Source organism: Dipodomys merriami, unplaced genomic scaffold (assembly GCF_024711535.1).
Source record: "Dipodomys merriami isolate MVZ:Mamm:240054 unplaced genomic scaffold, mDipMer1.0.p SCAF_70, whole genome shotgun sequence".
Classification (NCBI taxonomy): domain Eukaryota; kingdom Metazoa; phylum Chordata; class Mammalia; order Rodentia; family Heteromyidae; genus Dipodomys; species Dipodomys merriami.
This window is the reverse complement of record NW_027206291.1, coordinates 4,518,914-4,574,653: the sequence shown is the minus strand read 5'-3', so window position 1 is coordinate 4,574,653 and position 55,740 is coordinate 4,518,914. Positions and strand designations below refer to the sequence as shown.

The 55,740-nt window shown below is 53.9% G+C and overlaps 4 protein-coding genes across 8 annotated transcripts; 1 reads left to right on the top strand and 3 right to left on the bottom strand.

Moving 5' to 3' along the window:
- The first annotated feature begins 346 nt into the window (after positions 1–346).
- Med16 (mediator complex subunit 16) lies at positions 347–22,013 on the top strand. 3 transcript variants are annotated; one of them, XM_070007879.1, is made up of 16 exons: positions 347–520; positions 2,472–2,637; positions 3,586–3,693; positions 4,003–4,172; positions 6,130–6,561; positions 8,255–8,360; positions 10,373–10,528; positions 11,438–11,649; positions 12,541–12,747; positions 13,676–13,886; positions 16,126–16,259; positions 17,213–17,405; positions 17,877–18,093; positions 18,342–18,439; positions 20,573–20,656; positions 21,022–21,158. In XM_070007879.1, the coding sequence occupies exons 1-16, from the start codon at positions 443–445 to the stop codon at positions 21,069–21,071; spliced, it is 2,622 nt and encodes an 873-aa protein (XP_069863980.1). In that variant the 5' UTR covers positions 347–442; the 3' UTR covers positions 21,072–21,158. The 3 variants fall into 3 exon arrangements, with proteins under 3 accessions (XP_069863980.1, XP_069863981.1, XP_069863982.1); XM_070007881.1 differs by lacking the exon at positions 347–520 and adding an exon at positions 697–742; XM_070007880.1 differs by lacking the exon at positions 18,342–18,439 and having other exon boundaries at positions 21,022–22,013.
- Positions 22,014–26,296: 4,283 nt separating this feature from the next.
- On the bottom strand, positions 26,297–29,798 carry Cfd (complement factor D). Of its 3 annotated transcripts, XM_070007905.1 has the most exons (6): positions 29,691–29,768; positions 29,504–29,622; positions 29,143–29,299; positions 28,551–28,695; positions 27,775–28,032; positions 26,297–26,758 (listed from the first exon to the last, which is right to left on the bottom strand). In XM_070007905.1, the coding sequence occupies exons 3-6, from the start codon at positions 29,235–29,237 to the stop codon at positions 26,534–26,536; spliced, it is 723 nt and encodes a 240-aa protein (XP_069864006.1). In that variant the 5' UTR covers positions 29,238–29,299; positions 29,504–29,622; positions 29,691–29,768; the 3' UTR covers positions 26,297–26,533. The 3 variants fall into 3 exon arrangements, with proteins under 3 accessions (XP_069864006.1, XP_069864005.1, XP_069864008.1); XM_070007904.1 differs by lacking the exon at positions 29,504–29,622 and having other exon boundaries at positions 29,691–29,798; XM_070007907.1 differs by lacking the exon at positions 29,691–29,768.
- Positions 29,799–35,073: 5,275 nt separating this feature from the next.
- Positions 35,074–39,847, bottom strand: LOC138817863 (neutrophil elastase-like). Its single transcript, XM_070008626.1, has 5 exons — positions 39,768–39,847; positions 37,358–37,514; positions 37,012–37,156; positions 35,483–35,716; positions 35,074–35,340 (listed from the first exon to the last, which is right to left on the bottom strand). The coding sequence occupies exons 1-5, from the start codon at positions 39,832–39,834 to the stop codon at positions 35,140–35,142; spliced, it is 804 nt and encodes a 267-aa protein (XP_069864727.1). The 5' UTR covers positions 39,835–39,847; the 3' UTR covers positions 35,074–35,139.
- An 8,840-nt stretch (positions 39,848–48,687) lies between these two features.
- LOC138817606 (myeloblastin-like) lies at positions 48,688–53,892 on the bottom strand. Its single transcript, XM_070008069.1, has 5 exons — positions 53,826–53,892; positions 50,979–51,144; positions 50,646–50,787; positions 49,913–50,143; positions 48,688–48,852 (listed from the first exon to the last, which is right to left on the bottom strand). Exons 1-5 carry the CDS (start codon positions 53,890–53,892, stop codon positions 48,688–48,690), a joined length of 771 nt encoding a protein of 256 aa, XP_069864170.1.
- Positions 53,893–55,740: the final 1,848 nt, after the last annotated feature.

Here is a 55,740-nt window from a genome sequence, read left to right as displayed (position 1 = left end):
CCTGAATCTTGAAGTTAGGAAAAGAAAAATATGCAAAACTTCTCCCCAAAAACCTGTTAGCCCTCTCTGCCTTACTCCAATCCTCGTATGTATGCTACCACAGTAACAGCTTGAGCCAGGTATAGTATTCCATATAGTACTCTAATGACAATTCTTTTCACTAAGGGTGAAGCTAGTTTCCACTTGTTCTATCAGATTGCCTATTCTTTTAATGATAGCAGTGTCACACACCATGAAAGCAAATGCAGTTCCTGACCAGAGTTGACAAATGCCCATTTTTGTTTTATTTTAAAAATCAATTCTAGTTCCAGAGGATGCTGGGACTAATATATAGATGTATATGCAAATATCCTCCAATGGGGCGGAGCCAGAGCCGACTGCTCTCCCAGAAATCAAAGCGAAGGGCCGGCGTAACCCCGGGAAACTTGTTGAATGTGGAAAGATGGCGGCGCCGGAGGCGGGGCGCTACGGTGAATGTGGACCACGGCCTCCTGCGAGGCTGGGCGCTCGGATCAGCCAGGTGCGTGAGGGGCTGCAGGAATCCCGAAAGGGATCGGACGGCCCCCGGACGGCGCCCGCGGCCGCTCGGAGCGTCGCCGGGTGTGGTGGGCTTGTGGGCGGGGCCTGTGGGGTCAGAGGGCGGGACTGGGAGCAAAGGGTGCTGGGAACCCGGCGCGGAGAGCGCGAGGGGTGGGGCCTGGGTCGGGAACTCCGGGTGCATCCGGCTGCTGGCGGGGGTCCGGTAAGTCCGGGGCGGGGCCTGCGGCTCGTGGTCGGCCTAGGCGGGGCCTACCAGAACGCAGGGCGCGGGGGGCGGAGTCTCTGGGCTCGGGGCGGTGTCTGGTTTGTCCGGCTCTGAGCATCCCCCCCGCAGGACCCTCTCCTCGTGCTGTCCCCATCCTTGACCCCCTGGATCGCCATGGTCACCCTCTACCTATCCCTCAGTCAGCAGAGATTGTGGGAACCTAAATAAGTCACGCCTCAGGTTTTTTTTACTCCACAAGGGATGAGGCCCAGAGCAGCCCCCCATTTCCTGCCCCACTCTCCAGCCTCTGGGCCTTTCCACTGGCTGTTCCCTCAGTCTCCACACTCCCCTCGATCAGGGTTTCCTCCACTGGAAGTCACGTTGACCCCTCTGTGTTAAAACTGCAGCCCCGAGTCGGGAGCCGGTGGCTCATGCCTGTCATCCTAGCTACCCAGGAGGCTGAGATCTGAGGATCGCCGTTCAAAGCGAGCAGGAAAGTTCGTGAGACTCTTTATCTCCAATAAACCACTCAGAAAACCGGAAGTAGCACTGAGGCTCACGTGGTAGAGTGCTCGCCTTGAGCTGAAGAGCTGAGGGACAGTGCCCAGGCTCAAGAGTTCAAGCCCCACGACGGACAAATTAAAAGCAAAAAACAAACAAACAAAACAAAACTGCAGCCCCACTTGGTGCTGTGGCTCACACCTGTAATCCTAGCTATTCAGGAGGCTGAGATCAGAGACTCGAAGTTCAAAGCCAGCTTAAGCACGAAAATCCATGATACTCTTATCTCCAATTAACAATCAAAAAAGCCAGAAGTGGAGCTGTGGCCCACGTGGCAAGTGGGAGAACACTAGTTTTTTGTTTTTTGGTTTTTTTTTTTGTCGGTCGTGGGACTTGAACGTGCGCCCTTCTGCTCAAGGCGAGCGCTCTACCGCTTGAGCCACAGTGCCACTTTTGGTTTTCCAGTGGCTTATTAAGGACTTTCCTTCCCAGGCTGACTTTGAATGGTGATCCTCAGATCTCAGCCTCCTGAGTGTGCTAGGTGTGAGCCACTGGTGCCCAACTGAACACTAGCCTTAAACAAAAAAAAAGTTCTGGGAGCTGAGCACTTAGTGGTTCACACCTGTGATCTTAGCTACTAAGGAGGGTGAGATCTGAGGATTGCTGTTTGAAGCCAGCTGGGGCAGGAAAGTTGTTAGACTGGTATCTTCAATAAACTACCAAAAATTGATCTGTGGCTCAAGTGGTAGTGTGCTAGCCTTGAAAAGAAGCTCAGGGACAGTGACTTAGCCTTGAGTTCAAGCCTTAGGAGCAGGAAAAAAACCAACAACCCAAAAACCCTGTAGCTCCAGGCTCTGTACTTGCTTGACAGCCCAGCTACTTGGGAGGCAAAGAAAATGGATCTCTTGATTATAGGAGTTTGGGGGCAACTTGGGTGACATAGTGAGACCTTTTTTCCAAAAAACATCCTCACAACCCAAGCATGGTGACCAGAGCAAAAAAGCTAAGGGACAGGGCCCAGTCCTTGAGTTCAAGCCTTGACTGGCAACAACCTTAAAAAACAACAACAAAGGACTGGGGCATGGTAATGTAGTGGGATGCTTTTCTAACAAGTGTAAGGCTCTGAGTTCAAAAGCTCAGAGCTGCAGTTCTCCCCTTCAGGCTGGTGCTAATGGGGTGGGGAGGATGGCTTTCCTGTTCCTGAGCCACACCCTCCTCCCAACAGGATCCAGGGACTGTGCTTGGTGCTGTGGGCATGATGGATCTGGCCTACGTCTGCGAATGGGAGAAATGGCCCAAGAGTACCTACTGCCCATCTGTGCCCCTGGCCTGCGCCTGGTCCTGCCGCAACCTCATTGCCTTCACCACAGACCTCCGCAACGATGACCAGGGTATGTCCCCCGCTCCTCAGCTGCTGGACTCACCACCCAGCCTGGGTCTAGATCTGGGGAAGTGGCCTGTACTGCCTGCCCCCCCTCCAGGGTACAGAGGGCCAGTGCACTCCCTTGCTAGATACATGGCACTTGGGAGGATAGCTCTTTGCAGGTGGACAGGGCCGCCGTGGGAGGTCAAGCAAAAGCTGGAACACCTGTGCCCCAGTTTCCAGAGCAAAAGAGTCCTGGTGGCTTTCCCAAAAGCCCTTGAGGTGTATGGTGGCTGTGCCCAGCTTGCTATTGTCCTGCTAATGTGCACTCATTACCGAGAATTGGAGAAGCACAGAAAATCAGGGCAATGAAGAGCTATGACCCAGTGTGGAGAGACACCCACTCTGCTTGTCAGGATCATTCTCTTCCAGTCCAACTTCTATGTCTCTTTCTCTCCTGTGTGTGTGTGTGTGTGCGCGTGCACACGTGTGTGTGCGTGCACATGCGTACACACACGTGCACACATGCGTGAGTGTGCATGCATGTGCACACGTGTGTGTGCACGTGTGTACCAGTACTGGAATGGTGCTGGAGTGAGAACTCAGGACCAGAGTATCATCTTTTAGTTTTTCACTCACAGCTAAGTTACTGCTTGAACCACAGCTCCACTTCCAGCTTTTTGCTGGTTACTTGGCGATTAGAGTCTCACAGACTTTCCTGCCTGGGCTGGCTACTGAACCTCAGTCCTCAGATCTCAGCCTCCTGAATAGCAAGGATTACAGGTGTGAGCCACTAGCGCCCGGCTTCTGTCAGTTTTTAAACCGTGGTTGCAGCCACCCTGGTGGCACAGCTCCCATGCTTGCCACGGCCTGGGACCTCCCTGGATCCTCTGTTGAGGTCCTTGTGGCCCCTGTGGCTCCATCACTGTGAGGAGGCTGTGTGCCAGCCCCGGCTGACCAGGCCTGTCCCCTGCAGACCTAGCCCGCATGATCCACATCCTGGACACAGAGCACCCGTGGGACGTGCACTCCATCAGCTCGGAGCACAGCGAGGTCATTACCTGCCTTGAATGGGACCAGTCAGGTGAGGGGCCAGGGTCTCCCTCACCCAGTGCCCTTGACTCCAAATCCCAGATCAGACCGCACTGCCTTTCCCTGTCCGGCCAGAGCTGGGACTGGCACCTTGGTCTGTGAGCATAGTCACTGTGTGTTCCAGCTGCCACGTGACACTGCTGTGTTCACCGTTCCTCAGTGTTTCATGCCCTCCACCCCCGAAATGCTCCCAAAATGACCGCTCCCCAGGACTGGCCCTTCCCAGACTTTTCACATTCTGTGAACAGATACCCCCACTCCTTGGTGGGAGGTTTGTGACTCCCCCGCTCTGTCCCCACAGGCTCCCGCCTCCTGTCAGCTGATGCTGATGGGCAGATCAAGTGCTGGAGCATGGCGGACCACCTGGCCAATAGCTGGGAGAGCTCAGTGGGAAGCCTCGTGGAGGGGGACCCCATCGTGGCCCTGTCCTGGCTGCACAATGGTGTGAAGCTGGCCCTGCATGTGGAAAAGGTGAGTGTCCCACCTGAGTGAGTGGGTGAGGTGGGCAGGATGCTGACCCCACATAGCCCCCTGGCAGTCTGTGTGTGCATGTAGGTGAAAACTTACTATGTAGGGCTGTTTGATGCACGAGGCTGTCATTGATGATACTCTTGGTCATAGAGCCATCTCTGCTGTTCTAGCATCTGGGCTGGGCTGTGGCACACACCAATTTGTCCATTCAGAGGCAGGATGGTGGGCTTCCCTGGGTGGGTAGCATTGGGGTGTCTAATTTAGGGCCCAGCTCTTGGTACAGAGGTAGCAGGGGTAAGATGGTGAACTGGTGCATGGCATAGACAGGCAAATGCAGAGGGACAAGAGCCTGCCTGGGCGGGCAGGCAGGAGAATGGGTAGATGTGAGTGCCAAGAGCACCTGGGCACAATGGGCTCTCAGAAGCTCAGCCACCCTGATTCTGCTCAGGGACAAGTACAAAGGTGTGTCCTGCACTTCTCTGGCCTTGTACGTTCATGCCTCAAGTGGGCATGAGGCAAGAATTCCCAGATTGAGCCAGGTGTCAGTACCTCATGCCTGTAATCCCAGCTACTTGGGAGGCTGAGATCTGAAGATTGTGGCTCGAAGCCAGCCTGGCTAGAAAAGTTCTTGAGACTCTTATCTCCAACAAACCAGCAAAAAGCTGGAATTGGAGTTGTAGCTCAAGTGGTAGAGTGTCAGCATTGGAAAAAGCTAAGGGAGACGAGTTCAAGCTGTAGGAGTCCAAGTCCTGTACCAGCGTGTGTATGTGTGTGTGTGTGTGTGTGTGTGTGTGTCTGTCTGTCTGTGTGTGTGTGTGTGTCTGTGTATTATACATTCATGTAAACTGCCAGAAAACAACACGAGGCTAGAGCTAAGGGAGACGAGTTCAAGCTGTAGGAGTCCAAGTCCTGTACCAGCGGTGTGTGTGTGTGTGTGTAAGGCTGTGTATTATACATTCATGTAAACTGCCAGAAAGCAACACGAGGCTAGAGCTCCCATCATGCCTCAACTGCCAGGGAGGGGCAGGTGAGGACATGAGGGTCTCAGGCTGGGGTAGGCGGCTCTGTAGAGATGGTTCCAGTTTCCACAATAGCATATTTAGAAAACTGAGACCCTAAAAAAAGGTGGATTTTAGCTGAGTACTGATGACCCATGTTGGAACGGTGGCTCCAGTGGTACAAAGCCAGTCTTTTTTTTTTTGGGTCCGGTCCTGGGGCCTGAACTCTGGGCCTGGGCACTGTCCCTCAGCTCTTCAACTCAAGGCTAGCACTCTACCACTTGAGCCACAGTGCCACTTCCGGCTTTTTTCTTTTTTGCTTATATGGTGGTGAGGAATTGAACCCAGGGCCTCAGGCATGCAAGGCAAGCGCTCTACCACTGAGCCACCTTCCCAGCCAGAGAGCCAGTTTTGAGCAGTGCTCAGGCCCTGAGTTCAAGCCCCAGATCTGGCACCAAAAACAAACAAACACCCCAGAAGAGTAAGAAGAGTAAGTAGGGCTGTATCTGGTGCTTCACAGTACCTCCAGGAGTCTGCAAAGTCCCCAGTCCTGACCTGTTCTTGCAAATGACATGTTAGTACCTACAGCTAAGCCTACCTATGTACCTACTGTATGCCGCCTGTCTCCTCCTGGCCACTGAGGCAGAGGCACAGGTTTCGCACTAAGGACCTGGAAACTACCAAGGTCCAGGAAAAGTTCTTAGTCTGATGCATGTATGCAGATCCATTCAATCCCTGCCATGGGTGGTGTAAATGCCACTGTTCCCATCTTCCAAAAGAGGAGACTGTGGGTCAGAGAGGCCCCCATCCCAGTTCTCCTGGGGTTCACCTGTGCCCCGATCTCTGCTTCACACTTGCTGCCCCGGCCCCCTCATTCCTGCCTGCTGTTTTGTGCGGGTACAGCCCTGGGTGCCGGAAGCACACCCTGAAAGTGTTCCCTTGCTCCCCTCTCTATGCAGTCAGGTGCCTCCAGCTTTGGGGAGAAGTTCTCCCGGGTCAAGTTCTCGCCGTCACTCACCCTGTTTGGCGGCAAGCCCATGGAGGGCTGGATTGCGGTCACCGTCAGTGGCCTGGTCACCGTGTCCCTGCTCAAGCCCAGCGGGCAGGTGCTCACGTCCACCGAGAGCCTGTGTAGGCTGCGAGGCCGCGTGGCCCTGGCCGACATCGCCTTCACAGGTGGCGGCAACATCGTGGTGGCCACCGCGGACGGCAGCAGCACGTCGCCCGTGCAGTTCTACAAAGTGTGCGTGAGCGTGGTGAGCGAGAAGTGCCGCATCGACACGGAGATCCTGCCCTCGCTCTTCATGCGCTGCACCACCGACGTCAACCGCAAGGACAAGTTCCCTGCCATCACCCACCTCAAGTTCCTGGCCCGTGACATGTCGGAGCAGGTGAGCCACGGAAGCCGGTGCAGGCCTGACACTCTGCTTCTGGGATCCACAGGCCCCCTGGACTTCCATGGGATCTCCTCCCCCTTGTCCCAGCCCCTGTAGGCTCCCCGTCCTCCAGGAGCAACGCCACGTCTCACAGTCTCTCCACCTCCACCACCTGCCTCCTTCCTAAGAGTTGCCAGGATGATCCCAGTTCAGGATCCTTAGTTGGATCGCATCCTTTTTTTTTTTTTTTTTTTTCTTCTTTTGGTTGGTTGGTTGTGGGACTTGAACTCTGGGCCTGGGCACCGTCCTTCAGCTCTTCAGCTCAAGGCTAGCGCTCTACCACTTGAGCCACAGTGCCACTTCTGGCTCTTTCTGTATATATGGTACTGAGGAATCAAACCCTGGGCTTCATGCATGCTAGGCAAGCACTCTACCACTGAGCCACCTTCCCAGCCCCAATTACATCCTTTAAAAAAAAAATTAATTATTATTGTTTTGTGCCAGTACTAGGGCTTGAAGTCAGGGCCTGGCTTCTATCCCTTAACTTTTCTTTATTCAAGGCTGGAACTCTACTACTTGAGCTATACCTTCATTTTTTGCTTTTTGGTGGTTTATTAGAGATAAGGGTCTCATAGACTTTTCCCAGCCAGCCTGGCTTTGACCTGTGATCTTCATATCTCAGCCTCCTGAGAAGCTAGGATGACAGGTGTGAGCCACGAGCACCTGGCTTGATTGTATCTTTAGGGTCTGCTCTGCCGTGTGAAGTGACATAGCCACAGGTCCTGGGATCCGGACAGGCCTGTCTTTGGGGCTGATCCTCACTACCTGCCAGTGAACTCTCCTGGGATCTGGTTGCTCTCATGAATCAGCTCAAAGTTCCTGCCATGGGCTGGGAATGTGGATCAGTGGTAGAGTGCTTGCCTAGCATGCATGAAGCCCTGGGTTCCATTCCTTAGTAACACATACACAGAAAAAGCCAGAAGTGAGTGGCACTGTGGCTCAAGTACTAGCCTTGAGTGCTAATCTTGAACAAAAGAAGCTCAGGGACAGTGTTTAAGCCCTGATTTCAAGCCCCAGGACCGGCAACCAAACAAAAACAACAAAACAAACAACAAAAACCAGGAAAGGTGAAAGCATGGCTCAGGTGTTAGAGCTCCTTGAGCAAGCAGAGCCCACGCCCTGAGTTCAAGTCCCAGTACTGCACAAAACAAAACTAACAGAAAAACCTGAAAAAATACTGACTGGGCAGGTGGCTCAGTGGTAGAGTGCTTGCCTCGCATGCATGAGGCCCTGGGTTCGATTCCTCAGCACCACATAAGCAGAAAAAGCTGGAAGTGGCACTGTGGCTCAAGTGGTAGAGTTGGCCTTGAGCTGAAGAGCTGAGGGACAGCGCCCAGGCAGAGAGTTTAAGCCCCACAACGGACCAAAAAAAAAAAAAAAAAAAACCCAAAAACACAAAACAGGAAGGTCCTGTCATATTTCCTTTCCATGCTCCCCACCAGGCAGAGACCCACGCTGACGTCCACTGTCCCATGCAGCCTTTATCACTGGACCTGGGTGGGCTGGTGCAGAGCAGGCTGGCTGCCCTGCGCTGGGGGGGGGGGGGGGGGATCTGCATGGCACATGCAGGGCTGAGCTATTGTGAGAACCCAGGGCTCAGGACCGATGGGGATGGCCTGGGCCTGGTCTTCACTGCGCCGCCCTCCAGGTGCTTCTGTGTGCGTCCAGCCAGACAAGCAGCCTGGTAGAGTGCTGGTCCCTGCGGAAGGAGGGGCTCCCCGTGAACAACATCTTCCAGCAGATCTCTCCTGTGGGTAAGGGTCTGGGGGCAAGAGTGTCCCTTGGGTGAGTTGTTTCTTATGAGTGGATGAGTTTCTATGGGTGGGTGGGTCTCCCTTGGAGCCACAGGGGCCACTACCTTCCTTCAGAGGGGGGGTTGGTTGTGGGGATGAACACAGGGCCTTGGGAATGTTAGGTCAATGTCCTGCCACTAGCTGCCCCCTGCCCTGGGCACTGACTTTGGTATGCATCTCTCTCTCTCTCTCTCTCTCTCTCTCTCTCTCTCTCTCTCTCTCTCTCTCTCTCTTTTTGGTCAGTTGTGGGGCTTGAACTCAGGGCCTGAGCACTGTCCCTAAGCTCTTCTGCTCAAGGCCAGCACGCTACCACTTGAGCCACATTGCCGCTTGGTATGCATCTGAACTGTTCCTCCTCTTTAAGTTCTGAGGAGACTTGTCGTCCTGTCCTACCTCAGGAAAAGCGCCATTGCTTACCCCAATCACCCAGCCAGCTGACAGCAAGGAGCTAGCCGAATGGTTGGTGCAAAGGTCCTGGGGCAGGAGAGCAGTGGGCAGAAGCAGGGCACGTGGGTGACAGGGAAGATCAGAGCCCCCAGCCACAGTGAGGTACTTTTTCCTAAAAGTCGTGGCATCTTGAAACTGTGGTTGGAGAGGAAGCTGAGGCCCAGAGGGATTCACTGGCTTTTGCCAAGCAAGGACCCCCCCTCCCACTCCCAATCTCTCCTTTAGCCCTTCCTCTGATCAACCCTCCCAGGACCCCCAGAGCTGACACCTTCCCTGGCACACATCCTGGGAGAGCCATTGGCTTACAGGCCAGCTGGAGCTGCAGCTAGCTCCTGCCGGCCAGCCGGCTGCCTGCTGAGATGTTTTGCAGCAGATGAAAGCCAGCCTGGCCTTCTGCTGATTAACGCTAATGGGCCCTTGAGTGGCCGGGTATTGAGGAGCAGGAATCGGAAGCCACTAATGAAGCTGTGTCAAGAGGCCCCTCATGACTCTGCGGCCTGTGCTGCACTGCGGGGGTGGGGGGTGGGGGGTTACGTAAATGGCCCGTTGTGGCTGCCAGAGTGATTCAGTGCCTAGCTGGTCACGGCCGCCCTCCCACAGCGCATTGTGAGTCACCAGGCCTAGCTCGCTCACTGACGCCACCTGCCTCAGGGCCACCAAACCCTGCCCCCAGGCAGTTGCCTCTGTTCTGTGCCGGTGGGAACGTTGGCTCCTGCGGGCCACCCAGCAGGCAGACGCCACCCCACAGCCTCATTTTCTGGAGGGGAAGGGGGGGTGACAACCCTGTCATCCAGAAGCCTGGATGCCAGCTGTGTGGGTCCTTGTCCCTGCTGGCCTGCTCGCTGCTGGGGTCTGTTCCCGAGAGAGACTGACGTCCACAGGGCACACCGCCGCCCACAGCCTCCCACGCCGAGGTCTCAGCTACAGGGCACATTTTTGTTTGGGGCATTTGGGGGTGAGGTGGGCCCAGGGACCCCACATGCCAGGCAGGCACGGTGTACAGATCCTGACAGCTCTTTGAGGTCTAACCCACATCCCACTCTGCCTGCCGGGCCCCTGCTCTCTTTCAGCCTCAGGATATCACTCTAGGGACCTCTTTGCCCTCTGACCAGGTACAGGTTCCTGGGCTGACTGTCCCTCATGGGCCTGCATCACACCAGGGGTTTGGGCGTCCGCATGGCCAAGTCAGACCAGCACAGGCTTGTTGGTAGATAGGCTTCCGTCTAAGACTCTAGGCCAGAAACAAAACCTACTTGAGCTGGCGGAGGGCAAGCAGCCTTGACGTCTGTGTGTGGCCAATCAGGAGGGCACGTCCATCAGTTCCCATTCTCCTGCTTTGCATAAAATTGCAGGACTGAATCCCATTGGCCCACCCCTGTACCCATTTGGTGGGCCTAGATCACTCTGATTGGCCAGGCCAGGATCCTCTTCCTGGGTCAGGGAAGGGAACATGGGGCACTGGGCACTATTACCACCTTTCAGTTTGACCTTGTTGTCTCTCCATTTCTCCTTCTCCAACGGTCCAGTCGGTGACAAGCAGCCCATGATTCTCAAATGGCGTATCCTGTCAGCCACCAATGACCTGGACCGAGTGTCAGCTGTGGCACTGCCCAAGCTGCCCATCTCACTCACCAACACTGACCTCAAGGTGGCCAGCGACACCCAGTTCTACCCTGGCCTCGGTATGCTGAGCTCAGAAACAGCTATCCCTACCCTGGGTGGGTCTGCTTACCAGGAGGTACGCTCTGAGGGCCATGGGACCCTGGCCTGGCCTTGAGTCAACTCTGGTGAGGAAGCTGTCCTCATTGGAGGTATCCAGGGACCTGTGAGCCCGCTGACCAGAGGCTGCATTCCTTAGTATATAAAGAGCTGTTGCAGCTTAGTAAGGCAGCGGTTGGGAATGTGAGTCAAAATCCCTTTCTGGACAAGCAGCATGCAGTGATCACAGTGTGGATCTAAATGTCCAAGCCCCACGTGCATGGTGGGCTTCCAGGACTGAGACTCAAGTTTGCTCAACTGTAAAGTGGAAGTGTATTTGTGACTCAGCCCTCTCTTCTCCAGAGCTTGCTTGCTTTTTTTTTTTTTTCTGTTGACTGAAAAGGACACTTGTCAAAGTCTTGCACGAGGCTGGGGGCCTTTATCTGTAGCCCCCAGAGGGCCCACCTGCTAAAGTGACAGCAGAGCCCAGCATGGCGGTTAGCCAGTCATTTAGCTTTCGGGGGACAAATGGGAGGGTTGGTGGCTGCTGACAGTGGTATGCATGGTGCCAGATGGCTTGCCCTAGGGTTCTAGGAGCTGCTAGCCCTCAGGTAGTGCAGCTTCTTCTGACCTGTGGTCTTGCCCTGCCATGGTGAGGTTCTTGGATCTGGACCAGGGGCTCCCAGGGCCCCTCCAGTGGATCTTCTCCCCACCTGTCCCCTGGAAGTGCCTGTCAGCCCAGACCAAGCTGGCTGGAGCCAGAAGCCCCCTGGTTCTCAGGGTCCTGTCAGTAAGGGGCGTGGGGAGGACAGCTGCTCTTCCCCATGGAGGAGGCTGCCCTCGCCCAGGGTCCCGAGCCATTCAAGCCCTGACCCCAGGCCTGTGTCTCCCAGGGCTGGCGCTGGCGTTCCACGATGGCAGTGTGCACATCGTGCACCGGCTGTCCCTGCAGACCATGGCCGTGTTCTACAGCTCTGCAGCCCCGCGCTCCTTGGATGAGCCCGCCATCAAGCGCCCGCGCACTACAGGCCCCGCTGTCCACTTCAAGGCCATGCAGCTGTCCTGGACCTCCCTGGCCCTCGTGGGCATCGACAACCACGGAAAGGTGAGTGCCAGCCAGCGTGGCAGAGCCGACTGCAGGTGGGGTTCTTGTGGGAGGGAGGGCACCGTGAGCCCCTGCCTGCCCCATCCGCGGGGATCGACCTCCAGCCTGCCCTCCAGCTGAGGCAGACCCCTCGCATGTCACGGAGGCCATAGTGTCACCTGATGCAGAGTGCAGTTAGGGCAAAGGACAAGCAGCGTGTGTGTGCATGTACCACGTGTGCCACGCACGTGAGTGCTACAGGAAAGAGCTCCCCCCGACCCCCTCCCACGCAGCCCACATCTGCTCCCCATACATGTGGCCTACCTGTGGGATGGCCCAGCCCTGGAGAGCTCCGAGCTCTGTCTGCGGAGGTCTCCGCAGACACCTTGGCCCTCCTGATGGCTTTGTGCCAGCACCATCACCAGGCCTCTAGAGCTGCGAGTTCTTTATTTATCCTTGGCCTTGAACTCAGAGCCTTGCACTCTCTCTCCTGGCTTTTCATTCAAGGCTGGTCCTCGACCACTTGAGCTATACCTCTACAAGCTGGACCAATGGCTCACACCTATAATCTTAGCTACTTGGGAGGCTGAAATCTGAGGATCACAGCCAGGACAGGAAAGTCTGTGAGATTCTTAGCTCCAATGAATCACCAAAAATCTGGAAGGGGTAGAGTATTGGTATTGGTTTGGTGGTTGTGGGGTTTGAACTTAGGGCCCTGCCCTTGCTTGTCCAAGTCCTCTTCTGCTTGATCCACTCGAATGGTTTTGAGAAGCCAACTGTGCCCCTGGATGCTCAGTGCTGTCCATGGCCCTGCCCCTCCAATTGTGGGCTGGCGGGCCTAGAGGGCCGTGGGCAAGGGTGGGGGTGCACCCTCCTGCCCACACCCCCACCTCACCCCCCTGCCTCCCACAGCTTAGTATGCTGCGTATCTCACCATCCCTGGGCCACCCTCTGGAGGCCAAGCTGGCCCTGCAACACCTGCTCTTCCTGCTGGAGTACTGCATGGTGACCGGCTATGACTGGTGGGACATCCTGCTGCACGTGCAGCCCGGCATGGTGCAGAGCCTGGTGGAGAAGCTGCATGAGGAGTACATGCGCCAGAAGCCCGCCCTGCAGCAGGTGAGCTCTGCCCGGGGTACAGGCGTCATGGGGATCCATCCCCTCCCTGCTCACAGGGAGCTCCTTGGCAACAGACCAGCCATGAGGACCAATGGGTCCCCAACCAGTTGCAGGTTTCAAACCTGGCATGGGTGAATCTTCTATGGGGGCAGTCCTGGGGTCCTGAGTGTGAGATTCTGGGTTCTAGACCCAGCAATACAATGAAAAATGGTTCTCAGCTGGACCCCAGTGGCTCGTGCCTGTAATTCTAGCTACTCAGGAAGCTGAGATGTAAGGATCGTGGCTGGAGGCCAGCCCAGGCTCTTATCTCTAGTTCACCATCAGAAAACCAGAAGTGGAGCTGTGGCTCAAAGTGGTAGAGCACTAGCCTTGAGCTGAAGAGCTCAGGGACAGCACCCAAACCCTGAGTTCAAGCCTCACCACTCACAAAAAAAAAAAAAAAAAAGCTGAGGGACAGAGCCTAGGCCTTGAGTTCAAGTCCCAGCACCAGCACCAAGAAACAAAACAAAGCAATGGTTCTCAGGAGGGGCTTGAGGGACAGCAGCCCTGTGTGTGGCAGGCTCAGAGCCGGCAGGATTGCCACTGGTGATGGCTGACACCTGCTACTTACAGCCTCAACTGTGTGAACCCCAAAGTGTCTTGACTGCCTTTCCAACCGGACTGGGTTTCCTCCCTCAGTAATGTGGACACTTGGAGACCCATTCCTTGCATGGGACTCCCTGCAGCTTCCGGTCTGCTCGCCAGGCATCACTGAGTGCCACCGCAGGTAGACTCTCAGGCTGAGCCCCCGCACCCCACCCCAGCAACCAGGTCCTTCCCCGTTCATCTAGTTGTAAGGAGAGAGGTCCCGTGGTGGTCCAGGCCCCAGGTGGGTGTCCCCAGGCAGCCTGGCTGCTCACTCACTGTCCTGCCCACCCCTCCCCCCCAGGTCCTCTCCACGCGCATCCTGGCCATGAAGGCCTCGCTGTGCAAGCTGTCACCGTGCACGGTGACCCGCGTGTGTGACTACCACACAAAGCTCTTCCTCATGGCCATCAGCTCCACACTCAAGTCCCTGCTGCGCCCCCACTTCCTCAACACGCCCGACAAGAGCCCCGGTGACCGGCTGGCCGAGATCTGCGCCAAGATCACCGATGTGGGTGGGTGACCCTTGGCCACTTCCGGCTCCCTTCCATTCCTGGCTGTAAAGGGATTAGGGTCCATGGTGGAAAGTTTTTTTTACCAAAGCCAGCTCACAGAAACCAGCCTGCTCAGAAGTGCTGCTGAACCTCACTCCTCCTGCTTGGGGAGCAGTGCTGGGGCTTCAGCTTAGGGCCTTGTGCTTGCTAGGCAGACACTCTTAACAACTGAGTCACACACACCCAGCCCTTTTGTGCTTTAGTTATGTTTCAGATAGGGTCTCAGGCTTCCCCAGGGCTGGCCTCTGACCTTAGTTCCCAGGTCAGTGCTGCCATACCCAGCTTGTTCATCCTGCTAGGCTTTTGCTAACATCCTGCCTGGGCTCACCTCAAACCACCCAAGCCTGGCTTACAAGTGTGAGCCACCATACCAGGTGTGTCACTTTTCCCTTTTAAAAATGTATATTTCTGGGCTGGGAAGATAGCTCAGTGGTAGAGCGCTTGCCTTGCATGCATGAGGCCCTGGGTTGGATTCCTCAGCACCACATAAGCAAAAAAGGAAAAAGCCAGAAGTGGCGCTGTGGCTCAAGTGGTAGAGTGCTAGCCTTGAGCTGAAGAGCTGAGGGACAGTGCCCAGGCCCAGAGTTCAGGCCCCACAACCAGACCAAAAAAAAAAAAAAAGTATATTTCTAAGCTGGGTGCTGGTGGCTCATACCTATAATCCTAGCTACTCAGGAGGCTGAGATCTGAGGATCATGGTTCAAAGCTAGCCCAAGCAAGAAAGTCTATGGGACTCATCCCCAATAAACTGCCAATAAGCTGGAAATAGAGCTGTGTCTCAAGTGATAGAATGCTAACCTTGGGCAAACGAAGCTCAAGGACACTTTCCAAGCCTTAAATTCTAGCTCTAGTACTAGTAACAAAAAATTAAATATAGGCCGGGTGCTGGTGGCTCACGCCTGTAATCCTAGCTACTCAGGAGGCTAAGATCTGAGGATCTCGGTTCAAAGCCAGCCCGGTCAGGAGAGACCGTGAGACTCCTATCTCCAATAAACCACCAGAAAACCGGAAGTGGCTCTGTAGCTCAAGTGGTAGAGCGCTCGCCTTGAGCTGAAGAGCTGAGGGACAGCGCTCAGGCCCAGAGTTCAGGCCCCACGACCGACAAAAAAAAATAAAAAAAAATAAAAAATATATATATATATATACTTTATTTATTTATTTTATATTTATATTTCTTGGACTGGAGGTGCCGTTCAGGTGGAGCATTTTTTCACCTCATTCATGAGACCTGAAAAGGGCACCTGGGCTGCTCTCTCCAGACCCTCCTCTTCCCCACACTGACACCTACATCACACCTCTGCATCCAGGCTTTTTCTGTGAGTTTGGCATTTCCAGACTCCATCCTACCAGTTGCAGGTGACTTAGTCACACAGAGGCTCACTTCACCTCATGTAGCAAAAATAAAGTTTCCCTACTGTTCCTTACAAAGCGTTCATGGCACCTTTTCACAGCCGTCTACTAGTCCCTCTTCACAGGGCAGTGTGGTTTATACTTCCCCACTGCTGGACATGCAGATGGATAAATAGCTGATCACCTCTCACAGCCCGCAGGCCCTCTAGCCAGGAGCCGGGTGCTTTGTGATTTTTATTTTATTTTTTTGGTGGTACTAGGATTAGAACCCAGGGGACCTTGCAAATTTAGGCAGGGATTATACCACTAAATTATAGCCCCAGCCTTTAGTTTGAGGAGACAGTCTTACTAGTTGGCTCAAGCTGGCCTCAAACACTCCATCCTTCTACCTCAGCCTCCCAAGCCCTGGAATTACAGGTGTGTACCACCATACCACATCGCTTGTGAATGATTATTTCAGTAGGCTCATTCTGTGATCCACCTGAGAGGTATCTGCTGTGGGTCTGACAGGTACTGGGGGACAGGGTGCTTACAACTAATGCAGGAGGTGGAGGTGGAGATCCTCCCACACAGAGCTCACCCTTAAGGCAGGACCTGTGGTCCCCAGAGGAGTAGAGTCTTCACACACAGAGTCCCTGCAGCAGCCTGGAGGCCAGAAAGGCCAAAAGAAGGACCCTGGGCCCATACAAGGTGGGCACTGGCCCTCTTCATAAAGCCTCAATCAGCCATGCCACCACTGGCAGATTGGAGCACAGCAGGGGTCAGCTGGGTCAGTCTACGTGTACATTGTACACGTCACTCTCACAAGGGCCTGGGTACCCCTGACCGCCCCACACTTGTCTCCTTGCAGACATCGACAAGGTCATGATTAACCTCAAGACAGAGGAGTTTGTGCTGGACATGAACACGCTCCAGGCATTGCAGCAGCTCCTGCAGTGGGTGGGCGACTTTGTGCTCTACCTGCTGGCCAGCCTGCCCAACCAGGTGTGTAGTCCAGCCCCCCTCTGCCTCCCCCTCCACCCCTCCTCCTGCCCTCCCCTCCACAAAGCCCTGCCCACGGTCCCTGATCCCTCTTTACCTCCTGATCTCACTTTTATTCTCCAAGGACACTTCCTGTTTGCCCTCTTCCCAGCCCCAACCAGTTTTGTTTGTCTTGTGCCAGCCTTGGGGCTTGAACTCAGGGCCTGGGCTGTCCCTTAGCATTTTTTGTTCAAAACTGGCACTCTAAAGCCAGGTACCAGTGGCTCACGCCAGTAATCATAGCTACTGAGGAGGCTGAGATCTGAGGATCGCAGTTCAAAGCCAGCCAGAGCAGGAGAGTCAGTGAGACTCATCTCCAGTGAAATCACCAGAAAACTGGAAGTGGCGCTGTGGAACTGGCACTTCACTACTTGAGCTACAGCTCCACTTCCAGCTTTTTGATGGCGAATTGGAAATAAGAGTCTTACAGACTTTCCTGCCCAGGGTTGGCTTCAAACCTGATCCTCAGGCCTCAGCCTTCTGAGTAGGTGGGATTACAGGCGTGAGCCACCAGCGCCCGGCTCATTCCTAACCTTATCCCTGAGGTTTGAGAACACAGGACAGGGCAGGCTGCCTCTTTGCCACCATCCCTCCCCTCCTCAGCCCCCGGGTGCACATGTCCATTTGGCTAGGGGCTGTGTGTCCCTCCAGCTCCCTTAGTCAGGACACAGAGGCCCCTCCCAGCCTCTGGGGGGCTTGAGGCTATGGGGTCACTTCCCCTCAGCCTCACAAGTCCCAGCGAGCGCCTGCCGGCACTGTTCTGGGTTGTCCTTTAGCCAGGTCCCCTGGTATTGTGGACGTCAGGGCCAGGTCATTCCCCGAGCTCCAGGTACTGGAGCTTGTTCATGGAAGTCTGCTCCGTGGCAGAGCCAGGGCCGTACGTGGCTGGTTCTCACACTGAATGTCCCTGTCCTCAGGGCTCCCCGCTGCGACCAGGCCACAGCTTCCTGCGCGACGGCACCTCACTGGGCATGCTGCGAGAACTGATGGTTGTGATCCGCATCTGGGGCCTGCTGAAGCCCAGCTGTCTGCCCGTGTACACGGCCACCTCAGATACCCAGGATAGCATGTCCCTGCTCTTCCGCCTGCTCACCAAACTGTGGATTTGCTGTGAGACTCCTCTTTCTTCCCCTCTCCCCACCAGAATATAAGTCCTGGATGTCTCCCTACCAAAGCAGAAGCCCTGCCATTAGAAACAGTTCTGTCTTGGCTCTTGCCATGTCCCCAGCACCCAGCACAGATCCTGGCAGTATGGACGGTTGTTGACCATCAGCATCACAGGTGTCTGAGGTTACCGGGTGAAGCATGTCTGGGCAGCCAGGCTGTATTTCTTGCATCTCTGTGTCCATTCAGGGCACTGCATTCAACAGAGGATATCAGCTGAGTGGTGGCCAGGTTCCTGTTTCACAGAGGAAATGCTAGGACCATGGAGAAGGACCTTCCCAGTGTCCCAACCGGGGCAAGGCCGAGCCATACTGAACAGAGCCCTGAAGCCCCATTGAACCTTGGTCCTCCAGATCTCAGTTGCTGTATTCTAGGCAGGCTGCTGAGCATGGCGTTCCCCCATTCTCTTTCCTACAGGCCGTGACGAGGGTCCAGCCAGTGAGCCTGACGAGGCACTGGTGGACGAATGCTGCTTACTGCCCAGCCAGCTGCTCGTGCCCAGCTTGGACTGGCTGCCCGCCAGCGACAGCCTGGTTAGCCGCCTGCAGCCCAAGCAACCTCTTCGTCTGTTCTTTGGCCGGGCACCCCCACTTCCTGGCAGTGCCACCACCCTGCAGCTGGACGGCCTGGCCAGGTATGGGCTGCCCCTACCCACCTTTGCCTGGGCTCTCTCTGGGAAACGTCTTCCCTCCCTGCCCACTCCCACGCCTGCCTCCAGTCCTTGGCATGGCCTAACAGTATGTGGAGAAGGTTCCTCCACGATAGGTCATCTTCCCCAGGACCCCTGTGTGCAGGGTCTGCTCCCAGGTTCTTAGGGCATCCAGGGCTTCCAGCCCCTTCAGGGCTAAGCAAGCCTGGAAGCAAGTCTTACCTCCAATGCAGACGATCTGAGCCGCGGCATTGGGAGAAAGGAGCTGCGAGCTGGAGGCTCACACCCATCATCCTAGCCACTCAGGAGGCCGAGATCAGAGGATCCAGAGGTGAAGCCAGACAGGGCAGCAAAGTCTGTGAGACTGCCTCGAGTGAGCCAGCAAAAAGCTGGAACTGGAGGCATGGCTTGAGTGGCAGAGCACCGGCTGTGACAAGGCTGTGAGTTCAAGCCTCAGAACTGGCAAGAAAAAGAAAATTCCACTGCTCCTGGTGGGCTTTGAAGCCTTCCAGCCTGTGGTTTACACATATGTGATTTTCCCTCATTTTATTTATTTGGAAGTACTGGGGATAGACTTTGGGCTTGAACTGTTAGGCAAGTGCTACCGGCTGAGCTGCTCCCCACCCTCGTGTGTGTGTGTGTGTGTGTGTGTGTGTGTGTGTGTGTGTGTGTGTGTGTGTGTGTGTGTGTGTGTGTGTGTGTGTGTGTGTGTGTGTGTGTGTGTGACCAGCTGAGCTGCACCCCACCCTCGTGTGTGTGTGTGTGGTGTGTGTGTGTAGTGTGTGTGGTGTGTGTGTGTGTGTGTGACCGGCTAAGCTGTACCCTACCCTCGTGTGTGTGTGTGGTGTGTGGTGTATGTGTGTGGTGTGGTGTGTGTGTGTGTGTGTGGTGTGTGTGTGTGTGTGTGTGTGGTGTGTGTGTGGTGTGTGTGTGTGACTGGCTGAGCTGTATCCTACCCTCGTGTGTGTGTGTGGTGTGGTGTGTGTGTAGTGTGTGTGTGGTGTGTGTGTAGTGTGTGTGTGTGGTGTGTGTGTAGTGTGTGTGTGTGGTGTGTGTGTGTGTGGTGTGTGTGTGGTGTGTGTGTGTGGTGTGTGTGTGTGGTGTATGTGTATGTGTGTGTGTGGTGTGTGTGTGTGTGTGACCGGCTGAGCTGTACCCCATCCTCGTGTGTGTGTGTGTGTGTGTGGTGTGTGTGTGTGTGTGGTGTGTGGTATGTGTGGTATGTGTGTATGTGTGGTGTGTGTGTGTGTGTACACACACATGTGCCAGTACTGGGGCTTGAACTCACTGCCTCATGCTTTTGCTAACCTTCCCCTCTCATGGTTGGCACTCTACTTGAAGCCAAACCTCTGCTCCAGTCCAGCATTTTACTGGTTAATTGGAGATGAGGCTGGAGATGGGTTTTTCTTTTTTTTTTTCTTTTTGGCCAGGCTTGGCTTCAAACCTTAACCCTCTACATCTCAGCCTCCTGGGTGTCTAGGATTACAGACATGAGCCTCAGGCACCCAGATTGGTTTTTGTTTGTTTTTATTTGTTTTTGTGTGTGCCGGTCCTGGGGCTTGAACTCAGAGCCTGTGTGCTATCCTTGAGCTTTTTTTGCTCAAGGTTAGCACTCTACCGCTTGAGCCATAGCTCCACTTACAGCTTTTTGGTGGTTAATTGGAGATAAGAGTCCCACAGGAGCCGGGAGCCGGTGGCTCACGCCTGTAATCCTTGCTACTCAGGAGGCTGAGATCAGAGGATTGCAGTTCAAAGCCAGCCCAGGCAGGAAAGTCCCAGAGACTCTTATCTCCAATTAACCACTTGAAAATGGAAGTGAAGCTGTGGCTCAAGTGGTAGAGTGCTGGTGTTGAGCTGAAGAGCGCAGGGACAGCACCCAAGCCCAGAGTTCAAGCCCTATGACCAACCCTGAGCTTCTTTTTGCTCAAGGCTAGCACTCTATCACTTGGGCCACAGCGCCACTTCCAGCTTTTTCTGTTTATGTGGTACTGAGGAATCGAACACAGGGATGCAGGTTGTGGAGCTTGAACTCAGGGCCTGGGTGCTGTCCCTGAACTCAAGGCTAGTGCTCTACCTCTTTAAGCCACAGTGCCATTTCTGGTTTTCTGATAGTTAATTGGAAATAAGAGTCTCACAGCCTGGGAATGTGGCTTAGTGGTAGAGTGCTTACCTAACATGCATGAAGCCCTGTGTTCCATTCCTCAGTACCACATAAACAGAAAAAGCTGGAAGTGGCGCTGTGGCTCATGTGGTAGAGTGCTAGCCTTGAGCAAAAAGAAGCTCAGGGACTTTTCTGCCTGCACTGGCTTTGAACAGTGATCCTCAGATCTCAGCCTCAGCTAGGATTACAGGTGTGAGCCACCAATGCCTGGCTCTGTGGACGCCTTTACCATGTTGCTCCGCTGGGTGTGTGGAGGGAGACCACAGCAGCTCCTATCTCTAATGCCCTCTCCTCTCGTCCCAGGGCACCTGGCCAGCCCAAGATTGACCACCTGCGGAGGCTGCACCTGGGTGCCTACCCCACAGAGGAATGCAAGGCCTGTACCAGGTGAGAGAGCACCGTTTAGATACTCGGCTGCTGAGATGAAGCCTGGAGCTCTGCAGGGGTCCGGGCACCTCGGGGGAGGGGGAGCTGCATGTCCTGCTCCATCCCCCTGAGAACCCAGGAACCCAGTGTGGCAATGAATTGATGGCCGAGCCACCTTGGCTGCCACAAAGCAGGCTCCAACACCACATGAGTTAGCATGGCCAAGCAAGCGAGGGATCACTCAGCTGGTCTCTCCTGCACAGAGTATGGAGGGATGTCCTGGGTGTAGGGAGCTGTTTTCTCACAGCAGGGGAACGGCATGTGCAAAGTCCATAGGTGGGTGGAGCAGGCTAGAGGAATCCGGTCTAACCCCCTGGCTCCCCCAGGTGCGGCTGCGTCACCATGCTCAATTCTCCCAACGAGACGACAGCTGTGAAGCAGTGGGAACAGCGGTGGATAAAGAACTGCCTGTGTGGGGGACTGTGGCGGAGGGTACCCCTAAGCTACTCCTGAAACCAGAACACTGTCTGCACTGGGAATAGAGTTGCCAGGCCTGGGATGCCGTCCCTCACCCCGATGGAGGTCACACCTGGCGCCCTGCTGCTGTCCTCATGGCTAGGTGGCCTGGCGGTCACTGTCAGCGCCTCCGTCACTGGCCAAGGCCAGAGAGACTCAGTAAAGCTCTTGGCTGGGCACAGCTCAGCCCTGAAATGCAGCATCTTCTCTGTCTCAGCTGGAGCCCAGACGCCCCCTCAGGTCACTAGCAGGTGTCCTGGTACTGGAGCTCTAGCAAGGAGCATCCAGGTTGGCTCCAAGTAGTGTCCTTTTTAAATGTTTCAGGGAGGGTTGGGGTGGGGGGGCACTGGGAATGTGGCTTCATGGTAGAGTGCTGGCCTAGCATGCATGAAGCCCTGGGCTTGATTCCTCAGTACCACATATCCAGAAAAAGCCCAAGAGGCACTGTGGCTCCAGTGGTAGAGTGCTAGCCTTGAGCAAAAGCAGCTCGGGGAAAGTTTCTGGTTATCCAGGAACTGAGATCTCATGCCTGTAATCCTTGCTACTCAGAAGGCTGAGATGTGAGGATTATGGTCTGAAGCTAGCTCAGGTGGGACAGTTCATGAGACTCTTACCTCCAACGAACCAGCAAAAAGTAGGAAGTGGAGCTGTGGCTTAGGTGATAGATCCTTGAGCAAAAAAAGCCAAGTAAGAGCACAAGGCCCTGAGTTCAGTACTCAGTACCTGCCCACATACACATATGCACACACCAAAAAACACATGTGAAATGCTCCTGCTGTGGAAGATGCCATTTGGGCTTCCTGCCTTGGTCTCCCTCTGCTGCCCAAGGGAGCGGGACAGAATAAATAAATGTGCCTTAGGCCTTTGTTGTCCCTGTGGTTCTGTGTGGCCTTTGGTCGTAGCACTGTGCCCTAGAGGGCCCACATTGATGGAGCACTGAGTTAGATGCCAGGGGCAGGGAGCCCGTGTGGGCAGAGGATGGGGATGGCAGGTGAGGGCCCTGGCCTCTCTCTGCCTTGCATCCATCTCTCCAGCCCCCATCACACCGCAGTGGGGGGCTCTGGGTTTCTGGGCTCAGCTGGCGCAAGCCGGCAGGGGTTCTGTCTTCACACAGCTACCAGGCACTCGGTGATGATGTCTGCAAAGCCAGCCTGCCAGTCCCCTGCTGGCCTGTGTGGTCCATGGTAATTACTCCAGCTTTGGATCTGGAGGCTGAGGGTCAGCACCCTGTGGAGGAGGAGTACAGGACACAGGTGTCCCGCAGGGGTGCGGGACCTGCCACCTGCGTGTGGTCTAAGCCGGCCTTGTCTGCAGTGGGAGAGGGCCCTCAGGATGGCGGAGCCTACCACATGGCAGGATCGGGTAGACGAGCCCTCTGAGGGGCCAAGGAGGAGTGGGACCTGGGCAGCTCAGTGCTTGACCTGACCTCACGCCCATGCTGAGGCTCGACGGCTCCTCCAGTGACACAGACCTGGCCTCCCTCCCACTCTGATGTTGGTGTCTAGGGCCCAGATCTCCACATTTGGGGTGTTTCGTTTTCTTTTTTGTCTGTGTGTGCCCATCCTGGGATTTGAACTCAGGGCCTGGGAGCTGTCCCTGAGCTTTTTTGCTCAAGGCTAGCAATCTACAACTTGAACCACAGCTCCACTTCTGGCTTTATGCTGGTTCATTGGAGGTAAGGGTCTCACAGAATTGGGATCCAGTATGTTTTTTTTTTTTTTTTTTTTTTTGGGTCTGGTCGTGGGGCCTGAACTCTGGGCCTGGGCGCTGTCCCTCAGCTCTTCAGCTCAAGGCTAGCGCTCTACCGCTTGAGCCACAGCGCCACTCCAGCTTTTTTCTTTTTGCTTATGTGGTGCTGAGGAATCGAACCCAGGGCCTCAGGCATGCAAGGCAAGTGCTCTACCACTGAGCCACCTTCCCAGGCCGGGATCCAAGAGGACATGGGAACTGCTCTAGGGATTTTTCTGTCCTTGTTCCCACCCTGAGCAGTACCTGATCCTGAAGTCAGCAGCAGGGCACACCTACCATGTATCACCTGACTGGGTTCTCAGGTACAGATCCCTATTGTAGGCAGGGCAGGAGGTTACTAGCTTCCTCTCACCTCCTCCTCCTAAGGCTCTCCTCTCCAGCCCTCTGTACTCCTCTTGACTGCATCATGAGGCTGAAGATGCCCAGAGAGCCTTCGAGCTGGCTGCTGGTCCTCCCTCCATGGGAAGTAACCCCTTCTACCACTATGCTGGCCCTGGGGTACAACCTGTCCAGAAGAAGCAAGAATCCTATTCCCAGGAGCCCACCTGCAGCCTGCACAGGTGGCTCACACCTGTAATCCTAGCTACTCAGGATGCTGAGCTCTGAGGATCACAGTCTGAGCCAGCCTGGGCATTGAAGTCTGTGAGACTCTTATCTCCACTAAACTAAAAAAAAAAAGCTATAAATGGAACTGATTAAAAGTGATAGGCTGGGAAGGTGGCTCAGTGGTAGAGTTCCTGAAGCCCTGGGTTTGATCCCTCAGCTCCACACCATATGAGCAGAAAAAGCCAAAAGTGGTGCTGTGGCTCAAGTGGTAGAGTGCTAGCCTTGAGCTGAAGAGCTGAGGGACAGTGCCCAGGCCCAGAGTTCAAGCCCCACGACCGGCAAAAAAATAAAAAATAAAAGTGATAGAGTGTTAGCTTTGAGCAAAACAAGGTCAGGGACAGTGCCTAGGCCCTGAGTTCCAGCCAAAGGACCAGCACCAAAAAAAAAAAAAAAAGGAAAAACAAAGTAGGGTGCTGGATGCCCAGCTGTTGTCCAACTTTTTTTTTTTTTTTTGTCGGTCGTGGGGCTTGAACTCTGGGCCTGGGCGTTGTCCCTCAGCTCTTCAGCTCAAGGCGAGCGCTCTACCACTTGAGCTACAGCGCCACTTCCGGTTTTCTGGTGGTTTATAGGAGATAGGAGTCTCACGGTCTTTCTTGCCCAGGCTGGCTTTGAACTGCGATCCTCAGATCTCAGCCTCCTGAGTAGCTAGGATTACAGGCGTGAGCCACCAGGCCCGGCGTGTTGTCCAACTTTTAGTTAATTCACAGACCCAAACAAAGCAGCTTGCAAATTGCCCTTTCAAATACCAGGATTTGCTGGGCACAGGTGGCTAATGCCTATAATCTGAGGATCATGGTTCAAAGCCAGCTTGGGCCTTTCAGAAAGTCCTTGAGACTCTTACTTCCAGTTAACCACCAGAAAATTGGAAGGGGCACTGTGGGTCAAATGGTAGAGCGCTAGCCTTGAGCCAAAGAGCTCAGGAAAGCGCCTAGGCCCAGAATTCAAGCCCCACGACTGACAAAAACAAAAACAAAAAAACTGCAGGATTTGAACTCAGAGCCGTAAGCTTGCTAGATAAATACTCTACCACTGAGCTACATCCCTAGCCCTTTCTTGTGTTGGTTCTGGACTTTAATCTACCTATCAAGCTTCTTGTAGCTGAGATGACAGGTACATACCACCATGCCTAGCTTCCTTCCATTGAAATGGAGTCTCACAGACTTGTCTGTGCTTGCTAGCCTGGAATTGAGATCCTCCAATTGTCAGCCTCCCAAGTAGCTAGGATTACAGGTGTGGGCAACCAACTTCTGGCTCTCCTGTTTGTTTTGACTACAGAGGCCTCCCCAACTCCAAGCCGGTAAATTAGAGCTTGAAAGACAAACAATATTTAAACATGTCCCAGCTGGGCTTCCCTCCCAACAGGAAATCTACCCTTTTCTGCTATACAAACAAACACAGGGTGGTCCTCCCCAAGTGGACCAGGGCACACAGCTTGCTTTTGGCAGTCCCACTGGCTATGCCAAATGAAATGCAAGATTCCCAGATAAACAGTGAAAATTTCTCCAGCAGATTTTTTTCAGCACCCAGTGCTGAATGCATCTTTGACAGCTGGACTACCAAGAATGGACTACCTCTTATTTAAACATGGTGAAACTTAAAATTATAAGGAAATTAGTACTTAAAGACCAACCCTTGCTAATTATGGACATTCATGGGAAGGCCCCATGAGTTACCTTCTGTACACAAAAATAGCTGCTAAAACCAAAACCAGGTTCTGGTGGCTAAGCCTGTAATCTTAGCTCCTCAGGAGGCTGAGATCCAAGTGTCACGGTTTGAAGCCAGCCAGGGTAGGAAAGCCTGTGAGACTCTTATCTCCAATTAACCAGCAAAAGGCTGAAAGTAGAGCTGTGGCTCAAGTGATGGAGCACTAGACTTGAGCAAATAAGTTCATGGACAGTGCCCATACCCTGAGTTCAAACCCTAGTACTGGCACACAAAAATAAAAGTACTCAGAGGAATGTAGGTGAGCAAGCCAAATTGTAAAAACTCCTCCAGTATGAGTTCTAAGTCCATGCTTTCATTCCCAAGGGAACACATGACTTTTCTTCTCAGACCCTCAGTCTCCCCATGAACTGTGGCCCTCAATAGCTGTTCGTCCATGTAGGAGAAAAGGCACTTATCTTGGGTCTGGCTTCATTCCTCTATCACCTGTTCTGTCACTGCTCAAAAGGGAACGTGAAAACTGGGCGCTGGTGGCTCATGCCTGTAATCCTAGCAACTCAGGAAGCTGAGATCTGAGGACTGGGGTTCAAAGCCATCCTGGGCAGGAAAGTGTGAGACTCTTTTTTTTGGGGGGGGGGGGAGAAGCCGGTTATGGGGCCTGAACACTGGGCCTGGACAGGCTAGCGCTCTACCACTTGAGCCACAGCGCCACTTCCGGCTTTTTTTTCTTTTTGCTTATGTGGTGCTGAGGAATTGAACCCAGGGCCTCAGGCATGCAAGGCAAGCGCTCTACCACTGAGCCACCTTCCCAGCCCAAGTGTGAGACTCTTATCTCCAATAAACCACCAGAAAGCCAGAAGTGGCGCTGTGGCTCAAGTGGTAGAGTACAGCGCCCAGGCCCAGAGTTCAAGCCCCACGACCAACCAAAAAAAAAAAAAAAAATTTCTAGGTCTGGGAAAGCAAGGGCCCTTCTGTGTGGTTGGTCTTGGAGACACCTGGCCTCCAAGGTGTCCAAGGTGGAAAGGCCCTGGGGCCTCTGGGCTCATGCCACGGGGCTCCCAGGCACAGGCCCTGGCTGCCCCCCCACTCCATGCTGGCTGCAGGTAGTCAACAAAGACGGGCAGGACACAGGTTTAAATGCCTTTATTTTTGTGTGTGCCAGTCCTGGACTTGAGCTCGAGGCCTGGGCACTACCCTTGAGCTTTTGTGCTCCAGGCTAGCACTAGAGCCACAGCTCCACTTCCAGCTTTTTTTTTTTTTTTTTTTTGCTTTGCTAGCTAACTGAAGATAAAGACTTGCACTGGTTTTCCTGCTCAGGCTGGCTTCGAAACCCCTGAGAAGCTGGGATTAAAGGCTTGCATGCTTTTAAAGTTGGGACTCTAGTGCCATCGTCATCGGCTCATAGGTTCCATTCGGCTGGTAGGTTCCGTTTGGGCCACCCCACCCGGCCATAATGCCATCAATCCAGCTTGTGTAGTTCGACACCCGCGTGTAGATGCCCGGCTTCTTGCGGTTGCCGCAGACGCGCGAGCCCGACGTGACCACGCCCTCGACCACGCCCCCGCACACCAGCGGGCCGCCGGAGTCTCCCTGTAGTGGGGCGGGACCGGGGGCGTTACGCCCACCGAGGCCCCGCCTCTGCTAGCCTCGCACACCGCCCAGGAAGGACATTGTAGTCTGTCAATCCCAAGCTCCACCCACCGGGGGCCCCGCCCCTCTGCGTGCCTCACGCAGCTTCTAGGCAGGATATGGTAGGCCTATCAATCCCAAGCTCTGCCCACAGAGGTGCCCTCGGCTACATCCGGCCCCGCCCTCTTCAAGTCAGGCCCAGCGGATCCTGGCTCCACTCCTCTAGGGCCTCATCTGCTCTATTTCAGCCCCTCTTTCTGCCCTATCTCCAAGCCCCTTTCCAATCCTGGACCTTATTCTCAGCCTTGCATGTGTGTTTGCATGTGCCGATCCTGGGGGTTGAACTCAGGGCTCAGGCGCCGTCCTTGAGTTTTTTCACTCAAGGCTGGCACTCTACCACTTCTGGCTTTTTCTTCCTTAATCGGAGATCAGAGTCTCTCGGACCGGGTACTTATGTCTATAATCCTACCTACTCTGGAGCCTGAGATCTGACTATCGCAGTTCGAAGCCAGCTTGGGCAGGAAAGCCTGTGAGACCTTTTTTTTGTCAGTCCCAGAACTCTCTCGCTCAAGGTGAGCACTCTACACTGAGCCACAGCGCCACTTCCGGTTTTTCTGGTGGTTAATTGGGGATGAGTCTCCCGGTCTTTTCCACCCAGACTAGCTTCGAACTTCAAACCTCAGATCTCAGCCTCCTGAGTAGCTAGGATTACAGGAGGGAACCAATGATACCCAACTCCCACCGCCCCGCATCCCTCCCTTGCTCTTCTTACCTGTCAGTGACCCGCCCCGCACCCCATCAGACCACGCCCCCTCGCCCAGAGCCCCTCCCCTCTCTCGGCCCGGTTCACTGGCCCGTAACTGCACAAGCTCCGCCCCTTCACCTCAACCTCGCTCCATCCGGGTACCTGCCCCGGAGGCCCCGCCCCCTGCGCGGCCCCGCCCCTCCCACGCCCCGCCCCACCCCGCCCCGCGCACCCTGCAGCTGTCGCGGCGGTTGCTCTGGGCGCACATCATGCTCTCGGTGATGGCGCCGTCGTAGTGGGCGCGCTCGTTGCAGGTGGCGCGGTCCATCACGGGCAGCCGCACGTGCTGCAGGCGGTCGGGCCGGCGCCCGGCGTGGCTGACCACGCCCCAGCCTGCCACGTCGCAGAGCGTGCCGGGCGCCACGTCGCGGTTCTCGCGCTGCCAGGGCAGGGGCTGCACGGCGGGGCCCAGGGCCGCTTTCTCCGACAGCTGAGGGGGTGTGGACAGGGCAGGACGTCAGAGTCGGGGCTGGGGGCTAAAACGAGGGGCGGGGCGCGCGGGATGGGGCGGGGCGCGCGGGCGGGGCGCGCGGGATGGGGCGGGGCGCGCGGGCGGGGCGCGCGGGATGGGGCGGGGTGCGCGGGCGGGGCGCGCGGGATGGGGCGGGGCGCGGGGGCGGGGCGCGCGGGCGGGGCGCGGGGGCGGGGCGGGGCGGAGCGCGCGGGCGGGGCGGGGCGCGCGGGCGGGGCGGGGCGCGGGGTGGGGCGGGGCGGGGCGCGCAGGCAGGGCGCGGGGGCGGGGGCGGGGCGCGCGGCGGGGCGGGGCGCGGGGTGGGGCGGGGCGGGGCGCGCAGGCGGGGGGCGGGGGCGGGGCGCGGGGGCGGGGCGGGGCGGAGCGCGCGGGCGGGGTGGGGCGCGGGGCGGGGCGGGGCGGGACGCGCGGGCGGGGGGCGGGGCGCGCGGGCGGGGCGGGGCGGGACGGGACACGCGGGCCGGGCCCGACCTGACCTGCAGCAGCAGGAGGTCGTGCGCGATGGACTCGGGCCGGCTGTCCGGGTGGGGCACGGCGTGGAGCACGTCGTACCGGCGCTTGGTGGGCTCGGGCTGCGACAGCGAGTGCGCGCCCAGGAGCACCTGCATCTTCCCGTGGGCCCTGGGGACGGAGCGAGGCCCGCGTCGGGGCGGGGCCCCACCGGCCTCCTCCTCCTGGCAGCCTCCCCCCCACCGGCCTCCTCCCCATGGCGGCCTCCCCCACCGGCCTCCTCCCCACGGCTTCCTCCCCCTGGTAGCCTCCCTCTTACCGTCCTCCTCCCCCTGGTAGCCTCTCCCCACCGGCCTCCTCCCCATGGCCGCCTCCCCCCCACCGGCCTCCTCCCCCTGGTAGCCTCCCTCTCACCGTCCTCCTCCCCATGGCCGCCTCCCGCCCACCGGCCTCCTCCCCCTGGCAGACTCGCTCTATGGCAGCCCCCTCCCCATGGCCTCCTCCCTCCAACTTTCCTCCAAGGCGGTCCCACCGCATGGCAGCCTCCCCTCAGATTCTCCCTCCTCCCTCAGCTTCCTCGCCCACCCCCGGCCCTCTGCCCCGCAGCCGGCCACTCACGCATCTTCCAGGCAGTGCGCCGCGCTCAGCACCCACTGCTCTGCCACCAGGACGCCGCCACACAGATGGGTCCCGTTCACCTGCACCGACGCCATGTAGGGCCGCTCGTGGGCCTTGGCCTCCTGCCCGCCCAGGATCCGTCCCCGGGGCTGTGCCGCTGTGGTGGGCAGGCAAGGGGGAGAACCGTGTGTGTATTTGAACCCCAGCACACCCCATCTGATCCAAGCCTGCCCTGAGATGCCCTCACATACGCTCCCATCATTGTCCTGCCCGCCCCCCCCCCCAGGAGCTGCAACTGAAGCAGAAGCACCCGAGTACCCGGCTCTTGGGCACACTGAAAGCCTGTACCCTGAGCCCAAACCTAAGTTGCCACTGGAGAGTTTCAGGTTCTCGCCGGAAAGGATGTGCACTGAGACGGCAGGATGACAGGCTTTCACTGTAAGGGTGTCCGTTCGTGGACAGTCGGCCTGCCTGCTGGGACTGGGCACGATGGGTCTCAATTGACTTCTGTCATGCCTCTGCCCAGCACCCCTCCCACATCCACTCACCACACGCAGCCACCCCCAGGAGAAGCAGAGCTACTAGGCGCGCCATGCTGAACACGGAGCCCCTGTGGCTGGGACAATGACCCAGGCCGGGTCAGGAGCCCTTTTATGGCTGGGGAGGAGGGAGGGGGCCCCATCTGCTGCTTTGGCAGTGGCCCAGCTGGGGAAAGGGAATCCACCCACCCAGCCTCTCTGCCTTCCAGAGTTTGAGCAGGCCCATGGGTGGGCCACCGCTTCCCTGCCTCCCCCACACCCCCTGCCATTTAGCCAGTGCCCACCCTATGGGAAGCAGCCCCTGAGAAGAAGGAGAGGAGGGCTAGACCGCCCAGCCCCCTGCTCTACTTCTCCCAGACCTCAAGTGTGCTTCTAGCTTGAAGTTTCACAATCAGAGGCTGAGTTCGTAAACAACCCACTTCCATCTTCCTAACTCCCTCTCTGTTCTTTCTCTGCCAGCTTGAAGATAAAGTCCAGCCGGGTGCTGGTGGCTCACGCTGGTAATCCTAGCTACTCAGGCAGCTGAGACACAGTTCAAAGCCGTCCTGGGCAGGAAAGTCCGTGAGACTTATCTCCAGTGAACCACCAGAAAACTGGAAGTGGCGCTGTGGCTCGAATGGTAGAGCACTCACCTTGAGCTTAAGAGCTGAGGGACAGCGTCCAGGCCCAGAGTTCAAGCCCCATGACTGACCAAAAAAAAAGGGGGGGGGGCTGGGAAGGTGGCTCAGTGGTAGAGTGCTTGCCTTGCATGCATGAGGCCCTGGGTTTGAGTCCTCAGCACCTCATAAACAGAAAAAAGCAGAAGTGGCGCTGTGGCTCAAAGTGGTAGGGTGCTAGCCTTGAACTGAAGAGCTGAGGGACAGCGCCCAGACCCAGAGTTCAGGCCCATGACCAACAAAAAAAAGAAAGAAAAAGTCCAGTAGGGCTAGGGACGTTCACTAACAGCCTTGCCCCCATACCCTGATGGCCTTTCAGGGCCTGACACTCCAACAAATAGAATGTTGGGAAGATGGGAGGGAAGTAAAGGCAACTAAAGAAAATGAAGTCCAGGGCTGGGAAGGTGGCTCAGTGGTAGAGCTCTTGCCTTGCATGCTCGAGGCCCTGGGTTCGATTCCTCAGCACCACATAAGAAAAAAGCCAGAAGTGGCACTGTGGCTCAAGTGGTAGAGCGCTAGCCTTGAGCTGAAGAGCTGAGGGACAGTGCCCAGACCCAGAGTTCAGGACCCACGACCGGACCCAATAAATAAATAAATAAAAGAAAATGAAGTCCAATGTAATGGAGCCTTCAATCAGGAAAGCTAAGTGGGGAGTTTGGGGGTTCCTGCCATCAGGTATGGCTTGATCCAGGTTCCTGAACAATGTCAGGAGTTGGATTCTGGTTTCTCCTTTCTTCCTTGAAGGCCCTTGTCCTCACCAAGGTTCCTTCTAAAGGTCCCAAGGAGGATAAACTGACTGGTGGCCCCATGAGCCAGTCCCTTCTAAAATCCCATTATACCAACCCAAGTGTCAGGGCTGCCTATGATTGGCTGGGCTGTCTATGATTGGCTCCTTCTTGAACTAATCATTATAGGATTAAAGGCTGGACCTAACACATTTATTGAAAGCAGATTTTAAAGAAGAGGAAATAAACAAGTAGCACAGTATACCCTCTGCAACTGGAGAAAGGCAAGGCGCCAGTGACTCATGCCTGTAATCTTCACTAGCCAGGAGGCTGAGATCTGACAAGTAAGGTTCAAAGCCAAGCCAGGCAGGAAAGTCCATGAGACTTTTGTCTCCAACAAACTACCAAAAAATCAGAAGTGGAGCTGTGGCTCAAGTATTAGAGCACTAGCTTTAAGCACAAAGGTTCAGGGACAATGCCCAGACTCTGAGTTCAAGCTCCAGGAACAGCACCAAAAAAAACCCCAAAACAAAACAAAAAGCAATTTGTCAGAGAAGTTGATAAATCTTAGATTGTGCAAACAAGAACATCCAAAGTTGCAACCAAATTTGGAAAGCATCCAGGGAACCCAGCTAGAAGGGACAGTTCCATAAACAACCCTGAACTTGTACAGCTGCTGCTGACATGCAGAATTCTCCGAACTGTATTTAGTGGAAGAAGAGATCACAAGGCAGGGGGGAGAGGGGAGGGGAGGGGCTGCCCAGAGAAGGGCAGTGGGCAGAGCCCTGAGGTGGGGACTGAGGTAGACCATGTGCTTAACATGCTCCCCAACACTGCACACACATCAAAAGAGGGTCTTCGCTGGCTCATGCCTGTAATCCTAATACTCAGGAGGCTGAGCTCTGAGAATCATAGTTCAAAGCCAGTCCATGCAGGAAAGTCTGTGAGACTCTTATTTCTTGATTACTCACCAAAAAGCCAGAGCTTTGGCTCCAGTGATAGAACACTAGCCTTGAGAGGAAAAAAAAAAAGTCCAGGGCAGTGCCCAGGCCCTGAGTTCAAGTCTCAGACACGCACACACACACACACACACACACACACACACACACACACACACACACACACACACACAGAGGAAGGTTTGGAGTGGGACAGGTTGGCACTGTGCCTACTGGGTGACTCTGTGTCATTGAACCTACCTAGTACTGGGGCTTGAACTCAGAACCTCATGCTTGCTTAGCAGGTATTCTACCGTTTGAGCCAGCCTCTTGCCCTCTTTTTGCGTTGTTTTCAAGGTAGGGTCTTGCTTTATGTTGGGACAAGGCCTGGGCTGCGATCCTCCCACCTGTGCTTCCCTGGGGATGACAGGCTTGGGCCACTGCACCCAATCATTGTACCCTGACCCCCATACCTTGTAGCTGGGATAAAAATTGTATCTGAGGGCAGGGAAAGTGGCTCAGCGGTAGAGCGCTTGCCTTGCATGCATGAAGCCCTGGGTTCAATTCCTCAGCACCACATAAGCAGAAAAAGCCGGAAGTGGTGCTGTGCCTCAAGTGGTAGAGCGCTAGCCTTGAGCTGAAGAGCTGAGGGACAGCGCCCAGGCCCAGAGTTCAGGCCCCAACAAAACAAACAAACAAAAAAAATTGTATCTGACCACACACCAGCCATTGGTTGAAGTAGAATCTCTCGAACTTTTTTTTTTTTTGACCAGTGTGGCCTCAAATGATCCAGTGAAAGGAGTGTGTGTGTGTGTGTGTGTGTGTGTGTGAGTGTATGTGTGTGTGTGTGTGAGTGTATGTGTGTATGTGTATATGTGTGTGAGTGTATGTGTGTGTGAGTGTATGTGTGTGTGAGTATATGTGTGTATGTGTGTGAGTGTGTGTATGTGTGTGTATGTGTGTGTATGTGTGTGTATGTATGTGAGTGTATGTGTGTGTGAGTGTATGTGTGTGTATGTGTGTGAGTGTATGTGTGTGTGAGTGTGTGTGTGTGTGTATGTATGTGTGTGTGTGTGTGTGTGTGTGTATACATGCCAATCTGAGGCTTGAACTCAGGGGCTTGGGTGCTGTCCTTGAGCTTTTTCTCTCAAGGTTGGTGCTCTACCATTTGAGCCACAACTCTGCTTCCATCATTTTAGTGGCTAATTGGAGATAAAATTCTCACAAACTTTCCTCCTGAGTAGCTAGGATTACAGGTGTAAGCCACTGGGGCCAGGTGAAACTGGATTTTTTTTTTTTTTGGCAGTTGTGCAGCTTGAACTCAGGGCCTGGCCCTGTCCCTGAGCTACTTTTGTTCAAGGTTAGAACGCTACCACTTGAGCCACAGCACCACTTCTGGCCTTTTTTGTTTATGTGGTACTGAGGAATCGAAGGACTTCATTCATGATAGGTAAGCATTGTAGTGCTAAGCTATGTTCCCAGCCCTGAAGTTGGATTTTAAAGAAGGAAAAAGAAAAGAAATGGCAGAAGATATCCTTTTACAGGCAGTGGGAAAAGGCCAGGTGCTAGTGGCTGATGCCTTCAGGAGACTGACATATGAGGATCCAGGTTCAAAACCAGCCAGAGAAGAAAAGTCTGTGAAAGTTTTATTTCCAACTAACCAGCAAAAAGCCAGAAGTGAAGCCAGGCGCCAGTGGCTCACGCCTGTAATCCTAGCTACTGAGGAGGCTGAGTTCTGAGGATCACGGTTCAAAGCCAGCCCAGGCAGAAAAGTCCGTGAAACTCTTTTTTTTTTTTGCGGGGGGGAGGTTTCTGGTCGTGGGGCTTGAACTCTGGGCCTGGGTGCTGTTCCTCAGCTCTTCAGCTCAAGGCTAGCGCTCTACCACTTGAGCCACAGCAACACTTCTGGCTTTTTTTTTTCTGCTTATGTGGTGCTGAGGAATCGAACCCAGGGCCTCAAGCATGCAAGGCAAGCGCTCTACCACTGAGCCACCTTCCCAGCCAGTCCGTGAGACTCTTATCTCCAATAAACCACTAGAAAACTGGAAGTGGCACTGTAGCTCAAGTGGTAGAGCGCTCGCCTTGAGCTGAAGAGCTGAGGGACAGTGTCCAAGCCCAGAGTTCAAGCCCCACGACTGACAAAAACAAACAAACAAAAAAAAACAAACAGAAATGACACTGTGGTGCAAATGGTAGAACACCAGCCTTAAGCAACAAAGCCATTTGAGAGCACAAGGTCCTGAGTTCAAGCCCTTGTACTGGCATCAAATAACAGGAAGGGAGGAAGGAAGGGAAGAAGGGAGGGAGGAAGGGAGGAAGGAGGGAAGGAGGGAGGGAGGGAGGAAAGGAGGGAAAAAAAGAAAGGAAGAAAAGCAAGCAAGCAAGCAAGCAATCAGGCACGCAGACACACTGGGCTTTGAGCAAAAAAAGCTCAAGGACATCACCTAGGCCTTGACTTCAAGCCTCAGGACTTGAGAAAAAAAAAAAAAAAAGCAGAGGAGGAAAGGAAGGGAGGGAGGAAGGGAAGGGAGGGAGGGACGGTGGGGAAGGAGGGACAGACTTATTTCTGGTCATAATGCCTTGACACCGCTGCCACCAGGTGGCGGTGTACTCAAGAGAGTCTGTACTCACTGCTAACTTTTCTTTCTTTCTTTTTTTTTTTTTGGGGGGGGGGTCAGGTCATGGGGCCTGAACTCTGGGCCTGGGCGCTGTCCCTCAGCTCTTCAGCTCAAGGCTAGCGCTCTACCACTTGAGCCACAGCGCCACTTCCGGCTTTTTTCTTTTGCTTATGTGGTGCTGAGGAATCGAACCCAGGGCCTCAGGCATGCAAGGCAAGCGCTCTACCACTGAGCCACCTTCCCAGCCCCACTACTAACTTTTCTTTTTTCTTTTTCTGTTTTTTTTTGGGTCCAGTTGTGGGGCCTGAACTCTGGGCCTGGGCGCTGTCCCTCAGCTCTTCAGCTCAAGGCAAACACTCTACCACTGAGCCACCTTCCCAGCCCACTAACTTTTCTTAAGGCTCAGTTGAACCAACAAGGAACACCAAACACATATTCTACAAAACGTCGGGAACTTTTATTGTTCAGCACAGAAAAGAGCCTGTTAGGTAGCTGAGGTGGAGTGGCCAGGGCGGTCTGCCCTAGTTGATCCTGCTTGCTGGGTCCCTGAGGTGGGGAACGGGGTGGTTGTCCTGGCGTCGAATAATGGAGTTAATCCAGTTGGCAAACTGCGCCACTGGCGCGAAGGCATCGGGGTAGATGCCAGAGCCGCAGCTGCCCCGGATGAAGGAGTCAATGCCTTGGACCAGCCCGTTGCAGACCAGGGGCCCGCCGGAGTCCCCCTGTGCAGATGGAGAGGGTCTGAGGCTGGACCTTGAGACTCCTACCTGCCCACCAGAGTGGGGAAGACCTTCCCAGGGTCTGACCACTCCTTGAGGCTTGAGTAGCTGGGGCTGGGTGCAGAGGGGAGCGCGGGATACTTACAAAGCAGATGCCGGCCCGTCGGCGTGGAACGATTGTGCACACGTTAACACCGCGTCGGCACTGAGACGTCACCACGGTCACGTTGAGCTCCTGCAGGACACTGGGCACTGGCTGGTTGGTGCCCAGCCTGCCCCAGCCCATGGCCAGGCACTGCGTCCCATTGCCCACACCTTGGCCCTGAGCGGGCAGCCTCGCCACCTGTACATTGGCATTGATGGTAGCCGAGCCATTGAGCTGCAGTCAGAGGGATCAGAGACCAGGATGTCAAGTGGAGGCAGCAGAAGGAAAGCCTCCCTTCCTGGTGCCTCAGTTTCCTCATCTGTAACGTGAAACCACCCACAATGCTGCAGAGTTGTCCTTGGAGGAAGCTGGAGGTCAGTAAACATGGCAGGTGTTCAATAGCAGCCCTCTCTGCCATCTTTTTCTTTTCTTTTCCTTTTTTTTTTTTTTCAGTTGTGGGACTTAAACTCAGGGCCTGGGTGCTATCCCTGAGCTCTTTTGCTCATGGCTAGTGCTTTACCACTTAGAGCCACAGTAGTACCACTTCTGGTTTTCTGGTGGTTAATTGGAGATAAGAGATTCATTGGACTTTCCTACCCAGGCTGGCTTTAAACTGTGATCCTCAGACCTCAGCCTCCTGTGTAGCTAAGATTACAGACGTGAGGCACCAGTGCCCAGCTTCGGCCATTATTTTGCAAGCCAAGAGTCAGGACAGAGAGGAAATCCTCTCAAGCCTTCCACTGGGCTGGGTGCCTTTGACTCCTGCCCCTAATCCTAACACTCAGAAGGCTGAAATGTGAGGATCATGGTTGGAAGCCAGCCCAGGCAGAAAGTCCATAAAACTCTTAGCTCCAGTAAAAGCAGCAAAACACTAAAACTGGAGCTGTGGCTCAAGTGGTAGACCACTAGCCCGGAGCAAAAAGGCTCAGGGACAGGCTCACACCTGTAATCCTAGCTACTCAGGAGGTTGAGATCTGAGGATCACGGTTCAACGCCAACCTGGGCAGGAAAGTCCGTGAGACTCTTATCTCCAATTTAAAAAACCCACCAGAAAACCGCAAGTGGTGCTGTGGCTCAAGTGGTAGAGCGCTCACCTGGAGCTGAAGAGCTGAGGGACAGCGCCCAGGCCCCTGAGTGGTCAGCCTCCCATACTGCACCCAATGCACAATCAGGTATCCCACCTGCCCCCCCAAGATTGAACTTTTGCCCTATTCCCCAAAGACAGGGACTGCCGGACACAGGGTGGGTGAACCGAGGGGTTTGTTGACTGACAGCAGATGGGAACTTTCCTTTTTTCATCCCATTTAATCTCTTCACAGCTGTCCCAAGGGCAGGTTACCAAAGTAGGAACTGAGGCAGAGTCAGGACAAGGTGCCCAGTTAGATCTGCCCTCTAGACCGCCCCCCACATCTGCCCCCACAGTGTCCCCCGCCCCCCACATCTGCCCCTACAGTGCCCCCCCCCCACCCCTTGGCCCTTACACCTGCAGCTCTCCCCCTCCCCCAGGCCTGTCTCTTCCCTGCAGGCACCTGGAGAACCACGATGTCGTTCAGCAGGCGCGTGGGGTCGTAGCCATTCTCGAACACACGCTGCACCCTGAACGTCTGCCGGGTGGCGCGCTCTGTCTGCCGCAGGTTGTGAGCGCCCAGCACGGCAGACACCGACTGGGCGTTCCTGGGGGGAGGAGATGGAGGAGGGTGTGGGTGGTCATGAGGTGAGGCGCAAGGGATCCCCTCCCCGGGGACTTGCCCAGAGCCATCAGGGAGAGGGGGAGCCCTGGTGACCCCAGACTCAGGACAGGCTCACAGGAGCCCTGCAATCATCACCCCGGACACACTGGGGACCCCCAGGCTGGGAGATGGAGGGGACACTCACTTGCCATTCACGCAGTGTGCCGCAGACAAGACGAAGTTGGGGGCGATCAGGGTCCCCCCGCAGAAGTGGCCCCCGCGCTGCTGCAGGGACACCATGAAGGGCCATGCGTGGGGCCTGGCCGGCCGGCCACCCACAATCTCAGAGGCCAGTGTGGGGCCTGCAGGCCGGGGGGGGGACATACAGGGTGGGGATGGTAAGGGCCTGAGAGGTGGCACTCTCACACACAGCAGATGGGGAAACTGAGGCAGAGAGCAGAGCAGGGGTTACCCACAGATCCCCTACACTACAGTCTGGCTGCTGGATCTCCCCCCACCAGTGGATGTGAGGAACCCCCAGGTTTGTGAACCCCCAGTTCTGGGCTCTTGGGCCTTGGTGACTTCTTTTGTTGTTGTTGTTGGTCATGGGGCTTGAATTCTGGACCTGGGTGCTGTTCCCCAGCTCTTCAGCTCAAGGCAAGGGCTCTACCGCTTGAGCCACAGCACCACTTCTGGTTTTCTGGTGGTTTACTGGAGATAAGAGTCTCACAGGGGCTGGAAAGGTGGCTCAGTGGTAGAGCGCTTGCCTTGCATGCAGGAGGCCCTGGGTTCGATTCCTCAGCACCACATAAGCAGAAGAAAAAGCCAAAAGTGGCGCTGTGGCTCAAGTGGTAGAGTGCTAGCCTTGAGCTGAAGAGCTGAGGGACAGCACCCAGGCCCAGAGTTCAGGCCCCACGACCACCCCCCCCCCAAAAAAAAAAGACCTTCCTGCCCTGGCTGGCTTTGAACTGTGCTCCTCAGATCTCGGTCTCCTGGGTAGTTAGGATTACAGGTGTGAGCTACCAGTGCCTGGCTGGTGACTTCTTTCTTTCTTTCTTTCTTTCTTTCTTTCTTTCTTTCTTTCTTTCTTTCTTTCTTTCCTTCTTTCCTTCTTTCCTTCCTTCCTTCCTTTTTCTTCCTTCCTTCCTTCCTTCCTTCCTTCCTTCCTTTCTTTCTTTCTTTCTTTCTTTCTTTCTTTCTTTCTTTCTTTCTTTCTTTCTTTCTTTCCTTCTTTCCTTCTTTCCTTCCTTCCTTCCTTTTTCTTCCTTCCTTCCTTCCTTCCTTCCTTCCTTCCTTCCTTTCTTTCTTTCTTTCTTTCTTTCTTTCTTTCTTTCTTTCTTTCTTTCTTTCCTTCTTTCCTTCCTTCCTTCCTTTTTCTTCCTTCCTTCCTTCCTTCCTTCCTTCCTTCCTTCCTTCCTTTCTTTCTTTCTTTCTTTCTTTCTTTCTTTCTTTCTTTCTTTCTTTCTTTCTTTCTTTCCTTCTTTCCTTCTTTCCTTCCTTCCTTCCTTTTTCTTCCTTCCTTCCTTCCTTCCTTCCTTCCTTCCTTTCTTTCTTTCTTTCTTTCTTTCTTTCTTTCTTTCTTTCTTTCTTTCTTCCTTCCTTCCTTCCTTCCTTCCTTCCTTTCTTCTTTCCTTCCTTCTTTCTTTCTTTCTTTCTTTCTTTCTTTCTTTCTTTCTTTCTTTCTTTCTTTCTTTCTTTCTTTCTTTCTTCCCCTTTTCCTTTTTGTCAATTCTGGGGCTTGAACTCAGGACCTGGGCACTGTCCCTCAGCCTATCTGTGCTCAAGGCTAGCACTCTACTACTTCAGTCATAGCACCTCTTCTGGCTTTTTCTGTGTATGTGGTACTGAGGAATCGAACTCAGGGCTTCATGCATGCTAGGCAAGCACTCTACCACTAAGCCCCATTCCAACTTGAACTCAGAGTCTGGATGCTGTCCCTGAGCTTTTTGCACTCAAGGTTAGAGCTCTACCTCTTGAGCCACACTTCCATCTTTTTGCTGGTTCATTGGAGATAGTCTCACAGACTTTCTCGCCTGGTTTGTACTGAGATCTTCAGATCTCAGCCTCCTGAGGCCCTAGGATTGCAGGTGCAAGCTACCTGTGCCCTGGCTGGCAATTTCCTTTTCCTCCTCCGACTCCTCCTTCTTGCCAGCTCTGGGGCCTGAACCACAGGTGCCTGGCTTGCTTGCTTTCTGGGTTCCTTGTCCTAGCTGCCATCCACCTGTGAGGATGAGATTCAAGCATACCCACGGGTGATGGGAAAGAGCCAGATGGCCAGCACTAGTCAGGCACTGGTGGCTCACGCCAGTAATCCTACCTACTCAGGAGGCTGAGATCTAAGGTTCACAGTTCAAAGCCAGCTTGGATAAGGAAGTCTTATGAGGGCTGGGAAGGTAGCTTAATGGTAGAGTGCTTGTCTCCCAGGCATGAAGCCCTGGGTTCCATTCCTCAGTACCGCATACACTGAAAAAGCCAGAGTGGTGCTGTGGCTCAAGTGATAAAGTGCCAGTCTTAGGCCAAAAAGCAAGGGACAGCACCCAGGCCCCAAAGTCAAGTCTCAGCATGCACACCCATGCATGGACGCACACACGAGGATGATCAACATCATCACTCACCACTTAATAGCAAGGCCAGCAACGCAGCCATGAGAGCAGGGCCGGAGGGCGGCGAGACGGAGGTCATGGTGGTCCCGGGCTCCCTGAGGGCTCTGTACCCACCTGGGGCCCACCAGGCTCTCTTATAGCCCACACAGGGAGGCCGTTGCATTGCCCCACCCCAGCTGGCACCCCACTTCCTCTCCGGGAACATGCAGGGAGTAAAAGGAGGGGGGAGTCCCAAGCTGGCAGCATGGTCTCCAGGTTACATGCAGAATGCACGTTGAATGCCAGGTACACAATTTTATTGTGTATGAGTATGTCCCAAATACAGCACATGACATGCGTTAGTTATCTGCTGTCCACCTGTCACCTGGCAGACTCACTAAGAACTGAGAGGCCTTGACTGGCCCTGGTGCCTGAGTTTATGCAGAGCAAGGCAAACACCAGACTTGTTATTTCACGGGGGCCTGGACTCTGTCCCCGAGCCTGTCTGTGCTCAAGGCTAGCACTCTACCCCTTGAGCCACAGCACCACTTCTGGCTTTTTCTGTGGATGTGGTACTGAGAAACCAAACCCAGGGCTTCATGCATGCTAGGCAAGCACTCTACCACTAACCTACATTCCCAGCCCTAATTTTTTATTGTTGTTATTAAAGTGATGTACAGAGGAATGACAGCGACATACGTTGGATAAAGAGTACATTCCTGCACGGGTGGCTCACACCTGTAATCCTAACTACTCAGGAGGCTGAGATCTGAGGATCGCAGTTCAAAGCCAGCCTGGGCAGGAAAGTCTGTGAGACTCTCATCTCCAATAAACCACTAGAAAAAACAAAAAGGAAGTGGTGCTGTGGCTCAAGTGGTAAAGCGCTGGCCTTGAGCTGAAAAGCTGAGGGACAGCACCCAGGCCCAGAGTTCAAAGCCCCATGACCTACAAAAAGAAAAAAAAAAGAGTGCATTCCTTTTTTTTTTTTTTGGGGGGGGGGGGTCCGGTCATGGGGCCTGAACTCTGGGCCTGGGCACTGTCCCTCAGCTCTTCAGCTTAAGGCTAGCACTCTATCACTTGAGCCACAGCACCACTTCTGGCTTTTTTCTTATGTGGTGCTGAGGAATCGAACCCAGGGCCTTGAGCATGCAAGGCAAGCGCTCTACCACTGAGCCACCTTCCCAGCCCCAGAGTGCATTCCTTTTTAGATAATGTCACCCCTTCCTCAGCACCATCTTGACCTTTCCTCTTGGAAGGGCAAGGGGGCTCTTGGTTCTTTTAAGATAGGGAAACTGAGGCATATTGTGGACCCCATCCCAGCTATATAGCCCACCCAGCAACATAGCAAGGGAGCTGTGATTTTCCCTGTGATTTATTTATTTTTAATGTGCCAGTCCTCGGGATTGAACTCAGGGCCTAGGTGATGTCCCTAAGCTTTTGTGCTCAAGACTAGTGCTCTACCACTTGAGCCCACTTCTTTTTTGCTGGTTCATTGGAGATAAGAGTCTCCTGGACTTTCCTGAGTGGGCTGGCTTTGAACCATCATCTTCAGATCAGCCTTGTGAGTAGCTAGGATTACAAATGTGAACCACTTGTGCCCTGCGGAAGCTGTGATTGATTGATTGATTGATTGCCAGCATATGGAGACCCACCCTGGCCCTAGCTGGACGGCTCTCTCTCAGTCACAAATCTTCCTCTTGCTCTCTACCCAGAATCACTGCCTCCTGCCCCATCAGGCTTTATAAGCTCTCCCACCAGAGCTATACTGGACCCGGCAGGGGCCTGACTGGAGTTCCTGGCAGGGCTCTGGGCACAGCCTGGCTGCCAGAACATCTGGATTTAGAGTGAAGAAAGAGCTGATGCCCCCAATGGAGAAGGACCCTGGGCCCAGCCACCCATCCGGACCTCCCCCACGCCGTGGCCAACAATGTCGCAAGACCAACGTCCCTGCTCCAACACAAGGTGTGGAGGAGGGAACCAACGGACAGACATTTCCAGAACAGTCAGGGGAGGGGCCGGGGCCCTGGGCCACCAGATCCTAGCAAACTGGAGTCTTTACTGTTTTTTGGTCAGTCATGGGGCTTGAACTCAGGGCCTGGACACGGTCCCTAAGCTTTTTTATTTTGCTCAAGGCTTAGCCCTCTACCACTCGAGCCACAGCACCATTTCCAGCTTTTTGGTGGTTCATTGGAGATAAGAGTCTCACAGACTTTCCTGCCTGGGCTGGCTTCAAACTGCGATCTTCAGATCTCAGCCTCCTGAGTAGCTAAGATTACAGGCATGAGCCACCAGTGCCGGACTTGGCTGGAGTCTTTTGTCCTGGGCTCCCCTAATGGGTGTGACTCTCCATGCCCTCATATTGCCAGGCATACAGCAGGCACTCAATCAGTGCCCATTGTCCCCAGCTTGGTCACACACACACACACACACACACACACACACACACACGTGCATGCACACTCACATACACACTCTAACTGGTTTTGTCCTCTCTCCTTTTGGAGGAGCCCCCACGCTGCTGCCTTGTAGTCAGCATGGAGCACTTAGTGAATGTTTGCTGTTTGCACAACCCTGTCTTGTGTCCAGGAATGGACACAAGGGCCATGTCTTTTGGTGGCTTTAACCCAAGAAAAGAGACCCAGAGTCAGGTGTATTCATTGAGCACGGCCTGTATGTTATGTTCACCCATGTTTTGGAGGCCAAGTGAGTCTGCTCTGGGTTCAAATCTCACTCCCTGATGTGGAACTTCAGGCTGCTGACACCTCTGTGACTTAGTTTCCTCCTATCTAAAATGTGAGATTCGGCTGGGAAGGTGGCTTAGTGGTAGAGAGCTTGCCTACCATGCATAAAGCCCTGGGTTCCATTCCTCAGGACCACATACTCAGAAAAAGCCAGAAGTGGGGCTGTGGCTCAAGTGGTAGAATGCTAACCTTGAGCAAAAGATGCTCAGGGACAGTGCTTAGGCCCTGAGTTCATTCCCCAGGACTGGATAAATAAGTATGTGAGATACATTAATAGACTCTATCTCCCCTGTTGTAGCAAAGGTTGGACAAACTAGTAGTTATAAACTTGTTACACGGATGGTTCACGCCTGTAAACCTAGCTACTCAGGAAGCTGAGACCTGAGGATGGAGGTTTGAAGCCAGCCAGACAAGAAAGTCTGTGAGAATCTTATCTCCAATTAACCAACAAAAAAGCCAGAAGTGGAGCTGTAGCTCAAGTGGTAAGGTGTTAGTTTTGAGCAAAAGAGCTCAGGGAGAGCACGCAGGCCCTGAATTCAAGTCTCAGTAATGGCGCACAGAAAGTGTTGTCTCTGAATATTTATCATTATTTACCACAGGAAGGCAGAAGATGGGCTCCAGGGTCCCATGATCAAACCAACAAGAAACATGGGTGCCTAATGGCAACCTTCCTTCCTCTGTGGGACCCCAGGACGCAGAGGTGTTGGGGAGCCCCAGCAGCACACACTCCTCCCTGGGCCCTTTAGGGACACCTCCTTCATTGAGATCTGTGTGCCAAAAGCCCTGTTCCATTCCTGTATTAGGGTTTTTCCCTTTCCTTCTTTCTCTCCTTTCCTCCCTCTCTTCCTGTCTTCCTTCCTTTCTTCCTCTCTTTCTTCCTTCCTTCCTTCTTTCCTTCCTTCTTTCCTTCCTTCCTTTCTCTCTTTCTTCTTTTTCTTCTTTTTTTTTTTTTTTGACTCGATTGTGGGCCTTGAACTCTGAGCCTGGACACTGTCCCTGAGCTCTTCAGCTCAAGACTAGCCCTCTACCATTTGAGCCATAGCACCACTTCCAGTTTTCGGGTGGTTAATTGGACATAAGAGTCTCATGGACTTTCTTACCCAGGCTGGCTTTGAACTGTGATCCTCACATCTCAGCCTCCTGAGTAGCTAGGATGACAGGTGTGAGCCACTGGGGTCCAGCCTCTTTCTTCTTTCCATCCCTCTTCCTTCCTTATCCTTTCTTCCAGCAATGGAAGCATAATTTTATGAATATATTACAAATAACAGTAATAGTGGCTTTTATGACATGTGAATTATAGCCTCTTCTTTCCTCATTGTGTGTGTGTGTCTTTATGAGTGTGTGTTTGTGTGTTGGTACAACTGAGGCTTGAACTCAGGGCCTGGGTGTTGTCCCTTAAGCTTTTTTTCTGCTCAAGGCCAGTGCTCTACCACTTGAACCACAGCTCTACTTCCATCTTTTTGCTGGTTAATTGGGAAAAAAGGGTCTCTCAAACTTTTCCACCTGGGCTGGCCTCAAAATGGGATCCTCAGATCGTAGCCTTCAGAGTCACTCCTGGAATTTCACACTGACTTGGGGTTTGGCCCAACCAGGGAGACCAGACTTAACCACAGCAGCATTTATTGAACACCATATATATACATACAACCACATCACATGTTCACTGTACAGTGATTATTAAAGGTGTCAACTCAAGGTTCATATCCTTGTCCTTGTTGTGGAACTTGAAAAACAATGAATTAGCCAGGTGCTGGTAGCTCCCACCTGTAATCCTAGCTACTCAGGAGGCTGGGATCTGAGGATCACAGTTCAAAGCCAGCCTGGGCAGGAAAGCCCATGAGACTCTTATCTCCAATAAACCACTCAGAAAACTGGAAATGGTGATGTGGATTAAATGGTAGAGCACTAGCCTTGAGCTGAAGAGCTCAGAGACACGGGCTGGGAAGGTGGCTCAGTGGTAGAGTGCTTGCGTTGCATGCTTGAGGCCCTGGGTTTGATTCCTCAGCACTATATAAGCAGAAAAAGATGGAAGTGGCACTGTGACTCAAGTGGTAGAGAACTAGCCTTGAGCTGAAGAGCTCAGGGACAGTGCCTAGGCCCAGAGTTCAAGCCTCACCACCAACCAAAAAAAGAAAAACAATGAATATTTTCCTGGAGCGGGGGGTTGGGGGGCTGGGGGAAGGGTTGGAGGGCCAGGGGGGTGGGGGGGAGGATGTGGCTGGTACTGGGGCTTAAACTTGGGCTCAGGGCTTCTCACTCACACTTGGCTTTTTCACTCAAGGATGGCATTATACTACTTGTGCCACAGTTTCACTTCCAAGTTTTTGCTGGTTAACTGGAGATCAGAGTTTCCCAAACTTAAGCCAGGAGCCAGTGGCTCATGCCTATTATCTTAACTACTCAGGAGACTAAGATCCTAGGATCGGGATTTGAAGCCAGCCCAGGCAGGAAAGTCTATGAGACTCTTATCTCCAATAAACCACTTAGAAAATGCCAGAAGTGGTGCCATGGGTCAAGTGGTAGAGCCCTAGCCTTGAAGACAAAGAGGTTCGGGGACAGTGCCCAGGCCATGAGTTCAAGGCCCAGGGCTGACAAAAAAAAAATTGTTTCACAGATTTTTCTACCTTGGTTGACTTCAAACTATGATCCTCAGATTCAGCCTCCTGAGTAGCCTGGCCTGAGTCACCAGCGCCTTCTTCGAGACCAGTGCATTGACCCACTTTTGATTCAGTTTCTTCCTTGATTCCTCCTTGGTTCTCCCAGACCTTAAAGTCTCAATTCTGCCCTGCAGGCCTGTGATTTGCTAGAAAACTGCTTTCCTTCTAGAATGTTCTTTTTTTTTCCCCCCTCCTGGTACTGGGGTTTGACCTCATGGCCTCCCACTGGCTTAGATTGTTTGCTTAACTGGTACCACATCTCCACATCTCCAGCCCACTTTTTTTGTGTGTGGGGGGGTGGTGGTGGGGGTGGTATTATTTTAGAGATGGAGTCTTAGGGACTTTTCTGCCTAAGCTAGCCTCAAACTACCATCCTCCAGACCTCAGCTTCCTGAAGCTAAGATTACAGGTCTGAATCACCAGCACCAGACTTGAAAGATTCTCTGAATCTTCTTTCACACAAGAGCATATAGAGGGCTGGGAAGGTGGCTCAGTGGTAGAGTGCTTGCATTGCATGCATGAGGCCCTGGGTTTGATTCCTCAGCACCACATAAGCAGAAAAAGCTGGAAGTGGTGCTGTGGCTCAAGTGGTAGGGTGCTAGCCTTGAGCTGAATTGCTGAGGGACAGCGCCCAGGCCCAGAGTTCAGGCCCCACGACCAGCCAAAAAAAAAGCATATAGCAAACTACATTTTGTTTTGTTTTGTTTTGTTTTTGTTGGTTGTGGGGCTTGAACTCTGAACCTGGGTGCTGTCCCTCAGCTCTTCAGCTCAAGGCGAGCACTCTGCTGCTTGAGCCATAGCGCCACTTCTGGTTTTCTAGTGGTTTATTGGAGATAAGAATCTCATGGACTTTCCTGCCTGGGCTGGCTTTGAACTGAGATCCTCAGATCTCAGCCTCCTGAGTAGCTAGGATTATGGGCATGAGCCACCGGTGCCTGGCTTCTGGGTCTTTCTGTTGCAATGCATGTACTCATTCCTTCTAGCAAAAGGTTTCACCTGGGTATCAGAAACCCCAAAGGACACCCAGTATTCACCAGCACACCCTCCCAGAGCTCAGTGTCTCTGCACACACAGGTTTAGTGCCCATAATACCCTTGGTTCTTCTCTGGGTGATTAGTGGAGATTTCAAGACATTGGAAAAGGGACAGGCCTGGGTATCCTTGCTCTTATTGAATCTGGCACGAATCAATACAATGCCATCAAGTGGTGACCAGGCCGATTAATCATCTGTCTTCCAACTGAACTGTGCCTTCCTCAGGTTGGCCTCAACTATAAGGTGCCAGTTGCCTCGTTTTCCAGATGCTTTGGCTAGTCTGTGACCTCTCTTTCTCCTCCAAGCTCATTTCTGCCACCAGGGGGCACTCTCCCATGAGAAATAAACAGGCTCCTGTGGCTGCTGTTGGGCCAAGTCCCCTTTCCTCTGCCCTCTTCATCTGCTACATACCCACTTCATTCCTGTGCATCTGGCCTCCCACACCTCACCCCCAGAGCCCCAGCTCTCTCCTCCCTCTGGACTTTTGCACTTATATGCGTCTCTTCCAAGGAAGCCTTCCAGCCTGGGGGCTCCCCAGAGCTGGATTGGTCATCTGTATGATAATAGGTCCCTAGGACTGACTAGCTGAGGGTGTCTAGAAGTACTCTGGAAGTTCTAGAAAATGCTGAGGAATTTTTCAGATACAGGAACTGAGGCACAGAGGCAACTTGCTCAGGGCTACTCAGGCAGGGCAGTGGGCATTATTAGAAGTAAGGCATGGGCTGGGAAGATGGCTCAGTGGTAGAGTGCTTGCCTTGCATGCCTGAGGCCCTGGGTTCGATTCCTCAGCACCACATAAGCAAAAAGAAAAAAGCCAGAAGTGGTGCTGTGACTCAAGCAGTAGAGTGCTAGCCTTGAGCTGAAGAGCTGAGGGACAGCGCCCAGGCCCAGAGTTCAGGTCCATGACCGGCAAAAAAAAAAAAAAAAAAAGTAAGGCAGCCAGGTGCCTATGGTTTATGCCTATAATTCTAGCTACTCAGGAGGCTGAGAACAGAATCATGGTTCAAAGCCATCCCAGACAGTAAAGTCTATGAGACTATTATTTCCAATTAACAACAAAAAAACAAAAATAGAAGTGGACTGGGCTCTGGTGGCTTACGCCTATCATCCTAGCAACTCAGGAGGCTGAGATCTGAGGATCGAGGTTGGAAGCCAGCCTGGGCAGGAAAGCCTGTGAGACTCTTATCTCCAATTAATCACAGAATAAACACAGAAAAATCCAGAAATGGGGCTGGGAAGGTGGCTCAGTGGTAGAGGGCTTGCCTTGCATGCCTGAGGCCCTGGGTTGGATTCCTTAGTACCACATAAATGAAAAAGGCCAGTGGCGCTGTGGCTCAAGTGGTAGAGCGCTAGCCTTGAGCTGAAGAGCTGAGGGACAGCGCCCAGGCCCAGAGTTCAGGCCCCACCACCGGACCAAAAAAAAAAAAAAGAAAGAAAAGAAAAAGCCAGAAATGAGCTGGGAAAGTGGCTCAGTGGTAGAGTGCTTGTCTTGCATGCATGAGGTCCTGGGTTCGATTCCTCAGCACCACATAAGCAGAAAAAACAGGAAGTGCTGGGCGCTGGTGACTCACGCCTGTAATCCTAGCTACTCAGGAGGCTGAGATCTGAGGATCGCGGTTCAAAGCCATCCCGGGCAGGAGAGACTGTGAGACTCCTATCTCCAATAAACCACCAGAAAACCGGAAGTGGCGCTGTGGCTCAAGTGGTAGAGCACTCGCCTTGAGCTGAAGAGCTGAGGGACAGCGCCCAGGCCCAGAGTTCAAGCCCCAGGACCGACAAAAAAAAGAAAAAACAGGAAGTGGCACTGTGGCTCAAGTGGTAGAGCGCTAGCCTTGAGCTGAAGAGCTGAGGGACAGTGCCCAGGCCCAGAGTTCAGGCCCTACAACTGACAAAAAGAGAAAAAAGAAAAGAAAAAGCCAGAAGTGGGAAGTGGCACTGTGGTTCCAGTGGCAGAGTCCTAGCCAAAGGAGCTCAGAGTGCCCAGGCCCATCGTTCAAGCCCCAGGACCAGCAAACAGACAAACAACAACAAAATCAGAAGTGGGTCTGTGACTGAAGTAGTAGAGTACTAACCTTGAGCAAAAGTGCTCAGGGACAATGCCCAGGCCCTGAATTCAAGCCTAGGGCCTACACACACACACACACACACACACACACGTAATCATAATCATAAAAGACAACTGGTGAGCCTAGCCTCTAGACCTCTACTTCCCCTCCATCCTCAGTGAGAGGTACTGGACCTTGAACAGCCCGGGACACTGCAGCTTCTCCGTTGTCCCTACAGGGAAGAATGGACAGGAGCCAGAGGGAGTTTCAGCTTTTATTGAGGTCACATAGAGTAGGTTACCCCTTCCTGAGCCCCTGGGGGAAGTGGATGGCTGGGGTGGTCACAGGACACTAGGTGGACACTTGCTAGAACGGACCTTCGGGAAAGATAGATGTTCTCTGCCTGAAGTTCCCCACTTAGGACGTGCAGCCCGCCTGGGCCTGCTGGTCAGCGGGTGGGGTGGGGTGGGGGTCGGGTCAGCCCGCAGTCCCTGCACTGCGCAGCACCGTGTGAATCCAGTCTACGTAGAGTGACACCCGCGCAAAGAAGTCGGGGAACTGGCGGCTGGCACACTCCCGGATCACGAAGGAGTCCACGCCCTGCAGGACCCCGTCACACACCAAGGGGCCCCCCGAGTCTCCCTGGGAAGGGGAGATAGAAGGATCAGTCCCCAAGTCTAGTCCTTGGCGACCCAGAGGCTAGATCGGTAGGGCCTGTCGGTGGACCGCAGCTGCATGTATTAGTCTCCTTCTGTGTACCTGGATCACTGGATTCTGAGCGGGCACCCACAGTGTCCCCCGGGAGGGGCTCCCAGACCACGATGGGGGAGGGGATGAGGCTGCTCCACTCGCTTTCCTGCCTACCCGCTTCACGGGGGTGATGGGCGTTCATCCGATGGGGAAACCGGAGCTCAGAGTGGCTCTGGAGCCAGAAAGTGGGGCAGAACCCAGGCTCCCCTGCTCCCTGAGCCCCTTCCCCTCTTGGGCTCCACTATTTCTCTCTCTCTCTCTCTTGTCGGTCGTGGGGCTTGAACTCCGGGCCTAGGCGCTGTCCCTGCGCTCTTCAACTCAAGGCTAGCTCTACCGCTTGAGCCACAGCGCCACTTCCGGTTTTCTGGTGGTTTATTGAAGAGTCTCACGAACTTTCCTGCCCGGGCTGGCTCTGAACCTTGTCCTCAGATCTCAGCCTCCTGAATAGCTAGGATTACAGGCGTGAGCCAACAGCGTCCGGCCGGCTCCACTATTTCTAAACCTAGGGCATAATACTGTCTCTGAGGTTCCTCCTTCCCGAGCACCGCCCTCTCCTCGACCACGCCCAGCCCCACCTCCCGGAGCTCACCTTCTTGCCCCGCCTTCTCCAGGACCCAATCCAGACGTTCCTCCTCATAAGCTCCACCTTTTTTTGGCCACGCCCCGGTCCCATCACCGGGAGCTCCCCTCCTGGCCACGCCCTCTTCTAAGCCACGCCCCTCCCGTCTCCTGCCGTTCATGGCCACGCCCTCTCGTAAGACCATGCTCTTGCCCCAGCTCCTGCAGCCTTTTCCGGGCCATGCCCTCTCCGAAGCCACGCCCCGGCCTCCCTGCTCCTGGAGATCTTGCCCTGGCCCCGCCCTCTCCAGGGCCACGCCCCCAGCACACCACCTCCCAGAGCTCCTCCCTCTCCAGGGCTCCGCCCCCCGTGCCCGCCTCCTGGGATACTCACGAAGCAGATGCCCGCGCTGCGGCGCGCCACCAGCGTGCACACATTGTGCGGGCGGCACAGGAAGGTGACCACGGTCACGTTCAGCTCCTGAAGCACGCGGGACACTGGCGCGCGGGTGCCCAGGCGGCCCCAGCCCATGGCCAGGCACTGGGTACCTTGGGACAGCGGCTGGTCCTGTCGTGGTAGTGGAGCCACGGCCACTTCGGCACTGAGGGAGGCCGGGCGGTCCAGCTGGGACAGAACACGAGGCTGACAGCTTGTCCCCAGGCCCAGTGGCCTCCTATCCCAGCATCACCCACCTCCTGGGCACCCCTCACCATGCCTTCTCCACCCATACCCCTTCCCCAGGAGTTTTTCACCTTATTTCCTTCACCCAGAACCCTCGGGATTGCAAAGCACTGAACATTGTATGCTCAGTTTTATAATAAGCTCCAAGGCTCCAGCAGACACCGGCTCACACAAACTCTGCTAGGAAAGCTACTTTTTCGGGGTCAGGACTGTGGAGACCTGGTGAGCTCACCACCCTGGGCTGGGCTGACAGTGGTCTAGGAGTCAGATTTTCAGGAGTCAGAAGGTCAGGTGTGTTGAGAGAGCCATGAATGAACTGACTGAATGCCCATCCCGCTCCACAGGTCCCCATGGTGTCCCTATCTACCTTTCTCGTGGCCTGGCATACAGTAGGTGCTCAATAAATGTTCAGTGTGTAGATGAAGCACACACTCCACCTTCCCACCTGGATGATCATCACATCATTGAGGTTGTCCTCAGGGTCATAGTTGTTCTGGAAAACTTGGGTGATGGTGAACTTCTGCTGTACTGGCTCCAGGTTCTGTAGGTCGTGGGCCCCCAGCACCACTGTCACCAGGTGTGCGGGGCTGGGAGAAGTCAGGGTTTTATTTCTTTATCTCTGTTTCTTTCTATCCCTCCCACTAGGACCAGCCTGAGAGCCCTCCCTGGGAAACCCCCGTACTGCTCCAAGGTCCCAGCTGGTAGGCTCAGGGGAGAGGACAGACCAAACCCGGTCCATGTTCCCCCTCCCCATATCCCACCCACAGGCAGGACTCACACGTCCTGGAGGCAGTGGGCAGCTGTCAGCACAAAGCTTGGATGGATCAGAGTCCCTCCGCAGAAGTGGCTACCTGGGGTCCTGCTCAGCTGCAGCGATGCCACATAGGGTCTCGAATGGGGCCGGGCCTCCCGGCCACCCACAATCTGTGCAGCCTTGGCTATACCTGAAAAGGTAGATGTCAAAGACTGTGGCCCAGCAGGGCTGACTCCAGGAATCCCTTCCCTACTATGCTGTGTGACCTCAACCAGGCCCTGGATCTTTCTGAGTTTTCTTGTCCATCCCAATCTGTATAACAGAAACACTGTCTGGAAATCTGCCCCTGGGACTCTGTGCCTAAGGAAGGGCTGTGTGTGTGTGTGTGTGTGTGTGTGTGTGTGTGTGTGTGTGTGTGTGTGTGTGTGTGTGTGACATCCTGGAGCTTGAACTCAGGTGGCGGGCATTGTTCCTGAGCTTTTTCATTCAAGGCTAGTGCTCTACCATGTAAGGCACAGTTCCATTTTGGGCTTTTTGTTAATTGGAGATAAGAATCTCACAGCCAGTGCTGGGGAAGCATGCTTGTAATCCTAGCTATTCTAGAGGCTGAGATCTGAGGATCACAGTTCAAAGTGAACCCAAGCAAGAAAGTCTGTGAGGGGACTGGGAAGGTGGCTCAGTGGTAGAGTGCTTGCCTTGCATGCTTGAGGCCCTGGTTCGTTCCTCAGCACCACATAAGGAGAAAAAGCTGGAAGTGGCGCTGTGGCTCAAGTAGTAGAGCACTAGCCTTGAGCTGAAGAGCTGAGGGACAGCTACCAGGCCCAGAGTTCAGGCCCCATGACCAACGAAGAAGAAGAAGAAGAAGAAGAAGAAGAAGAAGAAGAAGAAGAAGAAGAAGAAGAAGAAGAAGAAGAAGAAGAAGAAGAAGAAGGAGAAGGAGAAGGAGAAGGAGAAGGAGAAGGAGAAGGAGGAGGAGGAGGAGGAGGAGGAGGAGGAGAAGGAGAAGGAGAGGAAGAGGAAGAGGAAGAAGAAGAAGAAGAAGAAGAAGAAGAAAAAGAATGTGTATGAGACTTTTATCTCCAATTAAGTACCAGAAAACCAAAAGTGGCGCTGTGGCTCAAATGGAGGCGTTTGCCTTGAGCTGAAGAGCTAAGGGACAGCTCCCAGGCCCAGAGTTCAAGCCTCACGACCAACAAGGAAAAAAAAAAAAAACAAAACTCACAGACTTTCCTTCTTGGGCTGGCTTTGAACCACGATTCTCTATCTAAGCTCTTGAGTAGCTAGGATTACAGGTATGAGCCACCAGCACCTGACAGGCACTTGGGATTTTTGTTTGTCGGTCGTGGGATCTGAACTCTGGGCCTGGGCGCTGTCCCTCAGCTCTTCAGCTCAAGGCTAGCATTCTACCACTTGAGCCACAGCACTACTTCTGGCTTTTTCTGCTTATGTGGTGCTGAGGAATTGAACCCAGGGCCTCATGCATGCAAGGCAAGCAAACATTCTACCACTGAGCCACCTTCCCAAATCCAGGCACTTGATTTTTGTGTTTTGTCATTATTGTTTTAAGACAGCGTCTATTTAGCCCAGGCTGGCCTCAATCTTGCAATCTTCCTGTTTCCACTGGGAATCAAGATTTGTGCTACCCATACCTGGAGTGCAATGATTATTTCTAAAGGTTTGGTAATGGGTCCTGGTGGTTCACGCCTAGCTACTCAGGAAGCTGAGACCTGAGAATTTTGATTTGAAGGCAGCCTAGGCAGACAAATCTGAGAGATTCCTATCTCCAATTAACAAACAAAAAATAGAAGTGGAGGTGTGGCTCAAGTGCTAGAGCATCAGTCTTGAGCAAAAATTACTAAGCAAGAACATGAGGACCTGAATTTAAGGGCTAATACTGTATTGTTGTTGTTAGTGGTGGTTGTGGGGCTTGAACTCAGAGCCTGGGCTCTGTCCCTGAGCCTCTCTGTGCTCAAGGCTAGCTCTCTAGCACTTGAGCCATAGCACCACTTTTTCTGCTTATATGGTACTGAGGAATTAAACTCAGAGCCTAATGAATGCTAGGTAAGTACTCTACCACTAAGCCACATTCTCAGCCAAACTAATACTGTTTTTGTAAAAAAAAAAAAAAAAAAAAAAAGTTCTGCCTTCCAGATCTGAATGTAAAAAGGATTTCTAAGAACAGAAAAAAAACAAACAAAAAAACATCTAGCTGGGTGCCAGTGGCTCATGACTATGATTCTAGCTGCTCAGGAGGCTGAGATCTGAGGATCACTGTTCAAAGCCAGCCTGGAGCAGGAAAGTCCCCCCTGAGGCTCTCATTTCCAATTAACCACTCAAAAACCAGCAGTGGAGTTGTGGCTCAAAGTGGCAGAGCACTAGCCTTGAGCAAAAGAGGTCAGGGACAAGCACCCAGGCCCTGAGTTCAAGCCCCACGACCAACAAGATGAAAGAAAGAAAGAAAGAAAGAAAGAAAGAAAGAAAGAAAGAAAGAAAGAAAGAAAGAAAGAAAGAAAGAAAGAAAGAAAGAAAGGAAGGAAGAAAGAAAGAAAGGAAGAAAGAAAGGAAGAAAGAAAGGAAGGAAAGGAGAAAAAGGAAAAGAAAGAGAAGAAACAATCCAGCCAACAAATGACCCATTTCACAGAAGAGAAACTGAGTCAATCCCTCCAGCTTCCCTTTCCTCCCCTCCTGCCTCAGGCATCAGCCAGGCACTCAGGGGTCCTCCCATGCTCTCCCAGCTATGCCAGGCACACACACACACACACACACACACACACACACACACACACACACACACACACACACACACACACACACACACACACACACACACACCCGGGCCCAGTCGGCTGATGGGGACTTGGCCCCACTCACCACCTAACAGCAGAGCCAGCAGGATGGAAGCAAGCGCAGGGCTGGAGGCTGGGTGGCTTGGAGCCATGGTCAGGAACCAGAACCCCACTGTCTCTCCCCTTTTATAGCAGATGGCAGTTGCAGTTGCCCCATGGCCAGGATGGGTGTCCCCACTTCCTCCTTCCAGCTTGGACAATGTGGAGAGTATAGGGGTCAGGACTGCACCCCAGGGTCTGGATCTCCAGAAAAAATGCAACACCAGCAGCCCCCACCCAGCCCATGCAAGGAGTCCTGGGAGAAGGACTCAGTGTGCCCCACTCCCTGCTATTGGTCCTTACCACTGCCAAATCCCCAAGCCTCCAGAAACACACTTTGCTGGAGACAGGGTGGGTGGGGAGAGGGGGCAATATAATCCCACAGGGCACATAAGGTCACAGAGCCCTGTGACCTAATGACATCTATGTGTTTAGCTTTGCTCTTGAGGATTCCAACTTTTCCTGTAAGGATGTCCATCAAAGGTGACTTTGCTCCCAAGGGACTCTCTGCTAAGTCTCTCTCTCAAGGAGCATGTGTGGCAAACACAACTGGGATGCTCCAAGTGTGTGGGAGTGCGTGGAGGCCAGGCCAGGGCCCATTACAAGAACTACCTGTCCCCTGGCTCCAGCGGTTCACACCTGTAATCCTAGAACTCAGGAGACTGAGATCTGAAGATCAGGGATCAGGCTGGGTGCCAGTGGTTCTCACCTGTAATCCTAGCTACTCAGGAGGCTGAGATCTAAGGGTCACACTTCAAAGTCAGCCCAGGCAGGAAACTCCATTAGACTTTTTTTTTTTTTTTTTGTCGGTCATGGGGCCTGAACTCTGGGTCTGGGTGCTGTCCCTCAGCTCTTCAGCTCAAGGCTAGCACTTTACCACTTGAGCCATAGCACCATTTCTGGCTTTTTCTGCTTATGTGGTGCTGAGGAATTGAACCCAAGGCCTTATGCATGCAAGGCAAGCACTCTACCACTGAGTCACCGTCCCAGCCCCATAATGATATAGTTGGGGGTTTGGGGGGTGTTTTTTGGCCATTCATGGGGCTTGAACTCTGGGCCTGGACACTGTCCTTCAGCTCTTCAGCTCAAAGCAAGTGTTCTACCACCTGAGCCACAGTGCCACTTCCTCCATGAGACTCTTATCTCCAATTAACCACCAGAAAACTGGAAATGATACTGTGGCTCACGTGGTAGAGTGCTAGCCTTGAGCTGAAGAGCTGAGGGACAGTGCCCAGGCCCAGAGATCAATCCCCACAACTGACCAAAAAAAAAAAAAAAGACTGGGAAGTTGGCTCAGTGGTAGAGTGCTTGCCTCGCATGCATGGGGCCCTGGGTTCAATTCCTCAGCACCAGATAAGCAGAAAAAAGCCAAAAGTGGTGCTGGGCTCAAGTAGTAGGGCACTAGCCTTGAGGTGAAGAGTTGAGGGACAGCGCCCAGGCCCAGAGTTCAGGCCCCATGACTGACAAGAAAGAAAGAAAGAAAGAAAGAAAGAAAGAAAGAAAGAAGGAAAGAAAGAAAGCGAGAGATCAGGGATCAAAGCCAGCCCAGCAGACAAATCCAAGAGATTTGTGTCTCTAATAAATCAGCACAAAGCCAGAAGTAAAGGTATGGCTTAGGTGGTAGAAATTCCAGCCACATGCAGAAAAGCTAATGGACAACTCCCAGACCCTGAGTTCAATCCTCAATACTGCCAATTTAAAAAAAAAAAAAGAATGAAAGAAAGAAAAAGGAAGGAAGGAAGGGGAAAAGGAAGGAAGGACAAAAAAGCCAGGCTCTGGTGGCTCATGTCTATAATCCTAGCTACTCAGGAGGCTGAGATCTGAGGATTGTGCTTCAAAGCCAGCCCAGGCAGGAAAGTCTGTGAGACTCTTATCTCCAATTAGTTATCAAAAAGCCAGAA

Excerpts from the sequence above, each read along its gene's own strand:
- Med16 (XM_070007879.1), top strand. The coding sequence starts at position 443 with ATGGCGGCGCCGGAGGCGGGGCGCTACGGTGAATGTGGACCACGGCCT. Across the intron at positions 10,529-11,437 it reads CCAGTTCTACCCTGGCCTCG|GGCTGGCGCTGGCGTTCCAC; the intron begins GTATGCTGAGCT and ends TGTGTCTCCCAG. Across the intron at positions 11,650-12,540 it reads GCATCGACAACCACGGAAAG|CTTAGTATGCTGCGTATCTC; the intron begins GTGAGTGCCAGC and ends TGCCTCCCACAG.
- Cfd (XM_070007904.1), bottom strand. The coding sequence starts at position 29,736 with ATGGCGCGCCTAGTAGCTCTGCTTCTCCTGGGGGTGGCTGCGTGTG. Across the intron at positions 28,696-29,142 it reads GCGCACTGCCTGGAAGATGC|GGCCCACGGGAAGATGCAGG; the intron begins GTGAGTGGCCGG and ends CTCCGTCCCCAG. Across the intron at positions 28,033-28,550 it reads ACGACCTCCTGCTGCTGCAG|CTGTCGGAGAAAGCGGCCCT; the intron begins GTCAGGTCGGGC and ends ACACCCCCTCAG.
- LOC138817863 (XM_070008626.1), bottom strand. The coding sequence starts at position 39,834 with ATGACCTCCGTCTCGCCGCCCTCCGGCCCTGCTCTCATGGCTGCGTTG. Across the intron at positions 35,717-37,011 it reads ACGACATCGTGGTTCTCCAG|CTCAATGGCTCGGCTACCAT; the intron begins GTGCCTGCAGGG and ends CTCTGACTGCAG. Across the intron at positions 35,341-35,482 it reads GACGGGCCGGCATCTGCTTT|GGGGACTCCGGCGGGCCCCT; the intron begins GTAAGTATCCCG and ends CCATCTGCACAG.
- LOC138817606 (XM_070008069.1), bottom strand. The coding sequence starts at position 53,892 with ATGGCTCCAAGCCACCCAGCCTCCAGCCCTGCGCTTGCTTCCATCCTG. Across the intron at positions 51,145-53,825 it reads GCTGGCTCTGCTGTTAGGTG|GTATAGCCAAGGCTGCACAG; the intron begins GTGAGTGGGGCC and ends CTACCTTTTCAG. Across the intron at positions 48,853-49,912 it reads GCAGCGCGGGCATCTGCTTC|GGAGACTCGGGGGGCCCCTT; the intron begins GTGAGTATCCCA and ends TCCCCTTCCCAG.